The sequence below is a fragment of the Cyanistes caeruleus genome, chromosome 10 (genome assembly GCF_971803275.1).
Source record: "Cyanistes caeruleus chromosome 10, bCyaCae1.hap1.1, whole genome shotgun sequence".
Classification (NCBI taxonomy): Eukaryota; Metazoa; Chordata; class Aves; order Passeriformes; family Paridae; genus Cyanistes; species Cyanistes caeruleus.
The window spans coordinates 24515210-24582739 of record NC_141710.1 but is presented as its reverse complement, the minus strand read 5'-3'; the positions used below and the strand labels follow the sequence as shown (position 1 = coordinate 24582739).

The following is a 67530-nucleotide window of genomic DNA, read 5'->3' as shown; positions in this document are numbered from 1 at the left end:
CCTGTGTCCTGTGTGTGTGTCCTGTGTGTGTCCTGTGTCCTGTGTGTGTGTCCTGTGTGTGTGTCCTGTGTGTGTGTCCTGTGTGTGTCCCTGTGTGTGTGTCCTGTGTCCTGTGTGTGTGTCCTGTGTGTGTCCTGTGTGTGTCCTGTGTGTGTGTCCTGTGTGTGCCCTGTGTGTGTGTCCTGTGTGTGTCCTGTGTGTGTCCTGTGTGTGTCCTGTGTGTGTGTCCTGTGTGTGTCCTGTGTGTGTCCTGTGTGTGCCCTGTGTGTGTGTCCTGTGTGTGTGTCCTGTGTGTGTGTCCTGTGTGTGTCCTGTGTGTGTGTCCTGTGTGTGTCCTGTGTGTGCCCTGTGTGTGTGTCCTGTGTGTGTCCTGTGTGTGTGTCCTGTGTGTGTCCTGTGTGTGTCCTGTGTGTGCCCTGTGTGTGTGTCCTGTGTGTGTGTCCTGTGTGTGTGTCCTGTGTGTGTCCTGTGTGTGTCCTGTGTGTGTCCTGTGTGTGTCCTGTGTGTGTGTCCTGTGTGTGTGTCCTGTGTGTGTCCTGTGTGTGTCCTGTGTGTGTGCCCTGTGTGTGTGTCCTGTGTGTGTCCTGTGTGTGTGCCCTGTGTGTGTGTCCTGTGTGTGTCCTGTGTGTGTGCCCTGTGTGTGTGTCCTGTGTGTGTCCTGTGTGTGTCCTGTGTGTGTGCCCTGTGTGTGTGTCCTGTGTGTGTCCTGTGTGTGTGTCCTGTGTGTGTCCTGTGTGTGTCCTGTGTGTGTGTCCTGTGTGTGTGTCCTGTGTGTGTGTCCTGTGTGTGTCCTGTGTGTGTGCCCTGTGTGTGTGTCCTGTGTGTGTCCTGTGTGTGTGTCCTGTGTGTGTCCTGTGTGTGCCCTGTGTGTGTGTCCTGTGTGTGTCCTGTGTGTGTGTCCTGTGTGTGTCCTGTGTGTGCCCTGTGTGTGTGTCCTGTGTGTGTGTCCTGTGTGTGTGTCCTGTGTGTGTCCTGTGTGTGTCCTGTGTGTGTCCTGTGTGTGTGTCCTGTGTGTGTGTCCTGTGTGTGTCCTGTGTGTGCCCTGTGTGTGTCCTGTGTGTGTGTCCTGTGTGTGTGTCCTGTGTGTGTGTCCTGAGTCCTGTGTGTGTGTCCTGTGTGTGTCCTGTGTGTGTGTCCTGTGTGTGTCCTGTGTGTGTGTCCTGTGTGTGTCCTGTGTGTGTGTCCTGTGTCCTGTGTGTGTCCTGTGTGTGTGTCCTGTGTGTGTGTCCTGTGTGTGTCCCTGTGTGTGTCCTGTGTGTGTCCTGTGTCCTGTGTGTGTGTCCTGTGTGTGTGTCCTGTGTCCTGTGTGTGTCCTGTGTGTGTCCTGTGTGTGTCCTGTGTGTGTCCTGTGTGTGTGTCCTGTGTGTGTCCTGTGTGTGTGTCCTGTGTGTGTGTCCTGTGTGTGTGTGTGTCCTGTGTGTGTCCTGTGTGTGTGTCCTGTGTGTGTCCTGTGTGTGTGTCCTGTGTGTGTGTCCTGTGTCCTGTGTGTGTCCTGTGTGTGTCCTGTGTGTGTGTCCTGTGTGTGTGTCCTGTGTCCTGTGTGTGTCCTGTGTGTGTGTCCTCTGTGTGTCCTGTGTGTGTCCTGTGTGTGTCCTGTATGTGTGTCCTGTGTGTGTCCTGTGTGTGTCCTGTGTGTGTGTCCTGTGTGTGTGTCCCTGTGTGTGTCCTGTGTGTGTCCTGTGTGTGTCCTGTGTGTGTCCTGTGTGTGTCCTGTGTCCTGTGTGTGTCCTGTGTGTGTGTCCTGCGTGTGTCCTGCGTGTGTCCTGTGTGTGTCCTGTGTGTGTCCTGTGTGTGTCCTGTGTGTGTCCTGTGTGTGTGTCCTGTGTGTGTCCTGTGTGTGTCCTGTGTGTGTGTCCTGTGTGTGTGTCCTGTGTGTGTCCCTGTGTGTGTCCCTGTGTGTGTCCTGTGTGTGTCCTGTGTCCTGTGTGTGTCCTGAGTGTGTCCTGTGTCCTGTGTGTGTCCTGTGTCCCTGTGTGTGTCCCTGTGTGTGTCCTGTGTGTGTCCTGTGTGTGTCCTGTGTGTGTGTCCTGTGTGTGTCCTGTGTGTGTGTCCTGTGTGTGTCCCATGTCCTGTGTGTGTCCTGTGTGTGTCCTGTGTCCTGTGTGTGTCCTGTGTGTGTGTCCTGTGTCCCTGTGTGTGTCCCTGTGTGTGTCCTGAGTGTGTCCTGTGTCCTGTGTGTGTCCTGTGTCCTGTGTGTGTCCTGTGTGTGTGTCCTGTGTGTGTGTCCTGTGTGTGTCCTGTGTGTGTCCTGTGTGTGTCCTGTGTCCTGTGTGTGTCCTGTGTGTGTGTCCTGTGTGTGTCCTGTGTGTGTGTCCTGTGTGTGTGTCCTGTGTGTGTCCCTGTGTGTGTCCTGTGTGTGTCCTGTGTCCCTGTGTGTGTCTCTGTGTGTGTCCTGTGTGTGTCCTGTGTGTGTCCTGTGTGTGTGTCCTGTGTGTGTGTCCTGTGTGTGTCCTGTGTGTGTGTCCCATGTCCCTGTGTGTGTCCCTGTGTGTGTCCTGAGTGTGTCCCATGTCCCGTGTGTGTCCTGTATCCCGTGTCCCATGTGCTGGGGCCATGCCAGGGCCATGTGGCCACCACAAGCTGTGCCAGGGAGGGTCTCTGGGCAGGCTCTGTGTGTGCTGCTCATTCCCTGGTCCTTGGCTTTGGAAAGCATCTCGCACCCAGGGCTCCTGCTGTGCTTTCCATGCCACTGGGAATCCCCCCCATGTCCCAGGCACTCCTGTGCCCATTCCAGCCCCCGGGGATGATGCTGCTCCTCTTCCTCCCTGCCCTGGCTGCTCTGCTCTCCCTGGACTGCCCATGTGTCACACTTGGAGCTGCTGTGACAGAAAAAGCCGATTTTTCAGCTTTTCTTGGCAGTAGTGCTGAAGGAAGGAAGGGAATGGACTAGTGAGTGGACCCCCACCTGGAAAATACCTTTTCTGCCCTCCTCCATTGAAAACCATCCCGCTGTGAGCATTAATACTTTTTCTGCAGTTCTAGGAAATACAATAATAGGTTGCACATTCAAACCAGCTGCTCATTTATTTTTTCAACTGCCTCTGAAAAATGTCTGTAATTAGGAAAAATCTATAACAAGAAGTACAAACAAATCAATGTCTTTCATTAGCCACAAAGAGTCGGCACTCTGCCTTCACTGCAGCTTTATTAAATTAGAATAATGAAGCAGAAGCCATAGAAAGCAAAACAAGAGCTTTGGAAAAGGCTGAAAATACACAGATGTCAGGTTAGAAACACGTTTCAAATTTAAGCGTGAAGCTGTAAACACATTTGCTTGTGCTGCTCTGATGCCTCCTCTGCAAGGCTGTGGGAACCTAAGAGAATATATATATATATGTAAAGAAAAAAAATTATATTTATATTTATATTTATATTTATATTTATATTTATATTTATATTTATATTTATATTTATATTTATATTTATATTTATATTTATATTTATATTTATATTTATATTTATATTTATATTTATATTTATATTTATATTTATGTTTATGTTTATGTTTATATTTATATTTATATTTATATTTATATTTATATATAAATATTTAACATAATAAATTTAATTAATTTATATAATATTAATATTAATATAATTAATATTAATATAATTAATTTAATATAATGAAGTTCATTTATAGTAAATATAGATTTGAATATGAATATGAATATGAATATGAATATAAATATAAATATAAATGTAAATATAAATATAAATATAAATATAAATATAAATATAAATATAAATATAAATAATCAAGTAAGTTGGGAGAACTGAATATATATATATATATAGTGCCCACTGCCCTCCCTCAGCTCAGATCCCTGCAGGACAGGGCTTTGGTGGCTCTGGTGCAGATCTCCCCTCCATGGCCTGGGTGGGTCCCTGTTCCTGGGCACACACAGAGCAGTCCTGGGGACAAAACGTGGACAGGCTGCTCAAGGACATTGCAAGCATTAAGATGAGCCAATTTTGATGCATTTTACTGTTCCAAAGATCATTTCCTCCCATTTGTTTCTGCCACGTGGTAGTTTGTTGCTCTCAAAAACAAACCCAACCTTTTAATTATCAGCAGAAAATACTTTGAAAAATCTTCAGCTGTGCTTTTCTAGAGTAGAGCTGTGAGCTGGGAAGGGAAGTGTGGCCCTTACGCTGCGGGGCCGGGCAGTGGCTGGAGAGGGGCAGTGAATGGTCAGCCCTGGCCCAGGGACAGCAGGGTTAGTGCAGCCCTGCAGGCACAGCCCGTGCTGTGGGTCAGGTTTGCAGCACAGCAGCATCCACAGAGCCTCGCAGGAGCTCCCTGAGGCTCCCCCAGGCCTCTGCCCGTGGGCACAGGACAGAAAGCCACCTGCGGCTGGAGCCCGAGCCACAGCGGGCAGCAGAATCCGTGCCCTGGGTGCCACCAACTAAATGAGTCCTGTCCCTGTTCCCCCGGCTCTGGGACCTGGGAAAGGTGTCCTGGCTGAGGATTGTGCTGCTGGAGAGCATTGGGCAGCCTGGGCCTGGGCAGCCACCTCGGGAGGCAGCTCTCCCAAGGAATGTTTGTTTATTGCTTTAGCACAGCCTGACAACACCACAACCCCCACTAACCCAGCATAATTGAATATTCATCTCCTGCGAATTCCATTAATTCTGAGCTTCTTGTTCGCAAGAGCAAAATAATTGCTGTAATTTCATTTCAAAACCCAAAGTCAATAACCAGAGTCTGTCATTTCTCTGTGCTCTCACTGAGGAGATACGCTGCCTGCTCCGTGATCACTGCTAGAACAGCACATTTATTTGTGCATTTCTCTGCTAAAGCCCATTTGCTCTAAGTGGCCCAGTTAACACCACCAGAGAATCTTTTGCCCTGATTTTAAACAGCCTTTTAAAACCCTGCATTAATTTAAACAGGAAAATATAAATTAAATTATGTGGTTTAGTGCACGTTAGTGTTCCCCCTCCCCACCCCCAAAGGCTCTGCATTTTTTTTGAACAGCCCCTGAGGAGCTGTGCTTTAATGTTAATCAGTGCTAAAAATTTTTTTTAAAAATCAGGTTTTACCCACTAGAGAAAAGCACAGAAAGGGATGAAGCTTAAACACGTGGCTCTGGGACCTGGCATGCAGGGCAGGCATAAGGAAGCTGTTTGTCAGGGAGCTGTAAAAAGCAGATTTCATGTTTTCTACACAACCTCCAAAGTGACAGAAGGCTCCGTATCTGACCTTTCTTCTTGCCCCCTTATCCTCTGGTCAGGGTTTACCAGAAATGCCATTTTCTCACGGAAGAGCAGCTGCTGTTTGAGAAGCCAGGGTCACTGAGCTGTTCCCCTGGCTGGGGGCTGCTGCTGGGGCTGGTGCTCGGGGGGCCAGGGGAGCCCTGGCACCACTTTGTGCCACTCTGCTGTTTGGGCCTGGGGCAGGGATGGGCAGGGATGGGATGGGATGGGGATGGGGATGGGATGGGATGGGATGGGATGGGGATGGGGATGGGATGGGATGGGATGGGATGGGATGGGATGGGATGGGATGGGATGGGGATGGGGATGGGATGGGCTGGGCTGGGATGGGATGGGATGGGATGGGATGGGGATGGGGATGGGATGGGATGGGATGGGATGGGATGGGATGGGATGGGATGGGATGGGGATGGGGATGGGATGGGATGGGATGGGATGGGATGGGATGGGATGGGATGGGATGGGATGGGATGGGGATGGGGATGGGGATGGGGATGGGGATGGGATGGGATGGGATGGGATGGGCACGGATGGGCAGGGATGGGATGGGATGGGCACGGATGGGCAGGGATGGGATGGGATGGGATGGGATGGGATGGGATGGGATGGGATGGGATGGGATGGGATGGGATGGGATGGGATGGGATGGGATGGGATAGGCACGGATGGGCAGGGATGGGCTGCAGCCTCAGAGCCTGGACAGGGATGGGCAGGGCAGGACACAGCTGCAGCCTCATGGCCGCTGCCCCAGAGCAGCAGACACAGCCATGTCCTCAGACCCCAGAGCAGCAGACATAGCCATGCTTCAGGGACAGGCCCCAGAGTGTGACCCTCACCTGCAGCACCACCAGGGACAGCCACAGGCCCCGTCTGGGCCGCTGGGACAGGGGGACCCCGAACAGACCCAGCACAGCAGGACATGCACACCCCATTGTCTCCAGAAATGGCTCCCATAATTAGACCTGACAGTTCACGTAGAATTAGTTCACTGAACCACCAGATTTTGACTTTGGAGATGTGATGCCATTATTTGGGCAGTGGGCTGGGCAGGATGATCCCTGTACCGAGCCCCGGCCGTGGCTGCTCCTGTCCTGGCTGGAGCCAGGCCGAGGGGATTTGGCAGGGTTCCTGAGGCAGATCCCTGAGCCAGACACATGAAGCCTCATTAGCACCTGTAGCAGGGAGGTATTTATTGCCATTAAGGCAGTGTGGAGTGCCTCCCTGCCAGGCACAGCACAAACACAGCCGACACAAAAGCCCTGCTCCCCTCTCCTCAGCGCTCCCTCATCACTCACACGGTGTGAAACCAGCTGAGCAAACCAGACTGGGCTGAAAACAAGCAGCTCGGTGGCTCTGCCTCCCCTCCTGGTGCCACTGCCAGCACCCAGGCAAGCCCAGGGCTGGGGCAGGGGCAGGGCAGCACCTCTGGGACAGTCAGCATCCCATCCCTGGAAATCACAGAATCCCAGACTGAATGGGAGGGACCCCAAAGCCCCTCCAGTGTCCCCCTGCCATGGCAGGGACACCTCCCACTGTCCCAGCTGCTCCAAACCCTGTCCAGCCTGGCCTTGGGCACTGCCAGGGATCCAGGGACAGCCCCAGCTGCTCTGGGCACCTGTGCCAGGCACTGCCCACCCTGCCAGGAACAATTCCTGCCCAAAATCCCATCCATCCCTGCCCTCTGGCACTAGGAGCCATTCCCTGGCTCCTGTCCCTGCAGGCCTTGTCCCCAGTCCCTCTCCAGCTCTCCTGGAGCCCCTTCAGGCCCTGCCAGGGGCTCTGAGCTCTCCCTGGATCCTTCTCCTCTCCGGGTGAGCACCCCCAGCTCTCCCAGCCCGGCTCCAGAGGGGCTCCAGCCCTTGGAGCAGCTCCGGGGCTCCTCTGGGCTCTCTCCAGCAGCTCCAGGTCCCTCCTGTGCTGGTCCCCAGGGCTGGATGCAGCACTCCCCGTGTTGGGGCTGCTGCTGCAGGGCTGTCACCTCCTGCTCCTCCTGCCTGTGCCCATGTTTTGGGCTACATTAGAACTTAATTCCTGTCTGTCGGGCTCTCAGCAGAACAGGGTAAAACATCTCAATCTACAGTTTGCAATGGAAGTGTCAGGCATGGGGGAATCACTCTGCCAAGGGAACAGTGAGCTCTGGGCCAGGGTGCTGCTTCTGGGCAAGAAGGATGACTTGCTCTTAAGAAAACCCCCAGACACAGAATGGCTTGGTGTTGATCCTTATCAGAACCATCCCTGCAGCTCTGGGAGCGCAGTTCTTTTACCTGCCCCATTTCTAATTGATTTTACTTCATTTAGAAATCAAGGCAGCAAAGGAAAACTCACAGGGGAGGTTTTGCTTTCCCACCCCCTGTTTGCCATGGTTCTAAATCAGCGCTGATCTTGCCCCCACCACTAAATACGAGACATTCAAATCAATCATTAATAGCTTTAAAAGGTTTGTACAACAACAACCAGACTCACTCATGTTTGAACATTAACAGATGTATTTTTCCTTAACAGTGGGTTCTTTTAGTCAAATTCTAGAGGTTATAAAAAGGATTATCTATGCCAGTCATTTTTTTCCCAGTACATTTTTAGACTGGGCTCATGGAATAAGCTCCTGAAGCTCCAAATTGAAAAGACAAAGGTTAATCCCTTAAGAGCTGGATAAACAATCATTCATTAAGGGCTGGAAAGCATTAGCACAGGGCAAGCAGAGGCTGAAGGGCAGGAGGGGGAGATGCACCTGCATCAGGCACTGGCCTCACCTGGCTGTGGGGCCCCAGTGCCAGCAGGGTGCAGCGGGCTGGGACTCAGGGCACAAACCAGATGAGTTTATTTGTGTCTGGAATTTCATCAGGGAGGAGGGAACGTGGCCCCCCAGCACTGCAGAGCTGCAGCTCCTGCAGCCCCAACTAAAGCTGTAGTGTCAGAGGCTGCCCCTCATCCTGGGAATGGCCTCGGTGAGGAGTGCCAGGGGCTTTGCTTCCCATGAGGGCTCAGCTGGCATTTCTTTGTCCTGCAGAATTAGCCTTGGGAGGTTTTATTTCAGGTACTGATGTGTCTGTGTTTGTTCCTTGGCATCACCTCCTTCCTCTCCATCACTGGGAGCTGCTGAGTCTCACCTTTGGCTCCCATGTGCAGACAGAAGTGTCCCTGGGGTCAGGGTGGAGGTACAGGCAGGTGCTGTGTGACAGGAGAACATTCATCTGCTGGGCTTCAGCCCAGAGCACTTGGGTCATCAGGGACTCGAGAGGAAGCAGCCAGGGCACCCCGGTAATGAGGGGTGACTGTGCCCCACACTGAGCTCCCCGAGGAAGGAGGACACAGCAGCTGGGGACACAAAGCTGCAGCATAATGAGGGACAGAACAATAGCTGGGGAAGGGATAAAGAGATCTGCCTGTGGAGAGAGCAGTGCAGAGGTGTTGCTCAAGGTGCTCCTACCCCCATCTGCTTCAAACCTGCTGGAAGAGAGCTCAGAAAAGGGGGCTTTCAATGCTTACTTTAAACTCCTGACACTTCTTTGTCATTACTGCATTTTCAGATATTCCAAAAATAAAATAAAAGCGAGAATTGTCATCAGGCTAAAAATCCAGGATTCATTATGTGGCAGCACGAAACTGAACAATTTGATTTCCATTTCCATGACTGGTGTTTTTGAGGCCCTTCCTTGCCCTAATTAGAGCCTTGGGGCAGGAATGGGAGGGAGTGGGGGCAGTTTGCAAGAACACAAACCCATGTGAGGAGTGGACAGGCAGAGCTGGTGCTAAGGGCAGGAAGGGGACGGGGGCACCAGCCAGGAGCACTTGGGTTCCACCCTGGCAGCGAGGGATGAACCACGGGCAGGAATCACCCCTTCCCTATTCTGGTTCAGAGCCAAAGCAGGACTTTGGGTGCATTAGACAAGCCCTGAGGGATCATTGCTGGGATCTGGGCACAAGCAGAGCTGATCCCGAGGGAAATGTGGGCAGGGAGAGAAGGAGAGTGGAAGGATGGCAGCTCCAGAGGGCTCCAGCACGTTTGGAAGAGCAGCAAGAGTCACCTCCACAACTTTGGATTTGCCCATGGAAAGGCAATGCTCTGGGCTCTCATCTCTCACTACATTACTGCCCTCTGATTTCATTGTCTTAGCTTTAAAATACTCTCTCAGGTCAGTTTCAACATCATCTTTGTGAGTTTAGCACCTGAAACTGTGCCTGATTTTAGCTGTTCGAGGTTTTGAGGGTTGAGAAGACTTACTTTAACCAAAGAGATGACCTGATCAAAACTACACTAAAACATCAAGAAACAATTTTGCCAATATTTAAACAAATATAAAAAGAAATCTCAAAAGGGAAATTTAATTGAAAATCCAGTTTGCTAATATTTGCTAAACATCAGCAGATGATGTTGGCTGTGATGTTACGGTGGTGCAATGACAGGTATTTTTCTCTATTTGTCTTCTTCTGTCCCAGGCTTGGCTGCTGCCCCCATTTGTGGCCACATGAGGAGCTTCACAGGGCTGGAAGGAGGCACCTGCAGGGTCCCACTGGTGCCTCGGTAGTGCCCTGCCAGGCAGCTGGGTCATAGCTTAGGGCACAGCACCCCAGAGCCAGCCCCACATTCATTCCCCCTATGCGTTAGGTAGCAAATTCTTAATTGAAATATTTAACTTTGTCTCCCCTGGTATGTGATCTTCAGTGTTGCTGACCTGTTTGTCTTCTTGGCCATTTGGGGCAATTGTATAACGTGAGTATTAATGTGCTATCAAACTGCCTCAGCAGAATTGTCTTTCTTGGCCAGGAGCTGAACAAAAGAGCTTTTCAACTGAGAATAGTAATTTCAGTTTAAAATGGCAATGTAGGAAGAAGGCAAGATTGCTCCCTGCTGTAATTAGAACAAGTTTTCCAGGATCCTGTGTTATCTTTAGACTCTGGAAGTATAGTTGCTCTACTAGGAATAATAAGTCACCTCCATTAACTCCAATTATTGCTGTGCTGTATTGCTATCACAAACCATTTGCATATTCTGGAATACAGAAGGGACTCCAGAAAAGCTTCATTATCCTTGTTGGTTTATAATATTAATAAGGCAAAAAGGGAGGAGCAAAGAGGTGCAGCATTCACGGCTCTGGGGCTGTGAGATTCCCACTGGACACTGGCCTGGCCACTCCTGCCTCCCATCTCCTGTCTCCTGACCACAGCTCCCACTGCTGAGAGCAGAGTTACCTCCTGTTCCCAGCACAGCACCGTGCCATCCTGCCCCCAGAGCTCTCACCCCGCTGGGCTCCCTGGGGCACACACCATGAGATCCAGTTAATTAACCCAGCAACAGCTTTTGTTTTCAAGACAGCAAAATGTCAGCTCTGACATAAAAATGCAGAGAGGAGCCGGCTCCTCTTGTGCTGGAGGAGGCCAGAGGAGGCTCTGGGGAGTCTCCCGGAGGGCTGGAGCACAGCGTGGTCCTGTCACCCCTGACCTGTGGGGTGACAGTCCCAGGGACAGCAGCTGCCGCTCTGCCAGGACAGCAACAGGACAGAAACACCATCAGAGCTTACAGTCATGGAATCACAGGATCATTTCGGCTGGACAAGCTCTCCAAGACCACCGAGTCCCCCTCCCACCGCCAATGCCACCGTCTGCTCAGGTTCTCCAGTGCCGCATCCACAGGGCTCTCAAATCCCTCCTGGGTGGGGACCCCACCATTGCCCTGGCCGGCTGTGCCGGGGCTTTTGGTGAAGAAATTTCCCCTCTTTTCAGCCTCACGGTCCCCTGGCACGAGCCGGGTTGGTTCTCCCCGTGTTCCGAGGGAGCAGAGCCCAGCTCACCGTCCTGCCGGGGAGCCGTGCAGGGCGAGCTCGCTTCTCCCGGCTGCGCTCGGACCTGCCCCGGCCAGCCCTGCGTGTCCTATCTGCCACGGACACTTGGCATTGTCCTTATCGCCTCCCGAGCTGCCATTTCCCCGCCTGTTTGCCGAGGGAAGGCAAAGAGCGGCGGCCGGTGCGGGGGGGATCGCTGCCCGCTGCCCGCTGCCCCCGCCCGGCCGCACGCAGCGATCCCGCACCGCAGCCGCTCCTGCCCCGGCCACGGACACCTGCCCCGCACCAGGGGAAACGGGAACACTGGCGAGTGTTTCAAATAAAATAAACTGTGTTCTGGGCTCCCTGTGGAAAGCCTGCAGGGTGTGTAAAGAGTGCTGAGAAGAGATGCTGTCTTCTGACACGTGAAGAAGGAATAAAGGAAGCTTCGGGGACCGAAGAAAGTGGTAAAGTGTTGTTTGACCTAAAGAGTTTCCTGAGGTGCGGCAAATGAAGCTCTCCAGAAGCCAATAGATAGGTCACAAGCCAATTGAGGTAAAATGTGAAACAGGCATTTTTGCAGCAGGTGAGGTGTCCTGTGATGGGGAGTTGGGAGCAGCTCAGTCTCCAAGCTCTGCTCACGCCCCGAGCTCTGTGCTCGCTCTGCAATCTCTGTGCTCAGCAGCAGCACTCCTGAGTGAGGTGCAGCCTCAGATCCTATGTGCCTTAGATCCTGTGGTGCCTTAGATCCTATGTGTATATTTATATGTATTTTCCCTCCCCGTGAGCAGGCGTTGTGATGACCATTTACAAGGTCACCGGCTCTCAGCCTGCAGCTGGTCTGGGCCCCTTGTATGAACAAGCAGCCTGTACCAGCACACCCTGAAATATTGACATCTGAGTCCTCCTGACAGCCAGCACCAACAGGTAGAAACAGCTGGATTCAGGAGCAGCCTGTTCCCTTCACACTCCCCCACACCACAACAGCTCAGCACTAATTGGACTGACTGGGAATTTCCATTTGTGCTCCAGCACACTCTCGCTCCTCGTTAGGGATAGATCATCCGTTTGGGTTAAATCAGCTGTTAACGGAACAAAACATTCAGTTTAATGGAAATCAGTGGTATAAAATCCCAGATTTTGCAGAAAGTGCATTAAGAGGCAGAGCTGGAAGGAATTCAGCTCCAGCACTACCAGACAGAAACCAAGTCAGCTCCAGGCATATGCTGGAGCGATGAAGGGAAAGGTGCTAATGCAACATGCTTCATGTTGTGCTCCAAAATAAGAACAGCTCGGCACGGCAAGCAGGAAGGCACTCGTTTGCTGGCTGTGGGAGAAGGCATGGAACAGTGAGGCTGAGAAAAAAATCTGCCTCCTTCTTTACTCATGTGTTTGGACCTTTTGCAGCTGAAGCACTGCAGCCAGAATGTGCAAACTGTTGTAGCCAGGATGTGAGATCTCCATTCCCAGTGCCAGCAGGCTCAGAAGGGCCGTGCTGAGGTGCAGGCTGCCTGTGAGGACAGGGCTGGACAGCACAGGCTGCTCGGCTCCAGAGATTTCCCGTTGGACACTGCCAGGGCAGGGAGGCAGCTCGGTGCCTGTGATCAATGCCAGCCACCGCCACAACCAGTGTTGTGCTTGGGTTCAGCGGCCCACCTTCCAAAGAACAACTGGAAAATGAGATGACACTCAGGAAAAGGTGACAGGGATGAGTCAGGTATCTTGGAAATCCTGCCCTGGCACGGAAGACTAAATGAATTGTCCAATTGTCCAATTTCTCAAATCTGAGCTTGGAGTGTCTAGTAACAGATCAAGAGTACTGCAGCTGAGGGATGGCAAGGATGGATGCAGTACAGAGCACTGCTGCCTTCAGGTATTTGCAGTTCTGTACCCATCCTTCAGCACGTACACTGGTACCTCAGGAATGTCCTGCCAGTCCAGCTGTCACCTCTCCATGCAGCCATGGATTCCCCAGGGGTGTCTCTCTGTCACGTCAGAAGAGACAGTCAGTGTGACCCACAGGTGCCTGGGCAAGTGCAGCACACGTGGAACATCCTCATGGAGGAACATCATCCTTGCAGCATAACATCACCCTCATGGTGGAGCATCATCTTCGCAGAGGAACATCATCCTCCCAGCAGAACATCTTCCTTGTGGTGGAACAGCCTGCTGCCACTCTGGCAGCACTGCCAGCACGGCAGCTCCCCACAGCCTGCACCTCAGCCTGGCTCTGGCACCAGCACAAAGCCCAGGAATGCCTCCTTCCCTGGCAGCTATGTGCTCCCAGAATTGCTCTCCAGCCCTTTGTCTTTCCAGTTTGGATTTACAGTGCTGCTTAGGTGACTGAGGGAAACAGGCTGGAGTTAGTTCATAGTGCATATTTACTGATGCTATTGGCACGGCTTCAGCATGACTCAAAATTTGCTCAAGACAGGAAACTCAAGGAAGCTGCCACGATAAGCTGCAGTGAGCAGTGGCACTGAGAAGTCACAGTGAAACGGCTCTTACAAAGAGAGAGGGAAACTAAAAGGTTTCTCCTCTACTAATAGCATCAGTTTGCATATTTTATTATTGTTTTACACAAGAATCCAAGCCCTGCATTAAAATAAATTCTGCTTCAGGTCGTGCAGCTGATTCATGCAGAGGAGCAAGATGGCTTTTCCCTAAGCTGGCGTGGTAGGCTTGGTATCATTGTACTGCATTTGCCATGTGTCTGCCTCGTGGGCTGGGTGTTTGCTTTCCTGGGAATGTGAAGACTCAGGATTCGCTTTTTCGGTGCTCACAAATCCTAGAGGGCACCACAGAACAGCTCTGCAAGCCGGGCTCGCTGCACAACATGGATTTTACAGGTGTTACACTTCTTCTTTTTCACTTTCTCTTCACATTCATTTTGTATTAAAATTTAAAATAATCGTAAAGTACTGAATAAGTAGTTGTTAGTGGATGAATACAGAAGGAAAGGTATTATATTTACAAAACTGAAGCTGTTGCTTTGACGTTGTTGCTTAAGTTGCCCCAGAAGTGAAGCCAGGCTGGCGACTCCATCTGCAGCCACTTGCATATTCCCACAGGGGTACAATATGCAGCTGATTTCCCAATTAAGCTTTCCCAGCAAAGAAGTTTTATAATTTAAACAGACTCAAAAGTTTGAGAAATGAATACATATTCATGAAGGACTAATAACACTCTGTCTAGAACACAGCTTTGAGCTGAGAGCAGCTCTGACTGGCTCATGTCTCACCCACCACACTTAGTGAAAATGGGAACGAGGAAGAAATGGCTGAAACCAGCAGATTGTGTTTTGCCAAGACAATAAATAATAACCGTATTCTGACTCAAGTGCCAAATGTATAGCGCTTAATTAGAGGTCAGTAGAGCATATTTCTGCTCAGCTGTTCCATTTACAGCAATTAACATGTTCGTGTCACTTAAACCGGGTTGCAGAGCAGATTTCAAAGGGTTGAGTGAAAGCAGAATCGGGGAAGGGCTGTTCCACCTCTGGCAGCAGCTCGGGAGCAGCACCCTTGGCAAAGACGTGGGACAGAGAGGTCTCAGCCCTGGGGCAGCACCACCCTGCCCCGTCCGTCTGAGGGATGCCCCATCCCTGTCCCATGGCTGCGGGAGCTGAAGTGACGCTGCCCCACCTCCGCGAGGTGACCCTGCCTGCGGCCAGCGTTCCCCGTGCGACAGCCGGGGCTGGGCGGTGACCCCGCCAGACACTGCTGTCCGTGCCCGGGCTCCGCGCCCTCCGCCGCCGCCGTCCCGGCGCGGTGCTCGGTGTGAGGGTCCGGCCCGGTCCGGGCTCGGTGTGACGGTCCGGTCCGCTCCGGGCTCGGTGTGACGGTCCGGCCCGGTCCGGGCTCGGTGTGAGGGTCCGCTCCGGCCCGGGTGCGGCGGTACCGGGGCGGGGGCAGTGTTACGGTCCGGTCCGGTCCGGTCCGGCCCGGGTGCGGCGGTACCGGGGCGGGGGCAGTGTGACGGTCCGGTCCGGTCCGGTCCGGGTGCGGCGGTACCGGGGCGGGGGCAGTGTGACGGTCCGGTCCGGTCCTGGTGCGGCGGTACCGGGGCGGGGGCAGTGTGACGGTCCGGTCCGGTCCGGCCCGGTCCGGGTGCGGCGGTACCGGGGCGGGGGCAGTGTTGCGGTCCGGTCCGGTCCGGTCCGGGTGCGGCGGTACCGGGGCGGGGGCAGTGCCGGTTCCACGCCGTGCCCGCGGCAGCACCGCCCGTGCGGGGGCGGTACCGGGGCGGCGCAGCGGGGCCGAGCCGCGCCTCGTCCCGCCCGGCTCAGTCCGGCGGGGCCGGCGCTCCGTGCCCGCCGAGGGGCCGCGCTCCGAGCCCGCCGGGGGTTCCGAGCCGCCGGCCCGGCCCTGCCCGGCCATGGGCGCCGGGACAGCCGCGGCCGGGACGCCGCCCCCCGCGGGCGGGCGCTGCCGGCGGCGCGGAGCGGCGAGCGAGGGCTGAGACGAGGAGGAGGAGGAGGAGGAGGAGGAGAGGAGGAGGAGGCAGGTGGGGCGGCCCCGGCAGCCGGGCTGGGGTGCGGCGGGGCCGGAGGTGGCTCGGCGGGCGGAGGGAGCCGGGCGGGCGGCGGGACGGGGCGGCAGCCGCGGGGTGGCTGCGATCGCCGAGGGGCGCGGGTGCATTGGCCGCTCCCTGCCCCCGTTCGGCCCCGATCCCGCCGCCGCCCTGTCCCTGTCCCCGTCCCTTCTCCCGTCCCCGCGGTGGCACGGCGTGCGCGGCTCCCCGGCAGCGGGGCGGAGAGCGGAGCGGGGCCCGGTACCGCCGCTTGGAAACCGCCGAGGAAAAGAAGGGCAGGGCTCACCTTCCAGCTAGGTTTCCTTTGCTCTCTTATTTTTTCAGATGTGTTACAGTGCCTGTAGAGACTTCGTCGCTTCGCCTCAGACCTATGTGACTCTGGGGAAAGGATCATGACCGAAGTCCTTCTCTCTGCTGCTCTGAACGGAACTGAACCCAACCTGTTATCCAGCAGCGGCTGGTCTGCGGGAAACGTCACCACCAAGTGCTCCCTGACCAAAACCGGCTTCCAGTTCTATTATCTGCCCACCGTCTACATTCTGGTTTTCATCACCGGGTTTTTGGGCAACAGCGTGGCTATCTGGATGTTTGTCTTCCACATGAGGCCTTGGAGCGGCATCTCAGTTTACATGTTCAACTTGGCACTCGCCGATTTCTTGTATGTCTTGACTCTGCCCGCCCTCATCTTTTACTACTTCAACAAAACGGACTGGATCTTCGGAGATATCATGTGCAAGCTGCAGAGGTTCATCTTCCACGTGAACCTGTACGGCAGTATCCTGTTCCTGACCTGCATAAGCGTGCACAGGTACACGGGAGTGGTGCACCCCTTGAAGTCGCTGGGGAGGCTGAAGAAGAAGAACGCGGTGTACATCAGCAGCCTGGTCTGGGTCCTCGTGGTGGGCGTGATTTCTCCGATACTCTTCTACTCGGGAACAGGGATAAGGAAAAATAAAACCACAACGTGCTACGACACAACGGCTGATGATTACCTGAGAAGTTACTTCATTTATAGCATGTGCACCACAGTGCTGATGTTCTGCATCCCCTTCATAGTGATTCTTGGTTGCTATGGGCTCATCGTGAAAGCTTTGATTTACAAAGATTTGGACAATTCTCCTCTCAGGAGAAAATCCATTTACCTGGTCATTATTGTGTTGACGGTCTTTGCAGTGTCTTACCTTCCCTTCCACGTGATGAAGACCTTAAATCTAAGGGCCAGGGTGGATTTTCAAACCCCAGATATGTGTGCCTTCAACGATAAGGTTTATGCCACTTACCAAGTGACGAGGGGCCTGGCCAGCCTCAACAGCTGCGTTGACCCCATCCTTTACTTCCTGGCAGGTGACACCTTCCGAAGGCGGCTTTCCAGGGCCACCAGGAAATCATCCAGAAGGAGCGAGCACAACGTGCAGTCCAAAAGTGAGGAAATGACTCTCAATATTTTAACAGAGTATAAACAGAACGGAGATACCAGTTTGTGAACAAATGCAGAAGATTTGGGAACGGTTTGAAAATATCCTCCGCTTTGAGGCAGTAGGAGACTGTAGGGCTTACAAGTGTGTGAGGAAAATCTACCAGTCTCAAATTCTTTTTTAGATAAAGCCTCATTTTCTGGTCTTAGAAAAAGCTTAACGAAGTCAGTGGAAGAATTTTAATGGAAAATAATGTGTCAAAATTCAGCTTTCCTTCAGTAGTTTCATTTATTTCTGACTTGTGTCAGATAAAGTAAAATGAAGTAAATCCCCTAAAGGAGGAGAGCGATCCAAGTGCATCTGGTTTAATGACTTAGTCTCCCACGTTTGAAAATGTTCTCAGTCAGCCTGTCTTTAAAAATAGGAAATAAAAATAAGAGCAGTATCTTGTCTTCTGAGGCTCAGTCACAGACCAGGCTTTCTGCTCACTCGCTGTTGTACTCAAGGATTTAAATCAAAGTCACGATGCAGTTATCATTTTCAGTTTTATTATTTTTTTCATCTATAGTGCTGATAATTACTCGATAGTTTGGTGGCATTTATGGTTCAGTCCTCTTTCAGTGCCGGTGTTCTAGTCCAGGTAGGCTGTACTGGTGTGTGCATGGTTGTGCTTTGGGACGGGCTGTTCAGGGCGAGCCCCTCGGCGGCCGAGGCTCCGCGGTGCCGGGCCCTGGGCACCGCGGGTGTCCCCGGGGGCCGCTGGCACCGCGCTGGAACCGAGCTGGGCGCGCTGGGAGCGGCTGGGCCGGCAGGGAACGCGTGCTCCACGTACCTGCCTCTGCTAGCTGAGCGCTTCTGCTCCTGCAGGCTCTGCAGATAGCACGGGAGCCGTGTCCCAACAGCAGTCACTACTAAAATGGATCATATAAATGGATGAGATATATATGATATATTATATATATATATAGAACAGTGATTGGGGGGAATTAATTTTTTTTGTACTTTGACAGATAAATTACTGTATTTACAAGATGTTGCAATATACTACAGGCTAAATCCGGCCCTTTACTATAGATCTTCTCCAAACGGGGAATAGTTCTTCCAAAATTAGCCAAACTGCAACATTGTGTAACACAAGAGCTAGTGATCAGGCACAGATGAAATTCTACATGGGCAGTCTCACTCGTTTCTCATATTTTTAATAAATGTGTTTGGAAATATTTTGTGCTAAAAGCGATATAAAAGCATGCTCTGAATTATGAATTTAGTGTACAAAATTGAGTTCGATGTAATCCTAAGGGTGATTTTTAACAGATCTTTGTTCCTCTGGTCTGCATCATAAGAGTAAAATACTCATATTTTACTTACCAATTTCCAGTGGTTGGTTACAAATGAGAGTAGCTCTAGTTATTTTTTGACAACATTGTTAAGCAGCTTCTGTTCACATGTACGGCTTCCTCTGCAGAGTCCCTATTTATTGAACTTATTTATTAGAATGCTAAATGTAAAGTTTGTAAAGTGTGGTTCTCTGTGGTCATACTCAGAATTGGGCATTAATGGAAAATTGAAGAGCATGTTTCAATCACTGTAATACTGTGTCTTCTAACAGAACATCTTTATAATAAACTCAATTCCACCCTGACTATTCACTGCTGATATGTAACCTAGTGATAAATTAAACTACTGATTTATAGCCTAGAGGTAAATTAAACTCCAGCTTAGGAAGAACCTCTTAAAGCAATGTGGAGAGCTCATTTAGCCCTATGAAAAATGTAGAGGTAGTAAAGAAATCTCAAGCAAGGGTCAATTGCTAATTAATTCTGACTGACAAAGCCTGTGGAACAGCACAGACTATTTATATACCACAGAAAGAGCCTGATTCACAATAAATGACTTCTCCTATTATGTGATTATTTGAGGCTTCATTCAGCTGAGGCACGTCTTGTTTGGAATGGCAGATGAATTACACGCAGAGGGAGCATCAAAATGGGATATTCTTTGAATCTGCTTCTCTGTTTGAAAATCCTGTTCGTTTCCAAGCATTTTGTGGTCGATTTCTGGCTTTCAGTTAGGAAATGACAAGTTCCACTAATCCAGGTTGGACACAGGCGCCGAGCAGCCCCAGCAGGACACGGAGCCGCCGGCCAGGCCGGGCTCTGCAGCCGTGCCTTCAGCGTCCGGCCCTTCCCGGTGTGCTCCGAGCCCGAGGGGCAGGACAGAGCCGTGTCCAGAGGGGCAGGGAGAGCCTGGCTGGCGAGACTGGCACCTGTGGGTGGCCCTGAGACCTGTGCACCTGTGGGGCTGAGCTTGCATGGGGCACTGGGCACTGGGCACTGGGCACTGGGCACTGGGCACTGGGCACTGGGCACTGGGCTGGCCAAAGGGAGCGTGCAGGTGGCTGGGTGGTCCAGCAGGGCCTGCTTGGATACTCCACATGGTCCCTGGCACTGCCCGGCAGCCACGCTTGCAGCTTCCCAGGCATGGCTCAGGAGGCTGGGCACACGGATCCGGAGCCTGGGCACAGGCACATGGCTCAGGAGCCTGAGCACACGGATTGGGAGCCTGGGCACACAGATCAGGAGGCTGGGCACATGGATTGAGGGCCTGGGCACATGGATTGAGGGCCTGGGCACACAGATTGGAAGCCTGGGCACACGGATTGGGAGCCTGGGCACACGGATCAGGAGCCTGGGCACACAGATCAGGAGGCTGGGCACACACTGGGCAGGTCCTTGAGCACCTTTCACTCGCAGCTGGTTGTGGGGCTGGCAGCTGCATGCCCTGCATGCCCTCCATGCCCTGTCACTGCCAGCTGCTCACGCCGAGCCCCGCTGGGACCGGGGCTGAGCCTCACACCCTCCTGCAGAGCTGCTGCTCGCATTTCCAGCCTCGCTGTGTTTGCCATGGGCTCTCTGGAGCCGGTGCAAAATCACCAAATTCCTGTCTGCTCCCACACCTCCTTTTTCCCCGGGATGTGCCAGAAGCACACACTGGGACTCACCTGGGAGAGTGGTCAGTGAGGGCTGGAGCTGTCACCAAAGTGATCCCTTCTGTGATGGCTTTGTGGAAGGCACCAGCAGCAGGGGCCCAGGGTGCTCCCTGTGATTATCCAGAAACCTCAGAGGTGGGTGTAGTTGGAGAGGCCTTTCCCTGAACCACTCACCTGGAGTTTCTAATTCATCCAAAACAAAGAGAATGCAACTGCAGCTCCGGCCTTTGGGCTGGTAATTAATAATCAGTGACAATGATGGGTTATGATTACTAGGCACAAGATTCAGCTCATTATCTCAATACTGTGACCATCTAGAAGTTCTACCTTCCCTCATGCTGTGCAATCTTTGACTAGCAAATGAGACTAAACCTGTTCTGATTTTGTGGTCATGCTTGTAACCTGTTTTCCCCCTGGGTATGTTTGTGAATCTTCTAACTACAAATCATTCTCTCAAGACAGCACGAAGTTTGAAGTAAACAGTTATTTAGAGCTTAATGTTTGCCAGATCCACACCAGCACCAATTCTCATTCATGAGAATGCTTCCTGCAGCTTATGGGTTAATATTTTTTCCCATTTATGTACAGTAACTCTTACATATCTTTAACACAAGGTGAAGTCAGTGTGAAACCCACAGGTGAACTGCTGTCAGTTTGTACATTTACAGAACACAGCACCGTGGACTGTTTTGTTTTAACCCTCTTCATACAGCACCAAATAAGTGAGCTCCTGGGCAGGGTGGGGAAGGAGCAGCAGCTGGCCCTGCTGTGGGCAGCGGGGTGCCCTGGCTGTGCTGCTGAGCCTGTGCCCAGCCCTGCCCTGCGTGGAAGGGGCTGGGGAAGCTGCAGGGCTGCTCTGGTGGCTGCCAGCCCCTGTGCCAGTGCTGCCTCTGCACCCCCAGAGGCCAAAGCTCGGCACTGGGCTGTGTGAGCCCAGGAGGGGTCACGGGAACCTTCCCTGAGCCTGCTCTCCTCTTTTGGGTGAGGAAGGACATGGGCTCCAGGCACTCCTGGGGTGTCTGCAGCCCGACTGCACGGGCACAGCAATTGCAAACACCCTGAAGGCACGGGACTTATTACTTGGCATGTGGCTGTGAATTATTGTGTGTTCCAAGGATGTATGTGAAAATGCTTATTTTTCTGGTGTGCTGTGATATTTAATATTGTTAAGGTAAATTTTTTTGTAAATGCTGCTGAAATCTGACTGCAACATCCGCAGGGACAGTGCTACCTTTGATTTGCACTTAGGTTATGTAGCTGCTTTAATTAAAGAGTAATTAATGTAACAAAAATATATTTGGGTTTGAAGTTGCAACTATTTTTAGTGGCAGCAAAAGTGTGGCCCCAGCACTTCTGGCACTGCACCACTGCACTGAGCAACTCGTGTTGGAGCCACCTCAGTCATTATGAAACACTCCTTCTGCCTTTTGTGTTGTTAATTCATGTTTCCAGGAGATTCTTCCGGCTGTGATATGTCTTTAAAAATAGGTAATAAAAGGCTTGCAAAATATATGCAATTTAAAACCTTGAGAGGAAGCAGGCAGACCAAATGAGAATCAAAATAAGTGAATAAATGAGTGATGTTTAGCCTTCAAAGACAAAGGAGACATGACGAGATGTGGTGACAGAACAAGGGGGAATGGCTTTAGGCTGAGGGAAGGTAGATAGAGATCAGATATTAGAAGAAAGTTGTTCCCTGGGAGGGTGGGCAGTGCCTGGCACAGGTGCCCAGAGCAGCTGGGGCTGTCCCTGGATCCCTGGCAGAGCCCAAGGCCAGGCTGGACACTGGGGCTGGGAACCCCTGGGACAGTGGGAGGTGTCCCTGCCATGGCAGGGGTGGCACTGGGTGGGATTTAAGGTCTGTTCCAACCCAAGCCATTCCATGATTCTGTGACATCTGGGGTCAGCGTTTCCACAGGTGGCACCAGCAGGGGTCACACCTGTGGAGTTCCAGAGGCAGCAGACTGACTTGCTGCCCCATTCCCACCCACTCCAAGCCCTCTCCCATTCCCAGTGTTCAGCCAGAGATGGAGCTGCTCCCAGCCCCTCTCCCTGTACAGATCAAAGCTTGATCTGTCCTACAGAAACTGCCTTTTTCCCTCTGGCAACAGCTGCTGGATCTCGGTTTATTGCAGGATGTTGAGGATGTCCTGTTGTTGCAGGACTCTTCCCGAACAGCTCAATGTGCCAAGCACTGCCCTCGCTCCCTGGAGCCTCCTGCGGCTGTGCCAGCACCAGCGAGAGGCCAGTGCAGGGCTGGCTGTGCTTTATCCCTTGGGACACAGCTCACACCATGCTCCCTGTGGTGCTGGGTGTGTTTTATCCCCTGAGACACAGCTCACACCGTGCTCTATGCAGTGCTGGATGTTTTATCCCCTGAGACACAGCTCACACTGTGCTCTATGCAGTGCTGGGTGTGTTTTATCCCCCTGCACACAGCTCACACCGTGCTCTATGTGATGCTGGGTGTGTTTTATCCCCCTGCACACAGCTGACACTGTGCTCCCTGTGGTGCTGGGTGTGTTTTATCCCCTGAGACACAGCTCACACCGTGCTCTATGCAGTGCTGGGTGTGTTTTATCCCCCTGCACACAGTTCACACCGTGCTCCCTGTGGTGCTGGGTGTGTTTTATCCCCTGAGACACAGCTCACACCGTGCTCTATGTGATGCTGGGTGTGTTTTTTCCCCCAGCACACAGTTCACACCACACTCCCAGTGAACAGCGCTGTCCCTGTGCCAGTGACCCATGGGTGCTGTGTCCTGCAGCCCCTGCAGCCAGAACCGGGCAGAGACTCCCAGCAGCAAACCCATTCCCAGGGCCCCGAGTGCCTGCTGCCTGCCCGTGGGAGCCTCCCTGTGTCAGAAAATCTGCTCTTTAAAGAGCTGGAAACACCATTTACCCTTCCTGGCATTCCCCTACAGCCACGGAACAGCAGAGCTGTTTATGTTAATAATTCATAGATGGCTTCTCCCTTCAGTTTCTGGCTCTTCCACACAGCAGCAGCAGGATCTGCCCCACACCCTCCTCCCTGGGCTGAGCACAGACCTGGGACAGACTGACATCCATCCATCCATCCATCCATCCATCCATCCATCCATCCATCCATCCTGCTGCTCCCAGGGACCTTCCCAGCAGGGTGAGAGCCTCACCCTGCCTCGGTCCCTAACCAAAGCCAGGTCCTAACTCTTATGATGAGGGTGGTATAAGCCTGGCCCAGGTTTCTCAGGAGGCTGTGACGTGGCCAAGGCCAGGTTGGTTCCTGGTGGGTGGCAGGGCTGTGCCCCGTGCTGTGCTGGCATTCAGGCATGTACTGACAGAGATTTCCCTGTGGAAGCCAGGCTGCTTGGTCACAAATGCACTTCCTTCCACTGGCAGTAATGGCCTTTTGTGGGGAACGGATTTTTCTCCAAGACAGAGACTGAGAAGTGAGCCAGCCGTGGAGCCAGGGCTGGCTGAGTGGGCTGGGGTGGGTGTCAGTGCTGGGGCTGGGCAGAGCTCTGGAGGAGCTGTGCACAGGAACCCAGCCTTGCTATCTCCCAAACAGACCCGAGGGACTGGCAGAGGAGGGGAAGGGATGCTCCTGCACACAGCCAAGTATCCCAAATGCCCATGGCAGAGGCTTAGGGCACAGCCCTGGGAACAACGGATGAGGATTTGCCCACTTGGTCTCTCTGGGACCCAGCTGGGAGAAGCTCTTGGGGATTATAAAACAGGTTTTGTACCAAATATTCTGTTATTTAATTTTGGAATTAAAAAGTACTTTTAAGACTCCACAGAAGTTAAATTCTTAGCAGACTATTGAGTTTTAATGTCCTTAGTATAAACACCAGAGTAGTTAGTCATACATTGAAGATAATAAAGCTTTGCAACGTAGAGGGCAAATGATTTATTTGTTTGGTATTACTGGCCTGTCACTATCCCCATCCCTACTGTGGGCTCTGTACAGGGCCCCAGGACCCAGATGGGTGCAGCAGGATGGGTTTCACCTCTCCCTGCTCCCCCCCACTGCAACTGGGCCAATCCAACAGGAAAAATGGCCTTGCAGGGCTTGGGAGGGGTTCCAGTGCAGGGACAGCAGCCAGGCCAGAGGGAAGCAGGTCCCGGTGCTGCCTGAGCTCCCTTGGCACTGCAGCTCTCCTCCTCCTCCTCAGCAATGTGTCAGGACACTTTTGGCACAAATAAAAAGTTGTTGTTTAACATTCTTGTGTATTTGTGAGCGGTGGCAGTGATGCTTCCTGTAAAACAGAGCTGCGAGCGTGGCAAAGCTGTTTGATGTTACAGCCTTATTTAAACAGCATTTAGATAGTAAAAGCAGTCATTCCCCTCATCCCCACATACCAGCTACCCATTAAAATTCCTTCTCATGCTCTTGCACAAAGACTAATTTTGGCAGAAGGCTGACTTGCCCTAGATTTTTAAAAGACTACTTGTTTTAAAACAAAGTCCTGTGGGGAAGGGAGAGAGCTGGGAGAGGATTGCTTCCTCCCCCTGCCCTCCCCAGTCTCATCACCTCAATCACCCCCCATCCCATCACCCCTGGTCACCCCTATCCCACCACCCCCACTGCATCACCTCCTGGCCCCAGGGGCTGCAGTATCCTCCTCCTCCTCCTCCTCTCCCATGGAGAGGCTCCTGGCCCCTCCGAGGGTGATGGAGGGGAGCTTTGAGCACGGAGCAGGAGGAGCCAAGGGAAGATTGAAAATCTGTCATTCACCTTGACACTGACACACTAAAAATAAAGCTAAACACTTTTAAAATCAAATTATGCCAATATTCAGGTATTACTTGAGGGACTCGACTCGGAATAAAATTCTGGGTTTTCAAGCCAGCTCTCGCTACCATCAGAACAGCTTTACACCAAGATATTCCTTTGTTTCTGAGTTGTATCCTCTCCTTCAGGCTCTGGGCAAAGTGTCACTTGACTGAGACAGCTGAGAACAGTGAAAAACCAGAAGAAACCTGACCCACAGGTGTCTTGTGGAATGCAGAGTGAGCAGGTCCAGAGAGAGCCACAGAGGCAAATCAACAGGCAAACCCTCGTGGGGAGCAGATGGAGGAGCTGACTTGTCTCTTTGGCTGTGATTCAATGAAAATGTTTTCTACCCTTCCCTTTCTGCATGGGGATAAATCTGCAAAGGAAAACATTTCTTGGTGCTGTGTGCTGGCGGGGCTGGTGCCACACCAGCGGGATCCAGCACTGCCACAGTCCTTGGGCACGATCCTTACTGAGCTCTGAAAGCTGCCTTGGCTCTGGGGTCACCTACAGGCTGCTAAAACCAAGAGAGGTTAAAGCCAGTGAGTCCAGGGAGCCCCATTCCCCAGTAAATGGCTGCATAAGCAGTTGCCCTTAGTGCATGTACATAAGGAAGCAGACATGAATTTTTGGCTGAATTTGGCAGCTCTCTGCAGCATGCCAGGCCATGGTGGCATCAAGGAATGGCTCCACAGAGGGAAGTTGCGTTTACAGCCCCTGTTGGGACTCCTGGGTGCCCTGCCCACAGCAGGGATGGAGCTGGGCAGTGGCAGCACCCACCCCTTGGCTGGCAGCTGCAGTTCAGCCCCTGGCCCACGCTGGGCTCAGGAGGGAGCAGGGGCAGGGCTGCTGCTGTGCCCAGCCACCAGAGAGGCTCCGGCTCGGCGGCCCCTGTCCCTCACCACCGGCTTTGGCCACCAGCTCTGCTCATTTCAGCTCTCCTGTAACTGATACTGGAAGGGATGACTCAGCCCTAAGTATAGTTACCTGCACCCAAAATAGAGCCAAGCCCTGCAGCAGCTCTGGGTGCAGGTCAGCCAGGAACGTCTCCTAAACCGCTGGGAGCTGGTGGTGACACAGGGTGGCACCACAGGTGCCTTGGCTTTTCACCTGCTTTCACCCTCAGTCCAGGAGGGGATCCCAAAGTAAACCCTCAGACATCAATCCCCTCTATTGAATGTATAGAAACACTAATTTCAGTGGTTCCTTTTCTTGATCAATTCACGCTGACCAGAGCTCATGAACAGGATCAATTTACACCACATCTAAAAATACACCATCGGCTACACACAGATGGATGTGTGTGTGTAACTGTGTGCATGTGCACATGTCCCTAAAACTCTAAGATACACTTGTAATTTACACAAATCCTTGATTCTTTCCTGTAAAAGATGTGGAGGCAGAAAACACAATGCCCTGGCAGCGCACAAATGGGGCCGCTGTGCCTTGCTGTGAAGAGCCGGTGCCCGTAAGACTCAGGAGCAGATCCAGAAGCATTGGAAAGTTCACACTGCTGGGAAACCTCCAGAAGGAAAGAGGAGCCAGAGCCACTCTGACCCATTGTCCTTGTCAGCATCCGACTCCAAGAGTTGAGGGGTTGCATTCAGGGCTTTTCTTTGCCTCTTTGGCTGAATTATTTAAAACAGCAAACAGAAGAATTTGCCTCTCAGACTAAGACAAACTGCAGTTAACTCATGACAGGATGTGCACAGCAAACCTCAGGAGCAATGTGCACGCTGTGAAACGCTCGCAGATCTCAAGGTGTGAGCTGTGTGCCTCGGCAGCCTGGTCCTGCCCCTGCAGCCAGTGAACACAAAGCCTGGAGCTCCCCCAGCCCAACATCTGCAGCTACACGGGTCACAGGGCAGGAGCAGAGCCAGAGGAGCCTTGCTGGGCCATGGAGCTTCCCAGATGGATTTTGGAGGCAGGACGCTTCCAGCAGCAGCCACAGCTCCCCTCTTCTTGCACCACGGGCGTGAGGCTGGCTGCAGCCCCTGCTCTGCATTCCCTGGGGCTGAGCAGGGCTGTGTGCCCCAGAACCACCCATGGGAACGGGGACACGCCAGGCTGGGGCTCCTCCAGAGGCTTCTGCTCTCCTTCAGTATCATTGGAAGGGTATAAACATCCACACGGAGTCACTGAAAATGAGTCATATTTCAGTGCCATCTAATTATTAGATATTGTACATGATATTTGTCAGCTCGTGCTGTGAACAGTTACTTTACATAACCCCTGGAGAGGTGTGTCAGGCTCCAGTGGTTTCCAAGGTCTCTGCTTTGAGAGGGATTAAAGTGTGGTGCTCATTTTCATCAACTCCAAAGCGTAGAGCTGCTCACATGCTGTATCCAGTTGAACAAGGTGCTTTTTTGGGCAGGTGGCAGTGACACCTCTGAGAGGGCATGAGGCTCTGGCACTGCCACTTGGCTCTGCAGGATGCCCTGGGCCTGGCTGGGCACTCCCTGCCTCTCCTAAGGGTTGCCAAACCACCACAAGTGTCTCAACCCCTCTGGTCACTGCTGTACCTGAGCCTTGGTGCCTTTAGGATCTGCTTCATCCCCACCATCAGGGGATGGTGCCATCGGGACAGAAGGGTGGCAGGGAATGGTGGAGATGCCCCAAACCACGTGGGAATTGTGGAGCAGCAAAGCACCGAGTCAGAAGCACTGACTCCATCAGCTCTCTGTGAAAGCCACTTAAGTGGGATAAAACTTTCCCAGACAAATCTAATACATTTGCCTTGCTGCCAAGTGACCATGAAGCAAACGCGATCCAAGAACCCCATTACCCCGAGGTGTGGGTGCCAGGGATGCCGAGGGGCTGCCAGCTCCAGCTCAGAGACAGGGGCTGCTGGTGGACAGAGCAGGTTCATCCCGTGGGAGCAGGGACTCCCCTCATGAGCAGCAGCCCCAGGATGATGCCTTGAGGCCTGATGTGGTCCCAAAGCTGGGGCACAGCCCCCGATTCTCCTGTGCCCGCAGTAGGAGCAGCGATGCCCACGGTGCCTGCTGCCGCTGCTGGACAAAGCCAGCCCCGGGACAAGGAGCAGAGAGGAGCCGAGGGGGAGCTGCCGGAGCACCCTGGGCACGGGTGGGAGCCGGCCCTGCCCGCTCCTGGCTGGCACCGGCCCTCGCCCTTCCCCACCAGGGCTCCTGGTGCCAGCAGCCCCCAGGCAGCCCGGGAGAGAGAGGGGATGAGGGGCAGGAGAGGGGATGAGGGGCAGGAGAGGGGCTGAGGGGAAGGAGAGGGGCTGAGGGGAAGGAGAGGGGCTCAGAGGAAGGAGAGGGGCTGAGGGGAAGGAGAGGGGCTCAGAGGAAGGAGAGGCGCTCAGAGGAGGGAGAGGGGATGAGAGGAAGGAGAGGGGCTGAGGGGCAGGAGAGGAGCTCAGAGGAAGGAGAGGGGATGAGGGGCAGGAGAGGGGCTGAGGGGAAGGAGAGGGGCTCAGAGGAGGGAGAGGGGCTCAGGGGAAGGAGAGGGGCTCAGAGGAAGGAGAGGGGCTCAGAGGAAGGAGAGGGGCTGAGGGGAAGGAGAGGGGATGAGAGGAAGGAGAGGGGCTCAGAGGAGGGAGAGGGGCTCAGAGGAAGGAGAGGGGCTCAGAGGAGGGAGAGGGGGCTGCGAGCGGTCCCAGCCGGCAGTGAGGGAGGAGCTGCTCTGCCTTTCCTGGATGCACTTTCAGCTCCGGCAGCCAAGTGTGAACTGGCGGCCGCCCCCTCTCCAGCACTCCCAGTTCCCAGCCTCCCTTCCAAACCTCTTCCCAAGCCCTGCTGCTGTCGCTGCTCCAGGACTATATTTAGGCGCTGCTCTCTCTCCGAGCCGCCTGGGCTAAGGGCTGTGAGGTTTCACAGGTAGCTGTGAACGCCTCCGGCTCGCTCGGAGCCCCAGCAGCGGTGGCAGAGCTGGCACAGCCGTGCCCGTCCCTGCCCGCGGTGCCACCCGGTCCCCCGGGCACGCAGCACCGCCCCAGCCAGGAAAAACCAGGATTTTCCTTCCTGGGCTTGCCCTGGGGACGAGAGGTGTGCGGGGCTGGGAAGTGCCCTGTGGGACACAGCCGGGGGCACAGACCGTGTGCGGGGGGAAGCCAGAGCTCCCTCTGCAGCTCCAGCATGTGCCATCCATCCCTCCCGATCCTCCTGGCGCTCCTGCTCCTCAGGGAGCCACAAACACAGCAGGGATTGTCCTGCAAAACACAAAAGCACGGCTGTCCTTCGGCCATGGGCATTGACTCTGAGGCCCATGGTGGAAAGGGTGTATAAATAAATACTGGCGTGTGAGCTCCCTTTTCAAAGCCATTTGAAAGACCTTTTTTAAAAAAATGAACAGCCAAAACAGCAAACAAGTCCTAAAGGTATTGCTGATAAAATGCAATCCACCGGTCTTTCCACCTACTTAATTAGAAACAGGACACTGCAGGAAATTATCATACTACTTAATTTCAGTAAAAAGCTTTTCAATAAGAAGATTAAACATGTCTCTAATGTGTGAAGATATGAGCAGGTTATAATTACTATTGACCTCACCTCATCAGCAGTATTTAATTGATGTCAGGGTCTTTGTCTGCCTGTGCAAGTTAATCAGCATCCCTGGGCCTCCAAAGACTGCATTTATAACCTCCTAAGGAAGGAGGAATCTTGCTGGGTTTATTCTCACTTGTTTTTTTTCTCCCTTCCCTTCCACATGTCTCTGAGCTGCTGCATCTCAGCTCTGCCGGGGCATTCACTGCCTGCGGCTTGAAATCCAACTCGGAGAGAGCTCCTGCACCTCATGCTCCCCAGACACTTACAGCAGGATCCCTTTTTCTGGAAATGTGATTTCTCACTTTGGGAGAGAGCTGTTCCCGAGTGGGCTGTGGGGTCTAGCAGGGTCTGTGGGAGCTGCACTGACCCTGGCAGGGCCTCTCCAGCTCAGTCCCCAGCCCTGCTGCCCCCAGCAGTGTGCCAGCGAGGGGCTGCCACCGACCTCCTGCTTTCCTGGGGATGCACACATCCAGGGGTTAGAAATACTCCAGGAGCCAGGAACGCAGATGGAAGGGCTGGAGCAGTGCGGGAGGGGGGCGGGTGCTGCTCCATTGCAATATCCACATTTATCTGCAGGTTTATTTAAACATCGGGGAGGTTTTTTCCCCCTGCCGGCCACCAAGGAGCTGCTGCAGTGCACAGGCTGCTCCCAGAGCGATGCTGCAGCCAAGGACAAGATCCGTGCCGAGATCCAGGGCAGGGAGCTGGAAGCACACAGAAACTCATGTCCAGACTTCGGGAAGGAATGATTATGGGTAAACTTTCTTTAAATGAAACAGATTATCTGTATATAGCAGAACCAGACAGTCCAGGACCAGGACACATCCCTTTTTGCACTGATGTGCCTTTACCATAAACACTGCTCTGGAGAAGCCCCAAACGCAGCAGAGAAAGTTCCTTGGCTGTGAGCAGGGAGCCCAGCTCCAATGGAACCTCCCATTCTGGGGGGACACCCCAGGACGCTGGATGCTACCCTGGGGTCCCCACGTCCATCCCAGGTGCATTGGATCCACGGGGACCCCCACCCAGGGAATGTCCGGCAGAGACTGGGGAGGACAATGTGTCCCTACACATCCCCTTCCCCTCCCACAGCTTTGGAGATGGCACCCTGGGGTGATTCCACAGTGAGGTCAGGATTCCAAGGTTTTCTAAAATTACAAAGCAACTTCTCCATGGTGTCTTTCATGGTGTTAAGCTGATTAGTACCATTTAAAAAGAAGAAAAAAAAAGTAGCTTAATTTTATATCTTAGCAAAGCTTCTTTGACAAATGCATTGAGGATAAGAATCCCTCTTCCCACAGGAGCTGAAACCATTAGGGGAGATTTGCTGCTAGAGCCAGTTCCCTACAACCACTGTGTGTTCTACACTTGTTATTTATAAAAACTCAGGGAAGATATGTCAGCGCTGTTAAGGAGCTGAAGCAAGGAGATGTCAAAGTATTTCTGTGTCACCTTCACAGACACAAACCCACTGCTGTTTTAGGCAAGTCCCACTTAGCACTACTGAAGGGTTTGAGTCTCTCCTGCTTAGAAACCTTCTGGATTTTGCTGATCTTCAGCTGGACTTCATGAGAAGCAGCAGCTCTGCCAGGAAAACTCCTGGGTTGGGGTCAAACCTCGGTGCTGGATGTCACACGCCACGAGCAGTGTGTGTGGGATGGGCTGGGCATGGTGCTGGCAGCTCCCAGCCCTTCCCAAGCACCGCTGCTCCTCACCTCTGCTCTCCTCACACTCAGCCTGACCCGGCCCAGCGCACAAGGGCTGCGAGCTGGGGGCTGGCAGGGGCTGTGGGCACCAGCTCCCGTGGCAGCAGAGGGAAGAAACCCTCGGGGGTGTGGGGAATAACACAGTGTGACAGAAAGGGCAGGGACACTGACGTGTGCCCGAGACAGCGGGAAGCAGCACAGGGAAAAGCACAGAACCTGCACAGCAGGATGAGCACCCCCAAACGAGGTGGGTGGAACGGGGCTGAGAAAGGAGTCGTGATGTTTGGGAAGTGCAAATTAGAGCTCTAGCAGCACACTCAGCAAACAGCCATCCCATGTGAAAGGAAATCCACTGGGATGGAGCAGGGTAAATGTCACGTTCTCCAAGAGCCTCGGCAGGGTAAGGGAGGGGCTCTGCTATCACGGGCTGTTCACGTGTGTCAGTAACAAGAAGTCACATTAATATCATGAGGTGTTTTATTTTTGGAAGGATGATGTATTGCTCCTCCTGATCTTAACAATTTCCTAATCCCTCTAAAAGAATGATGGTCTTATGATGTGAGCTCCTAAGTAATGTATCACAAATCAATTTACAAATACACGACAAAGCATCGTTTAGTGTGGAGGGGTTTTACTCCCTGTGGGAATGGTGATGCATCCCTTGGCTTGCAGTGCCTCAGGTACTGCGAGTGCTTGCTGCCTCTGCCCACCACTCACAGATGCTTGGCAACCGCTGGGCTTGTTGTTTTTGATGGCCTGTGCCTTCCAAAGCTGATCTGTCTTTTGCAGTGAGGGAGCTGCGGGAACAACAGGTTATTTTATAAGTGCCACTTGCACTCCCATTCCCCTCAGGATGTCAGGAGCAGCACAGGAACTGTGTCAGGCAGTTCAAGGCAGCATTATCTCCTTTCAGGTGTGGACAGAGAATGACATCCGTCCCTATTCCATGGAGCTGGTCTCATCCTGACTCAGGTTTTCCCTGTGTTTAGCACAACACAGAGTAGTGTGTTCCTTTTCTACAGCCCAGTATCCCATGGGTAGGCACCACGGCACTGGAGACCTGGCTGAATCCCAGGATGAGCTCCCTCACCGAAACACCTTGGAATGGGGTACCTCAGGGAGGGGTGTGAAAGCCCCTGACAAAACTTTCCAAACAGAGGTAATTTTTAGAGATTCACCCCCTTTATGGGAAGCATAAGCACGTGCAAAGCCTGTGAGGGAGCTCTCTCTGGCTGGCCCTGGCTGCTGCTCCTCCTGAGCAGCCCCGGTGGAGCCTGCGAGGGCAGGGATGGGCAGAGCTGCCTCAGGGCCCGGGGGCAGAGCTGTGCCGAGCTCAGCTCTGAGTCCCTGGCACAGCTGCCGATGTCCCGAGCTGCAGGGGAGCCAGCCCCACCTCCGTGGCCAACACGCTGGGTCTGTGTGGGGCAGGGCAGAGCCTGCGCTGGGAGGGATATCCACCAGGATCTGCAAAGAGCAAGAAGGGGATGAATGAAAATAATCATTTAAATAGAAATAAATATTATAGTTAATAATTTTGCTGCAAAGCAGCCTTTCCGTTCCTCTGCACTCCCCCGAAGGATGGACCCAGAGCTGCCGGTATCTCCATGGTGACTGCGCAGCGCCGGCTCCCGAGGGGTGCTCGGGGGGCTCCGAGAGCCGGGCACCTCCCGAAAGCAGCACGTGGGAAGATGGGGTTCCCTTCCCAAAGGGCTGCCCTGCACATCCCCAGCCTCAGCACCCGGCAGGGCTCGCTGCCAGCCCAGGTGTGCGAGGCCAGAGGTGGCTTTGGCCTTGGCTCTGGCACTGGTCCATGGTGGTACCACAGCAGCGCTGCCCTGCCCGCTGGCTGAGCACAGCCACGGCCCCTCCTGTGCACCCCAGAGCCTTCATGAGAGCTGCAGCCTCGTTTATACCTATTTTTAAGTTGGTGATATTGTCTCTGCACTGGCTAAATATAAAAACCTTGTAGCGTGTGGTGAGTAACGTTTGGCGAGGAGCCACGGCGAGGCAGCAGCGGCCGGGCTCCGAGGGCTGCAAACGTGGTGTGGGGGGAGAAAAATCACCCAGCAGCCAGACTGCTGCTCGTCACACCCTGCACAGACGTGCGAGAGCCAGGGCTGTGCCCAGGGGCACGGGGGATGGAGCAGGACAGCTCCAAAGGGGTGTCGGTGTCCGCAGGGCCGAGGCGTTGCCGGGCTGTTGGTCCAGCGCTGTGCTGGCAGCTGCCCTGAGTGTCCCATCCAATATCCCATCCAATCCCCTCCTTCCCACCCGGCCAGGGTGGGGTGCGGCCCATGGGGACAGAGCCGTGCGGTGTCTCCGGACAGGGCCCGCGGCTGTGGATCCATGGCCGGAGCGGAGCAGAGCGTCCCTGGTGTCACCCCCGCCCAGCGGGGTCGGTGACTCCTGCGGGGACGCGGCTCATGGCAGCACCCGAGGGAGGCCAGGGACACAAAAGCCGCTCTTCCCTGGCCGGCTTCCTGACACTTACGGGGAAATTCTCAGCCTGAAGGAATTAAATGCCACTAAATTTAATTCCATCGCGAAGGAATGAAATGCCATCCGTTTGTGGGATTGGGAAAGAACTCCCAAATGTTGGAGCTCCCGGTTTAGCTTTGAAGAGACCCGGCTGCTCTCGCCCCGTGGGACAGATTCCCGGAGGGACGCGTGGAGGTGTCCCGGGGGAAGTGGGAGTCCCTTGGCCGAGGATTTGCCCCCAAAGGGCGCCTGTGGCACCGTCCCTGCCCCGCTCCCGCCGGCCCCGGCAGCAGCAGGTGGCGCCCGCGGCGTCCGCAGCTCCTTCCCGGCCGGAGAAAGCGGAGCGGGAGGGATGGGAACGGGGAGGGTGGGAGAGGAGGGATGGGAACGGGAAGGATGGGAACGGGAAGGATGGGAACGGGAAGGATGGGAACGGGGAGGATGGGAACGGCGGGATGGGAACGGCGGGATGGGAACGGGAAGGATGGGAGAGGAGGGATGGGAACGGGAAGGATGGGAACGGGAAGGATGGGAAAGGGGAGGATGGGAAGGGGCAGGAACGGAACACGGGGGTGCTCCTGGGGGCTCCCCGCGCGGGGGGACAGGGACAGTGGGCCTGGGGACAGAGCACGGGGTCCGGTCAGAGAGTGACTCTGTCGCTGCCATCATCTCCAGTGCTGCCCGAGCCCCCCACCGGCTGTGGGAGGTATCAGGAGAAAAAAAGGCTCCAGGGAGAGCTCAGAGCTCCTTCCAGTGCCTCTCGTGCTTCTGGCAATGTCCAAGGTCAGGCCAGACAGGGCTTGGAGCTACCTGGGACAGCGGGAGGTGTCCCTGCCCATGGCAGAGGCTGGGATGGGCTTTAAGGCCCCTTACAACACGAACCAGTGTGGGATTCAGATATTCCTTGGATTTCAATGTCTTTTCTGCCACAGGTACTCGAGGTACTCGAGGATTTGTTACTGGTTCAAACGTGCTTTCTCCCCTCCTGGCCCAGGATGTGATTCATCCCATCTTGCACAAGATGGAGCGAGGCTGATGAGCCCTGTCCGCCAGGGTGGGGCTGTTCAGTGCCTTATCTGTGCAATAAAGAGCACGAGACGCTGAGCCCTGCACCTTCCAACGATGGCTGCGCTTATCACCTTTGCTGTGCTGCCCCAGGTACCCTGCTCTGCACTTCTGCTTGCTGTGGATTGTGAGTTTACACTCAAGGAATCCAAACCCAGAAGAAATCACTGAAGGTTTCCAGTCTGACCTCCATACTACAAACTGCAGCACTTCTCCAGTGCATCCCTGCCCACCTGCAGCAGCTCCTGCAAGGCAAACCCCTCTGGTCTCACAAACACAGAAGGCCAGGAGGCTGCTTCCCGTTTTCAGGACACTGTTCCATGCTGGGTTATCTTGGCTGTCCCACTCTGGAGCCCCAGCTGCTGTCACTGGCTCCTAACTCACACACGTCTGCCAGGTCAGGCCAACCTGAAGCCTCACATGCTCCTTACCAGTGTAAGCTGTAATCTAATTACTGTAATGATCTATCTGTTAAATACAGCAGGCTAAGCTCTTTAGCTCAGGGTGTTGAATGTTGTTGAAAACCAAACCTTCATTTTCGATTCCCTGACTACCAGTTCTGAGTGAGGAGCAGCAGCTTGCTTGTGGGGTCTTGTTCTTTTCATTTTTAAATATAACTGAATCTAAAACCCATTCCAGACTCAGATTAAAGGCAGAGATTTTATAACACAAACAAAAATACACTCATGGCATTGCTGTGCTATAAATGTTCAGAGGCTGCACGTAGGCTGTTTGTGCTGCCCTGCCAGAGAGCACCACGCCAGCCACCCTCACACTGAGGCTCCATCCCACAGACAACCAGGAGCTGGACCTGATGGTCCTTTTGGGTCCCTTCCAGCTCAGGATTCCATGGTATCGCTGGATCTAACACAGCTTTTTATGCTCAGCAGCAGCACAGGGGAATTTAATCATTTAGTGCCACAATAGGTGGCTCTGGAACCTTCATGCATTTGGCGGGAAAAAATCTGCATTTATTCCTTGCTTAAGAAAGTAATGCTACCTCTGGCTTCCTTTCCTGATGATTTTTTTTCCGTTGGGTTCTGTACGAATGAACAAAGCTCTGGCACCTCATGCAGGCAGAACCTGGCCCGCCCATTTATCTCTCCTATAGCAGCCAAATGGCGTTTGCTGTCTCGAGCAGGAAATGAGCAATTAAAAGGCAACAAGAGGTTATTTTTTTATTTCCCTCTCTCCCCTCCAGAATAATAAACATCTCCAAGTGAATGTGTCGTGCGCGCCGATTGCTTGAACAATTTGGTGTGAGGCAAATTGTTCTTAAATAGGATGGCAATAAACGTGTCCATTACAATTTGAAAATTCCCATTAGTTTTTCAAAATAATTGGCTTTATATCTCTTGCAGAGCACAGGGTAAGCAAAAACCTTTTATACTAATCAATAAGAAGCAAAATAAATTAATTTTCCCAGACTGCTTCAACACGAAGGGACACAACAATGTAAATGTGTGCAGTGTGTGGTTCAGGCAGGCTAAAGCTAACAGCTGTTATTACAGTGTTCATCACATTCACTCCAGCCTGTTCAAAACTCCAGTCAAAAGCACTTAGGTGGAAAGACTGCACTTATTTGGCTTGGAAAGGGCAGTGGCACAATGGAGGCCATATGCAATAAAATCTCACAGGCAGCACCTCTGGAGGGGCAGGGGCTGATCTAGGAAACAAACTTCGAGAAGAAAAGCACAGCCCAAAGAACAGCTGTCCCACTTCGTGCTGTCCTGCCTGGCACATGGTTTGGGGCTGGGGGAGATCCCTGGCTCCAAGAGCTGCTGCTGCTGCTGCCTTCAGTGCCTGTGCCCGGCTGGGGTCCCGGCCCTGCACCCAGCAGCCCAGGCAGGGCCATCCCACAGGCAGCCCTGCCCTGGCCACAGCCCGAGGCAGGGAGAGAGAAGGGCCCAGGGCTTGTCCCAGCAGCAGCTCTGGTGTCTGTGTGAGCAGAGCAAGAGCCTCACCCCAGCTCCGGGAGCAGCTCTGCTGTCTGTGTGAGCAGAGCAAGGGCCTTGGCCCTGGTACCACTGCTGACATGTCCTCAGCCCAGCTCCGGGAGCAGCTCTGGGCACCGCAGGGCTGTGTGGGTGTCTGAGGAGCACACACCTGCCTGGGGCAAAGGCAGAGGAACAGGCCAGGTCTGAGGAAGGAATAACCCTTGTACACTGCCGGACGCGGCTCTGCTCTACCTTGCGAGCCCAACTTCATTGTGAGTCAACACTGCAGATGGAATAATGCACAAATTCACAGTGGAAAACCAGGTTTTACTGAAACAGCTTTCTCCCGTAATGGTATCAGATGGCAATCCCTGGGTTATCCCTGCTAACTCCACTCCCCAGGGAGTGTTCAGCAGAGCTGCCACCTGCCCAGAGCTCTGCTGGCAGCGAGGGCCCCGTGGGGCTCAGCACTCTGCCTGGGCGAGCAGGGGATGGCTGCTCGGGGGTCTGGCCCGATGGCCCCTGAGGGCCCGATGGCCCCTGAGGGCCCGATGGCCTGGCTGCTCCCTGCCCTTTGGGGGCCTGGGTGCTCTGAGGGCCCAGCCATTCTGAGGGCCCGGCTGCTCTGAGGGCCCGGCTGCTCTGAGGGCCCGACTGCTCTGAGGGCCCGGCTGCTCTGAGGGCATGGCCGCAGAGCTGTGCCCCACACACCCATCTCCCCATGGCCCTGGCTGGCTCTGGCCCAGCTGCAGCAGGAGGGCAGCAGCTCCTGGCCGTGCCTTGGGCTGTCCTCCTAAGCTAGCAAAGATGGACAGGGGAGAAATTCTTCCCTGGGAGGGAGTGAGGCCCTGACACAGGTTGCCCAGAGAAGCTGTGGCTGCCCCATCCCAGCTATTGGAAAGTATTAACATAAGCGCTAACAAAAAAGAGATTCATCATATCTAATAGACCATTGTTAAAAAATATATGAATAAAATTACATCTTTTCTCAGAGCAAGTTATTCAAATACAATACTGAAATGTCAGCTCAAGCATTAATTAATAGATATTCATGGGATCTAACCAATCAAGCTGCTTTCCAGCTGGGTTCCAGACAGCAGTTCTGTTGTTTCTGTTTCGGCTGCAGTCGCTGAAAATCTCCCCCTCTCTCATTTGTGTCCCCAAGCAAACCCATTCCCCTGCTCCTGGCGCAGCCGGAGCTGCAGCCGTGCCTAATGACAGGGAGGGAGGGCAGGAAAGCCTGTCAAACAGGATTATTCACAAAAAACCCAGCTAAGTGGATTTAAAATTGCAACCTGTCACTGCCTTCTGCAAATCATTTAGGAAGAGCTGGAAACTGGAATAACAATTTTATCAGGAACAGAAAACCTAAGAAAGAAAGAAAAAGAGGATTTGTGGGAGGAGGCAGCCAGCCTGGCTGTGGGCTGAACTGTGGGTGGTGGGCTCAGGTCACAGAATCCCTGGGAAATAAGGTGGGGAGGAATAATGCCTGTAATTCCCAGGGCAGAACAGCAAGGACTGTAGAGAATACAGAATTCTAGATGTATTTTTTAATATGGAATAGTTCTATTCTATTAAAGAGAGAAGTATGTATATCATGTATTACATATAAAAACACATAATCTATATTTATGTGTTTAAATATATATTCAATATTTGTGTATATAAATGCACAATACCACGGTTTATATTTTTATATATAAATAAATATATGTGACTTCCTTAAACTCAGTTATTCCTGCACCAGGAGAAATAGCAATGCTTCATTCCTTGCTGTCTCCTTCCTTTGCACCCCAAAGATCACTTGCAGGCAGGTACAAGAAAAAACTAATTGAAGAGAAACACAGTTTAATTCTCCAATGTTCAGCTCCCTCCACAGCCTCTTGCAGCCCAAGCTGTGCTGTGCTGGGCCAGCAGCAGAAGTCAGAGTGTGGGTGAGGAATTTTGCCCCATCCAAGGCTGTGGCTGGGTGAGTGCTGTCCCTCCGAGGTCTCAGACCCAGGCTGTGGATGGGTAAAATCCAGCAGAGTGGTTCTGTTAAATACCAAATCCCCCAAATGCTGCTGGAGCAGGAGCAGGAGCAGGAGCAGGAGCAGGAGCAGGAGCAGGAGCAGGAGCAGGAACAGGAGAAGGAGCAGGAGCAGGAGCAGGAGCAGGAGCAGGAGCAGGAGCAGGAGCAGGAGCAGGAGCAGGGCAGCTCTTTGTCCCTGCACCCCTGGAAAGGCTCTGCTTGTTTAGCGAGGAGAGCCAGCAGGGAGAGCCTGAGCTGGGAAGGGCACCAGGAGCACATACAGTGACCAACCCCAGCGCTTTGGGCAGGGTGTCTGTCACACAGAACCCACAGAACCCACAGAACCCACAGGGATCGGGGCACTGACAGCCCTGAGCCAGTGACCAACCCCATGAGCAGCCCCTGAGCCACCCAGCCCCAGCTGCAGCACTTGGCTATTTGGAGTTTAACGAGAGCACAGGCAGGGGCTGGGACACCCTGGTTATCTCTGCAGATGTGCTGATAGCAGGGAGAGGCTGCAGACCTCTCTTGCTCAATTTGAAGATCTAAGAACAGCATAAACAGCTGAGGCTGCTGGTTCTCCATGGGACCTGGCCCCAGCCTGGGATCCTCTCTGGGCACTCTGGTGCTGAGATGTTTCACTCACACCGGGATGTCTGACCAGCTCCCTCGATTCTCTGAGAGAGCTCCAGGGGATCTGCCCCAAGGATGCATGAAACAGGAGGGGAAAGCAGGAAATAGCAATTAACCAGTACCAGGAGCCCTTGGGTCAGGTTTTACATCTTTCTGAGTGAGATTTCATGGATTTTATCCAAAACAATGGACAAGGACAGCTTGTTCTGTTACTATGTGTATTGCAATAGTTTTCTCCATGAGCTCAAACTGTCACCTTCTGGTGACAAACACCCAGAGCATTGTCACCAAGTTGCAAGACACTCAGCACAGAGAAAAAAAAGCAATTTATTGAAGTATTTAGCTATTTGAGTATTGACAATACTTTATAAAATAACAGCAAAAAGAAATTTTCTGCTGTTAGAAATTTCTATGAGTCAGTTTTAGACAGTATCAGGCAATTATTTCATCCTAATTTGCCACTTTTCATTGGTAATTGATATGCTAAGACTATACTCCACAATGGCCCTCCAGTATTAGACCCTAAGAACTCTGACATCATCAAAAGCAGAAAAGAAAACCCAGGAACAATAAGCACTGTCTCACTTTGATGGAATGTCAGAAAAAATTACTATGACAGTTTGGATCTGGCAGGACCACTCGGGCCTGGCTGTATCCCACAACTCCTCGTGTCAGGATCAGCTCTGGGGCAGGATCAGCTCCCAGGGCAGGATCAGCTCTGGGGCAGGATCAGCTCCCAGGGCAGGATCAGCTCTGGGGCAGGATCAGCTCCCAGGACAGGATCAGCTCTGGGGCAGGATCAGCTCCCAGGGCAGGATCAGCTCTGGGGCAGGATCAGCTCCCAGGACAGGATCAGCTCTGGGGCAGGATCAGCTCCCAGAACAGGATCAGCTCTGGGGCAGGATCAGCTCTGGGGCAGGATCAGCTCCCAGGACAGGATCAGCTCCCAGGACAGGATCAGCTCTAGGGTAGGATCAGCTCTGGGGCAGGATCAGCTCCCAGGGCAGGATCAGCTCTGGGGCAGGATCAGCTCCCAGGACAGTATAAGTTCCCAGAACAGGATCAGCTCTGGGGCAGGATCAGCTCCCAGAACAGGACCAGCTCTGGGGCAGGATCAGCTCTGGGGCTGGAGCAGGTCTTTGGTTTTACTGCTCAGCTCCAAGTGGTCATTTCCACTCCCTGATTGTACTGTGGGCACAGTGGACAGTGTCCCCTCTGTCCTCTGAAACGTTCCTTTGTCATTAATCGAATTCAGCTGGATGCCTCAGCTGCTCCCTTACATTCTCATCCGTGAACTATGAAGCAGCAGTGGTTATCTGCTGAATTAAGTAGTTCAACTAAAAGAATCCCATATATTGTTTCCAGTCAATGGGCACTATGAATAGATTTTATGTAAAATTACTGGGAATGCATAAGCCATTTTGCCTAATGTTATGGAATTTCTTCTCCCAAACCCTGTGTGAAATGTAATTCATGTTCAGATACTGACAACTGAATCATACTCAGCATTCATATATAGTGCTTTATATATGCAAACTGCCATAAAACATTAATTAAGCAATAGATTTCCTAATGCTAAGAAAGCGTACTCACACCAGGCTCGGTGAGTTAAATGTTTAAATACTGTCAACGCTTAAATACTATTTACAGAGTTTCATTGTGCTGTGAGCTCAGTTATTGGCAGGGCTGTAACAGTCAGTGGCTTCTCCATACGGTAAGTAGGAGTAGGAACGGTGGCTTGGTCTTTATCTACACCAAACTTTACTTTGAAACTGTACTTTTGCTACCAGTATGCTATTTTAAAAGTGAAGTAACTGTAGTAAGAACACAGGCTGTCTGTTTGCAGACTCCTGGTACAGCTACAATGCAGAGGCAACACTATCATTTATCGAGGTTTTTAATGTTCCAGGCAACTTTTGCTCCTTTTTCCCAATCCGTGTTGTCCAAAGCCACAGGACACGTCCATCAGGGTGCTGGGACATCCTCTCAAGCAGCTGAGTGCCCGTGGTGTCCCAACCCTGACAGCTCCCAGCTGGCTGCTGAGGTGGATGCAGGGCTTGGTGCTCTCCTGGGACGGCAGAAGGATGCTCGGTGAGGTTTAAGTCGTGGGGTTTTGTTGGGTTGCCACTGATTCATCCTGTTCATTGGTCAGGAAAAGGGTGAGATTTGGCTGCAGCTGCCCTGAGTCAGCACCACACCTTGTCAAATGTGGCAGCTCTGGCATGCTCTCGTGCTCTCCCATTGCCTGCACTGCCCGGAGTGGCAGGAGAGGCTTTGGGTGCCACCGAGGTGTGACTCACGCTGCAGGGTATTTGTAGCTGCCAGGTACTGGTACAGGTAGAGCAGATCCCACACACTGCCTGTGTCCCCGTGTGCCAAGCCTTCCCCAGCCAGCTGGAAGCTTGGCAGGAGCAGCAGACAGCCCTTCCCCAAAGGACAGGGACCCTCCCTGCTCAGCCCTGAGCCTTTTCACAGGAGACTCTGTCGTCAGGAAGAGTAACAGGAGCTTTAAAATCATTATTTAAGTAATGACAGTGCAGGCTGAGGTCGTGACAGAGAAGTGATACATTTCTTCCAGATCCCAGGAGTCATGAGATCCCAAATCTCTTCCAAACACTTCTGCAGGCTGTGCAGACCCCAAACGCTTCTTGCTTCAGGTGCCCTGCACTACAGAGCTGGGTGCTTTGATTTAAATAGTCAGCAATAAAAAGACTTAAACTGATTAGTCACTGCTGCCATGAGTGTCACAGAGTTTACTTTCTTGTTCCATGAATGTATTTGTTTATATTTGCAGAAGGATTCAATCTGATGTAAACTATGAAATATGTTGTTTACTGAACAAAGACAGGTTCCAAGGCACTTGTTAACACTGAAATCAAACCCGACTCTCAGATATCTATTTGCATTAGTCAGTCACCTCAGAGCCCACAAACCTGGCTGAACACTACAGCACTTCATCAAACAGTCTGGGAAAACACCTAGAAGATAAACAACCTGTTTAAAAAACTTCTGACATGTCAGTAGTTTGCCATGAAACTGGAAGACATACCAGAGCTTTGTCTATGGTTTGTATTAGTGCCTTGAAAACCAGAGTGGAAACCCAAAATTTGCTGATGCTATCAAGTTTTCTGTCAGCACCCTGGAGAACAGAATTAGAATTTTCAGTGATTTTGATAAACTGGTTTTTGACAGACATTTGTGCCTGGATGCCATCTGTGACGGTGCATGGAGTTTTCACTTTAGTTCACCATTACCCAGAAAGGATCTGCTGGCAGGGGAAGCAGTCTACAGGCTTTGCTGCTGGGGGAAAACCAGGCAAAAATCCTTCAAGAAGGAAAACTGAAACTCTGACCATCCTGACATTTTGTCTTGCTGACAGTGTTAAAATGTCACATCTGTCTCAGTGATACTGAGAGAGCCTCAAAGTTCATCTCTGCTTGAGCAGTCAAAAATAAAATGAACGGCAGCATTAGCAGGATTAATTGGAGCAGGTCCTAGGATCAGGGATCTTGTTGGCTGTTTTCAAGTGGAACAAATGAGTTCAACTCTGTCCTGGGAAATAATGCTTATTGTAATAAAATAACTTGTGTTTTCTTCCCCAGCCACTATGGAGCAGCTCCTGATTGCACATGGATCTGCTTCCAATCAGCCACGACTGCCAGGTCAGCTCCATCCACACGAGCTGCAGGTCCCTCCACCTTGTGAAGTGATGGACCACAAACAGAATCAATTCATGCTTGAAGTCATTTTTACCCTGTTTTTTCTGGAACATGACAAGACAGCACTTCTCCCATGACAGGACTGGTTTGGGTGTGTTTTGCTGGGAGCAGTTGGGTGCCACCAGTGGAGGTCACTACACTTAATGGAAATATTTATGACAAAATAAAGTATACAGGAATGGCAATGTATCTCCATTCAGGGAGAGCTAATATTTCATACTCACTGCTGCAGCTGTGGACTGTGGCACGCAGACAGGAACCCGAGCAGCGAGCTCCACGGTGTGAGGAGCCCGCAGGGACACGGCCCTCGGGGACCCACTGTGTCCTGACAGGCTGTGACAACAACCAGCCCTCACACAAATCCTCTGGGGGCTCGTGGTCACATCAGCATTCCTGGCTGCCCTGCCTGACAATATGGAACATGGCTCACAGAGCAAGTGGTGTCCACATCACTGAGCCTTATCTGCTCATTCTCAGAGCTCGGTAGTGCTGTCTGAGCCCGCTTATCTGCAGGGCCTGTGCTGCAAGACTCAGTTTGCTCCCATGCTCACCTTGATCTGGCCCAGCAACTGAAGGCCTGGAAGAAGAAACAGTCTTTAGGCTGGTGACACAATCAGTGGCCAGTCACAATGATCCCTTCAGCCTTGAGCAGCCAGAAACAGCAGCAGCCCTTGTAAAACAATCTTTATTTAAACATAAAAACACAGAAAACATAGCTTTGTGTTAAAGGATTAGATGAGATTTGGAAGCTATTGAGACTGCAAACTACTGACATCAGACCGAGCCTAACATGGGCCTCAAAAATCCTTATCTCCTTCATTGATATGTTTACCCCCAAATGACTTTAAAATGCTCAAATACAATCAATATTTACACCTGGATGCTTTGGAGGACCCAAGGCAGCAGAGCTGGGTACAGCAGGGGCTGTTCTGTGCACTGTATAGAGCATAGCCCATGTCTCGGAGCTGAAACAATGCCACCCTTCCCAAAACCTGGTTTTGGTATCCTCAGCTGACTGAAGAGTGGGGAAATTCCCCAGACCTCACTACCTACCAATACCCCCAAGCCCGGGTGCACACCACTGACCCCAGACCAAAGGCAGATTGTTGCAGTGATTCCTCACGGGAGGAAAAGTCCAACACCTGCTGACCCACGTGCTGGTTCTCTGGGACCTCTGGAACACTCCCAGCTCATCCCCACAGATCCCAGCTGGAAGCACTCCTCCCACCCTGCCCTGACAGAAGACTCTGTCAGTAAAACTCTTTGCTCCTAGTCAGGAGACTGAGGAATTTAACAAATTCAAGGGTGAAAATTCCAAATGATAATTCTCTGCTGTATCTGAACACTCCCAGCAGCAGAGTTAAGGCTGCAATGTGACACAGTGCCACGGGGCAGTGAAGAAAAGGCATTTTTCTCCAGAAGGGCTTTTGCTGCAGACAGGAAGTTTGATTTTGAATTAGTCACCAGTTTCACTCCAGGCTGATTACACCGGTTTCATTACCACACAATAGCACTGTTTCCATGCAAGTGCTATCAAGATTACGTTTATGGTTCCAAAAGTTGTTTCACCACACCTACACACAACCTGAGTGCTGCACACAGGAACAGAGAAGGGCTCTCCTTGTTCTGTGCACTTACCCAAACCCCATAACCTTTCAGGTAAACTGCTCCTGGGGTAGATAGAAGGGAGTCGACAACAAATAATGAAAACAGAAATAGACCTGAACTTTGCCAATTATGCATATTTTGAATATAAACATCACGTCTAGGAGTGGGATAGAAGCACGCCATGGAACACGTTCTTTATAAAGAAACATAAAGTGGCATTATGACACCAATTCAAGGGAAACATCTGATAAGTTCTGGCAGCACAGGCTACTTTAGCAATAGTGATAAGATCTCTGGCAGGACTTTTGATGGAAATAATGCACTCTTTTTCTGTGTATGTGTGTCACTTTTTTCTTTTTCTCTTTTTTCTTTTTTTTTATACTTTATTTACACCCACCAGCAGCTGTGATTATTTCTTGAAAAAAACACAAGTTTGGTATTTTGCATTTGAGGATCTTTTGGCAGAGGAAAGTCCCCATGGGGCTGGACTTCCCCAGGCCAGGCCAGGAGCTGAGTCACCTGCAGCCCGTGACACCAGGGCCTCTGGGGCTGCCCCAGAACAGCCTCACCTGTATGAAACCTGCCCAGGAAATCACCCTGGCTGTCTCCTTTTACTCCCTGTGAGCACACCCTGATTCTGGAATGAGAATTGTTAATGCCACTGGATTAAGATAAACACACATTAGGCAGTCTTACTGCAGACATGCATTCACATATGGAATTATCGAGAATTACTCAAGGCACAGATAAGTTAAATATTGTATTTAAATGCTGTTGGATGCCAGGTTATTTTTGTCATCTTCTCCTTCCTCAACCCCTCCAAAGCAACCTAAATCACCCTGCTGCCAAGTCCAAAATAAAGACTTCTTTGTACACCACTGCACTAAAAACCAATTCAGACCCCAAAATCTTGCTTAATTTCATACATTCAAAATGAGTAAACATTGAAAAATTTCTCCATTTGTTCAATGCCAGAAAACATTTGGTGCAATTCTGCTCTTTGAACTCTGAATGATTATTTCATCTTAGATTCCCTTGGTAATTATTCTCCCTTTACCATTAGGTTTACTATTAATATTAATGTCACATACTGACAGCATGGGAGTGACAGAACAGCAACTCTTCCCCAAATGATTTTGAATCTTCTCAGTTTAACTGTTTTATATTGGGTTGTGAGCCAGCTAAGTCATTTAATCTTAAGTGAGTGGTGAGGTATATCTGTTATATCCAGGGAACATTGCCATCTTAGGAATGAAATGATGTGCAGTATCCTTAGCCCGTGACTTCCCTTGGGATTTTCTCAGCAGCAGTGCTGAGAAATTAAAATACATCATTTAGTGTGATTTGTAGTTTTAAAATTCAATTACCACCCTGCCTAGCTAGTACCTGGCAGAGCACTATGGTCTCAGAAGTCTCTTTCACAGTCCCAAGAACTTCCCAGGTATTAATAAACCTTATTTCAACACATGTGGTCACCAACAGGGGCAGAGAAACTGACTGAAGGTAAGAAGCTCTTTCTGCCCAAGAGCTGCAGCTTCAGATTTCAGACAGGCACATCCTCACCCCTTACTCTGAGCACGTTCTCAGGGTCCTTTTTACCCAGGGCCCTGCATTTCCCAGACTGCAGCTCAGTTTCACTTCCAGAGCTCAGGCCTTCCGAGGTCCAGCAGCAAACACTGTGCAGAAACACAAATACCTCAAAACTCAGCCCGCTCCTCACAGCATTCTCTGTTCCTCAGGTGGAGCACAGGTTTTCTGTAAAATCTCTTCCAAACTAAGCTCAGTGGGACTCGCTCAGGTCTCAGGAGGTGACACATCCCTTGCTGCCACTGTGCATCTTTAAAGAAGAGCTGCTTAGAAGGTCCCTGCAGGAACACCAGCACGTTTTCACTTTTTGTACCATTAAATCTTCTTGTCATCAGGCACTGACAAACTTTCTGGGTACTCAAACTTTACATATTGCATCTGTTACTGATCTAAACTACCCTTGTTTGATCTCTGCCTGCAAAGTACAATACATTAAAAAGCCCACCCAAGGCCACTGCTTTACTTGCACAAAATAGCTCTAACAGCAGCAGCTCACGACTCGCTCTAACTATGCACAGAAATAACTTCAGCCTGTATGAGCAGTTTTACTGAACAAGCAGGGTTACTCAGCACAGTCAAAGCTGGTTATACATGTAAATATTGTATGGTGAGCTGCTTAGTAACCAAATTTATGCTTTTCAGCTGATTTTTATTTTGGCATTTTTAAGATAGCATCAAATCATCCTAAAATTGTTTTTAAAATATGCTTGATCATTTTGAAAATCAAATTAATACAGCCAACTCTGATGATTATATTTTGCCTAGACCCTGCTGCATTGTCATGCCTTCATGTTGCCCAACCAGAGCTTGTTTCAGGAAAACATTAATTTTTTTTCCTGAGAAGCTAAACCACTACCATTCATGAAGCACAAGCACCCAATGCAATGCACGCTTCATAATTCAAATATTATGTGCTGCATCATCTCGTGATTTATTTAACTTCTTCTGTGTCTGAACCCTCAGCCAGGGATTTTCAAACTTTCCAACCCACAGATCCCTCAGTGGTCGGTAGCCATGCACCAGAATTCATTTCTAAGAAAACCAGACTTGATTCTTTCAGTTACTTCCCACAGACTCCTTGCACTGCAGACTGACTAATTACCTAGAGCTGGCTGGTAATGAGAGATTCAATTAATACATGTAGTAGGGCACTGGCACTTGAGAAATCATATTCCATATTTAAACTAACAGCATAAAGATCATTCGTTACTTTGAACGCAATACATTTCCTTCTTCAGAAATAGCAGCAATTAATAGCATAGTGTAGAATTAAAAATGGAGAGTAATTTTATTCTGTCACTGAAAAAAACAACACACACCACAATCCAGCAGTGAATTGGGATTAAATAGACAGGATTTAAACCAGCATTACAGTCTGGTCTTTATAAAATTGGCTACTAGCATGTTGGGGAGAAAGTGTAACGTGAATAATTTAGCTGTGGGTTTGCTACAGAAGTGATGAAGGTGAGCAAGCCCACATCATACCCAAAACCTGAGCACAGAACAAGAAAATAAAATATTTCTGCATTTACACTCTGGCCTTTCAGCAATTCTTACAGCTGGTTTTGAAGAGAACTTTGCCAGCCCTTGCCAGCAGGTTTAGGCTGGCTCACACTAAGCTGGGTGATGTGGTAGCTCTGCTCCCAGAGTACTGCCAGGAGGGGGAAAATTAGATGGACAGCAACAGGAATGAGAACAAGTGGAGAAATGGTTTGAAAGCTCACAAAGGAGCTCAGTTACTCATTTTCCAAAGGATGGGCTAAGCAGCCGTGGACAGACAACTCACAGAACAATGGGTGTGAGTGCTCAGGGCTTGCTCAGTGTTTCTGGAACAGCTCTGGGAAACCACGGCCCACGAGCCTGGCACAAGGAAAGGCTTACATGGGCAGCAGGCAGAGCCCAGAACAGACAGGGGACCAAAGCCCAGCCCTGGGGCTGCCACAGGAGATAAAATACCTGCTGCATCCCAGGCTGACCTGCACAGCACCTGCAGCAGCTCAGGAGCAGCCTGCAGCCCACGGGTTTTGTAGGTGCTTGAGAAAAATGTGCAGCTGGGAGAAATCAGGTGGGGGCCTGACAGACCAGAATCCTTCCTGGGGACACTCAGCTGCCAGGAACGGGACAAGGCTGCAGCCACACAGCACACACGGGCACACGGCGGGTCTCACACAGAGAGCACACGGCTCTGTCCCACACGTGTGACATTTCACACCGTTCCTCCAGCCACTGCCCGCCCCACAGCACGGCTGCTGGAACACGTTTGTGCTCCTCAGGAGAGGTTTTATTTGCAAAGACTTACATGGCAGCAGCAGAGGGGTTCAGTTTGAGCTCCAGGGGATCACCATGGGCACAGTACTCACCAGAGGATCAGTGAGCACGGGGATGAATGCTCCCCCCAGCATTTGAATGCTGCAAAAATAATTTCAGTAGAATTTAGCCTCTGTTAAAATTGTTCAGGAATAAGAGAACATTATTTACAAAACTTATGTCAAATCCTTTAGACTTTGCCTGCCCCAGCTGCTGTGTTTAGATTAGGCTTGGAAACAAGGTGTGGTAGAAAGGATCTAAATGTCACTATTATGTGAATAAATACTGAGAATTGTAAAGAACTGAGTAAGATGCAACAGCAAAGACTGGAGGGTGCCAAAACAACTAATGACACTTTCTTGAAAGGAATGTCTCACAGAAAGTCCAAGGGACGACTTCTACAAACAGTGGCCCGTAGCCAGTCCCTGTGACTCAGCCCTGCCAGGCCACGGGCCACCAAGTGCCAGCAGCGGCAACATCTGCCAGCGGCCACATCTCCCGCCGGAGCCATCGGTCGGTGCCGCTCCGCAGCACGGGAAGCCGGGAGCGGGGGCAGCCGGGCCCGCGGAGCCTCCGGGGCCAGCGGGGAGCGCTGCGGGCACCCCGGCTCCGGCTCCCCGCGTCCCGGGGCACGGCCCGGCCCGGGCAGGGCACCGGAACGGCGGCACCGGGGTGGGGCACCCGCACTGCCCGTCCCACCCCGGCACCACGGCAGCGCTGGCTGCGGGACCCCCGGGCCGGGAGGGGACCCGCGGTGATCCCGGTCCCGATCCCGGTTCCGATCCCGGTGCCGGGCCAGGAGGGCACGCGCGGTGATCCCGATCCCAATCCCGATCCCGGTTCCGATCCCGGTTCCGGGCCAGGAGGGCACGCGCGGTGATCCCGATCCCAATCCCGATCCCAATCCCGATCCCGGTTCCGATCCCGGTTCCGGGCCAGGAGGGCACGCGCGGTGATCCCGATCCAAATCCCGATCCCAACCCCGATCCCAATCCCGATCCCAATCCCGATCCCGGTTCCGATCCCGGTTCCGGGCCAGGAGGGCACGCGCGATGATCCCGAGCGCGGCGCGGCCCCGCGGGGGGCGGGGTCACACATGCAGGGCGGGGCGCGGGCGCCAATGGGAGCGGACGGCGCCACACCGCAGCCAATGGGCGAAGGCGGCCCGCGCGCCGCAGCCAATGGGAACGGGGCGGGCCGCGCGCCGCAGCCAATGGGCGGGGCGGGCCGCCATGGGCCGCGGCAGCGCTGTCCCGCCGCCGCGCCGGGGCCGGGGCCGGTAACGGCAGCGCTGCCGCCCTCTCTCCCGCCCTCCTCATCCTCATCCCCTTCCTCCTGCTCCTCGGCGCTGCCCGGCGCCGGGGCTGTCCTGGCGCCGGTCCGCAAGGCGCGGCCGCATCTTCCCCGCCCCGGCGCGGGGCCGTCCCTCGTCCCCTCCCTCCCTCCGCCCCGTCCCCGCCCGCCGCGGCAGCCCCGAGCGGGAGGCGGCGGAGGGAGGCGGGAGCCATGCGGGAGTACAAGGTGGTGGTGCTGGGCTCGGGCGGCGTGGGCAAGTCCGCCCTTACCGTGCAGTTCGTGACCGGCTCGTTCATCGAGAAGTATGACCCCACCATCGAGGACTTCTACCGCAAGGAGATCGAGGTGGACTCGTCCCCGTCCGTGCTGGAGATCCTGGACACGGCGGGCACCGAGCAGTTCGCCTCCATGCGGGACCTCTACATCAAGAACGGGCAGGGCTTCATCCTGGTGTACAGCCTGGTGAACCAGCAGAGCTTCCAGGACATCAAGCCCATGCGGGACCAGATCATCCGCGTCAAGAGGTACGAGCGGGTGCCCATGATCCTGGTGGGCAACAAGGTGGACCTGGAAGGCGAGCGCGAGGTTTCCTTCGGGGAGGGCAAAGCGCTGGCCGAGGAGTGGAGCTGCCCCTTCATGGAGACCTCGGCCAAAAACAAAGCCTCGGTGGACGAGCTGTTCGCCGAGATCGTCAGGCAGATGAACTACGCGGCGCAGCCCAACGGGGACGAGCCGTGCTGCGCCTCCTGCGCCATCCTCTGAGGGCGGCGGCGGCCCCGCGCCCCGGCGGACACGCTCGGGGACAAAACATCGGGGAAAAAATTTCATCGTGGTGGAAATGTGGCTTTTCTCGGCATGTACGTTTCGTCCAGTCTTGGTCATGGCATATTTCCTGTCAGTGTCGGCGGCGGGCGCGGGAGCAGCCGGTCCCGCCGCTCGGGGAGCGGAGCCACGCGGGGAACCCGCCCGGGACAGCCCCGGGGAGCCCGGCCAGGAGCGGGGCCCTCAGCCCGGTCAGCCCCGGGGAGCGGGGCCCTCAGCTCGGGGAGCGGTGCCCTCAGCCCGGGGAGCCCCGGGGAGCGGTGCCCTCAGCCCCGGGAAGCCCCGGGGAGCGGTGCCCTCAGCCCGGGGAGCCCGGCCAGGAGCGGGGCCCTCAGCCCGGACAGCACCGGGGAGCGGTGCCCGAAGCCCCGGGAAGCCCCGGGGAGCGGTGCCCTCAGCCCGGGGAGCGGTGCCCTCAGCCCGGGGAGCCCCGGGGAGCGCTGCCCTCAGCCCGGGGAGCCCCGGGGAGCGGGGCCCTCAGCCCCGGGGAGCCCCGGGGAGCGCTGCCCTCAGCCCGGGGAGCGGTGCCCTCAGCCCGGGGAGCCCCGGGGAGCGCTGCCCTCAGCCCGGGGAGCGGTGCCCTCAGCCCCGGGGAGCGGTGCCCTCAGCCCCGGGGAGCCCCGGGGAGCGGTGCCCTCAGCCCGGGGAGCCGGGCCCGGCCCGGCACCGCTCCCCGCGGTCTCTATGCAAGCGGGCGGCGGTGCGGGGCCGTCCCGCCCGGAGAGTTGCACATGGAACTGGGACTGTGACCCGATCGGTGCTGCCAGGCACGGGGCGCCGGGCAGCGCCGCCGATATCCCTGGAATAATGCTCTATTTTGTTTACCTGCTGTATCGGATGGGAGTTTGCAGGAGAGTGGTAGCGTGGTGGTTTTTCTCCTGGTTTTGTTTGTTTTGTTTTTTGTTTTGTTTTTTTTTTTTTTCTTAATCAGCTGTGAAAATGTTACAAATCTGCACAATTTTTTAGGTGTGCGTGTGTGTGTGATTTCGTTGTGGTTTTGGTTTTTCCTTTGGCGGGGAGGGGGGGCGGTGGTGCTTTTTGTGCCGAGGGGTTTTGGGTTTGGGTTGGCAATACCTGATTTTGATGACTAACTCTCTCAAGTGCAAAGACTTCCCATGAGCGATGCAGGGCCAAGAGCAGCCCTGTGTCTGTAGAGTGCCTTCAAAACTCAGCTGTTCCAGCCGGTGCCAACCTGTGAAAGCTCCACAGAATCCCATTATCTACTACTCCAAAAACTACTTAACAGTTTCCTTGCAGTAATCACACCGAGCAAGCCAGGACAAAAGGGCCTATTGTTAGTGGAATTTATTTCTTACTTCCATCTGAGCCTTTTAACTGTTATTTCCATGTCTTGCAAGTTCGGGCTTCATTTACTTCAAATTTACAAGAATTTAGCCTTTTGGGATTTTGGGGGTGAGGGCTTTTTTTTTTTTTGGTTCTCTTTCCCTTTGATTTTGTCGTGGGATGTGCCTCCAGTCAGCAAAGAAGGAAATCTTATCGTTGTGATGTACCAAGAAAATTCTAACAACTGTCATTTTAATTGCGGACATGCATTGAAGAGATGTCTATCCATTTTAAGAATTTTAATACAGATGCTGTTTTTTAGAAAACAACTTTGTGCATTGTTATGTATCACATGAAACACTGACTTTCACACAGGCTCTTAATCCAGATTTATATCTCAATAGCCGTGGAAGCTGGAGGGGTCGATTTAGCTAAGAGCAATGGTTAAAAAAGGCAAACCACAAGATTGCTGTTTTACCTAATATTTAGTCATTTTTGATGCAGGTTTTTGCTTGTGTTCAGGCCCTGGCCCAGGGTGATGCCAAGCTGTGAGAAGAAGGCTGTGCTCAGAGGCAGCTTTAAGCAGGTAGTATGGGCTTACTGCAACAGGCCCCATAAAATTAGGCCATTTTCCCTCCTGGAAGCAGCATGGTTTATTGGGGTGAAGTTCTAAAGGTCAATTATTTATGAAATTTTAGCTTTTAGTCTCATTGCATTATCACTTTAAAATGATAAACCAGACCTTTTTGTTTTCTGGTTTGCAGAGGGGCTGGGGCGGGAGGAGACCTGTGCCTACCATCAGCTGGAAGATCCAAGGAGCTTGTTTACCTGCTTCCTTCCTCTCTTTGCCCCTTCTTTAAAGGTCTGCACACAAAACCTGCAACACTGTTTTTCCTTCCCCCCCATATCCCAAGAAGTCTTGAAATTATCTTACATCTCAAAAACAAGGGTTGAGCGATGATGTGTAATGTAAAGGGGTTTTTAACCCGGCCAACTGAAAAGTAACTGCCATGATTCCTCTGGGAATCTGGTAATTTCTCCTATTTTAGGTGGGAAAACTTCGTGCCTCAGCCCTGGAAAATGAGTGTGTAGTGTCAGTTTGATGCTACCTTTTGAAATCCTGCTGACTGAAATGAAATTGCCATTTGTGCTTTAGTCAGACTTGGATACTTCTTGTAGCGTCAAGTATCTACTGAAAATTTGTAGCAGGCTGTGTGCTGTTAGGGTGTTTCTGCTCCTGAGCTCAGGTGTGTCCTTCCAGCAGGGACCAGTCAGTGGGGCTGTGTCAGTCTGGGTGATAGCGAAGAACAGAGAGGGCTGGAGAAGCAGCCCCAGTGCTGGCTCCCTCGCTGCTGCCTGGGCTCTCCCTCTAACACACACGTTAATTTACCCCCGTTTTTAAGTGGAAATTGAAAACCGCGTCGCAGCTCATCCTCCAGAAATTCCTAAAAGTTCATTAGAAGCCAGGGGACTCCCATGCTGGGAGGACAGGGGACTAGCACTGACAGAAGGGATTCCTTTTAACCCAAGTACTGCATTGAAAGCTAAGGAAGCTTGACTGCTGCCACAATCTGCAGCTTACAAACTGCATGTCTGATGTTAAAAAGAAGTAAATTTACATCTCAGTTACTGCCATGGTTCAATTTTGCCTTAAATTCAATTGGAATGTGCAGTTTTAGCACCCAGCAGGCCTCGCTCTAGATCAGTGCACTGGCAGCAGCTTGCTCTGGTTGATAAAAGCAGGTATTTATTTATTTATTGTGCCAGGAGCCAGCAGATCCCTCACATTCCCCAGTGCCTCTTTCCCCACTGCCTGAGCTGTGCTTGAGGAATAAAGCAAAAGTGGGTGTAGCACACAGAGTCCAGCTTTGCTCAGCCTGGCAGAGGCAGCCAGCTGAGCTCTGTGCTGTGCTGGGCCTTTCTGTGGTACATTCTAGTTCTGGCCAAAAAGGTGTATTTGTTAAACAGTGAAGCATTCATTTAAGCAGCCATGGCACTGGTCTGATCAGGGTTTTGAATGTGTTTAGGCATTCCATGTTCTCTGTGACTGGTGAGGACAGTACAAAGTGTAGAGCTCAGTAGTCTGATCTTCCAAATACTCTGAAGTGTTTTGGTGCTTGTTAAACATAGGCCTTGTCTATAAAAAGTCTGAAAAAAATCATCCTGCTTTAACTTGACTGAGTGATGAAAGCTATATTAGCTTCGACACTTGAGGGAAATGTTGTATCAATATAAAGGTACTCTTTATTCCTTTTCCCTGTGGGAATATGTTACACCCGTGTCAATACAGAGGTGGTATATCACTCTTTTCACAGTGAGACTTGCAAATATTTACTTGTTTTGGAAGAAAAATTACATTCCCGGCCAAAATACTTCCTGACATTGCAGAAATTGTGTAAACAAGGCCTTGGTTTAAGGCTGGTCTTGTGACCACATATTTTGCTGTATATAATGATTGTATTTTTAAAACTCCAAGCTTGTTCTATTGCAAGAAAGCGTGTCTGGCATCCCGGTGTCCGTGACTGTAATGTGTGCTCAGCCCCAGGCCCAAAGCAATGTGCTTCTGCTCGACACGATGCTCAGGATTTGCTGATCTGATGGTGCTGGAGCTGATGTGGAACTGTGGGATCCTGGTGGTTCTGCTTCTCTCAAAAGAATGTACGACAAGTTGTTTGCAAAGGGCATTTTAAATAAAGGGCAGCTGGCTCTTTATGACTTCCTCACTTGGGTACTCATTGTGTGCAGGTGTTGTTCGGGGTCAGATTTCCTCGAGGACTGACAAAATGCAGAAACTTGCATGTTCTTTCAGAACTTTGTGCTAAAAGGAGTGGCACACGTGCATGGATGGCTCCCACAAGGTAAATGGAAACAGCTGGAGCTCTGCTGCCATCGGAAGCTCTGTCCCCGTCCAGGTTTGTACAGCAACCCAGGCGCCTTCTGAGTGAGCCCTCGCTCTCCCCTTGGGCAGAGCTGTTCCTGTTCTGGTCAGATCTGAGACCTGCTCGAGAAGCAAACGTGTATGAGCTCAGTTCCAAGGGGAAATGGTTTTAAATATCGATATTCATAGCTTCCAGCCTGTTCCTACAGTGTTTACAGCCTTGTGCTAAATGTGTGTGTCAAAGACTCTCCTTCCTGTCACATTGCTACAAGGTTTGAGAACCTCCTTTTTGCAGGAATCCAGCATCTGCCCAAACTGTACAACTTTGTGTTTGGGGCTGACAGTCTTTGGTAACCGTGTGTGCAGCAGATGAGAGGGATTTGAAAGCAAACTTGTAGTGCAAAAAGCCAAAGATATTCAAGTGAGCTGTAGTGATGAGAAATGGAGTGCAAGTGTGTTGCTGGGGCTGCATGTATTGGGGTTTCATTTAATTTTTGTGTTTTAATTTGTGTAGAGTTTGCTAGTCTGTAATCAAAATTCTTGCTGTGTTTCCTAAGGGAGTGTGTGTGTGTGTGTGTGTGTGAGATCTGACTTCACTGGGAGTGGAATCAGAATTCCTCCCTTTCCACAGATGATCTCAGTGATCTCAGTTCTGGACCATTCCTTATGGAACAGTCATTATGGTGCTGAAGGAGCCCCCAGCAAATCCTGCTCAATGATGATGAGCAGGGATGTTTGTGCAGAAAGCTCCAGAACAGCCATCACATTTTCTCTGTGGCTGTTCTAAATTTCTGAAGGGTACAAGTGCTCCAGCCAGCTGGGGCTGCTTTGCTGCTGTCCATGCCAGAGGTGCATATGGTGCATGAAGCAAGAACTCAAATCCTTAATCTGCACTATCCAACAAGTCCCAGGTCCTACATAAACCATTGTAAAATTAGAAGTCAGTTAACTAGAACTTGCAAGTTGTTCAAGTAAGTCTTAAAATATTGAAAGCAGCTGTTCTGTATTGACTCTATTTTTAGTTTTGGCAGTCTTGGGTCTTTGGGAGGTTTGGGTGAAGAGCAGACTGATCAAGAAGCCATAGCTTTGTTTTGTAGTCCTTGACAGAGAGAGATTTTTAGGAAAATGGTGCCTGACATGTAATTTCAGCTTCAATGATTTAAACCCCATTTATTTCTACAAAGTTCTGTAAGGGACCATTATAAAAAGTGCTAAGTTAATAGATTTGATGTCCAGGTACAGACAGATCCCAGATGTTTCTCCTCTGCTTGACAGACCAATAATGATTGTGCAAAAAATGCTGCAGCAATGAGACTGGACAGAATGATCAAAAAATTGCTACAGTTTTTGTCTTTTGATACAATCATGTTAATTTATTACACTAAGATGAAAGGAGATGTTTTAGGTTGCTTTTGAGGATGATTGTAAATGGACTTCTGGGTGAAAACTAATCTGAAATTAAATTGGCTGTTTTTCCCTCTGAATCAGGATTGCAAAAGGTACAGGTCAGTATTTATAGCAGATGTGCCTTCCCAGTTTCCCATTTGTGGGTACATTCATCTAATTCTTTGTCTCTATAGTTTTCCTACAGTTATCCCAATTTCAGCAATCCAGGGGACAGGTATTGCATCCACTCCTGTCCAGAGACGTAGCTTGAAAGAGAAATCTCTGCAGATATTCCAAAAACACGTTCTGTGGAAGCATAAAATAAGTACATTCTGGAGATCAAGACTGCATGTTTCCATGCTCCTTATGAACACAAAATGTGCCTTGTGTTTCCCTTCCTCTGCTGGGTGCTGGTGGTGCCTTCCCCAGCGGTGCTGCCGGGGGCTCCTGAGCTGGGGCTGGAGGAGCAAGCTCAGATGATGAAATCCTGGCTGGGCAGGGTGGGGATCTGCCAAGGAGGACTGGGGGTGATGTGTGGGGTGATGTGTGGGGTGGGGGAAGCAGGACACGCAGAGCCAGGTTCCCCAAATGCCAGACATGGTGTGGTGGGGCTGGGAGCTGGGGAGATGGGCTCCATTCTTCTGTTTTGGGTAGAAAACATCCTTTTGTGTGTGTCTTATGGATTTACTGGGTTTTTTCCCTCCTTACATTGCTAAGCTGATTCCAAAGTGCAAAAAACATTTGTCCAACGTGTGCTCTCCACCAGGGATGAGTTTGATGTTTAGACTGAGCTTCCCTACACCACTAATCAGCAAAATCTCTTTTAAGCTGTGTGGAACTTTCTGGTGATGATTGTTGCAATGTGACTCAGGGGACTTGGGATCTGTGTGTGCTGAAGGATGAGATTAGTGATAATTTTATCCCCTGAATGAACTACAGCAGTATCACGTACCCCCATTTCATATGGGGAGTTGGCCAAGTTTACTGATGATTACCAAAGTTAAGATGAAAGCATGCTAACAAAGTGCTTGAGTAATTGTGTTTCTAATGTTTGCAATCTTGATTTCCCTTCTTTTTTGGGATACTCTGCTGCATCCCAGATCGGCTGTCTATTTTCTGCTGGGTTTTTTGTTTCAAATGTTATGTTTGCTTTAGTGTGGGTTTTGCTTTCCCCTTGTTGGTTGTTGGATCTTTTGGTTTCTCCTCTAATTAAAGGGAAAAATAGAGAGGAGATTCAATCTGAGTTGTTGTATAGCACAGGCTGCACAGATTCCAGAAATACATGCCATGTCTCCACATATTTTTGCAATAAAGTTTAAGGAGAATGCTGTATGCTTAAGGTATTTCTAAGGCCTGGACTCTCAGCAGAGAAACAGCTTGGAAAAGATTATTACCAAAAGAACTGGGTCAGCCTGGAGTGAATTAGAGTTCACAGATACTGAGGCATTTATTCCCTTACAGTATTACTGTACTTCAGCCTGTGCAGTGGCAGTTACAGATTGCTGAGCATAAATATTTATGCATATGTACAAAGTTGTATCTGGTATCCACAACTTGGGAAACATCCACATTTTTCTACTTCTAGCACAGAAAATTAGGAACTGTGTGTCTGCACTCACTGACTATCAGGCCAGTAGCATAAGAAAATGAGGTGTTTATTTAGCCAATAATAAGCACCTAAAATGAGTTTTCTGGATTCTCTTCAAGCACTTTTGACCTGGCACAGATTAGTTCAGCATTGCTAAACCAGAAGGTCCCCATGGTGATTAAAGGTGAGGCCTTGACCTGTCGGACCTGTCTGCTTTGTGGCAGCTCGGTCTGTGGGTAAGCCAGGCTTGTGTCACCTCTGTGTCCTTGTGATGGGGACAGGGAGCCAAACCTGCCTGATGAACTGCTGAGAGCCCAGGGACAGAATATTCCTGGACTCCTTACAGGCTTTAGGAGGCTGGGGTTGCTCGATGTGCAGCTCTTCCAGGTGTGCTGAGACACTGAGGCATCGCTCCTGTTTTCAGCACTCACTAGTTAACAGCAATTAACTGACGAGGAACTGGAGTTCATTTGGAAAACATGTTTGTGCATACTCACATGGAGACATAAACTGTGTTATTCCAGGATGTAAACACACCTAAGCAAATGTGTTTGGTGTCCCCACTGCCAACAATAGAATTGTTAATATAAATTCATGACTGAAGTTCTGTTTGTGCACTGACTTAACACTGTTTGAATTAGAACTTGACATATTCTTTCATTCTGTGGATGTGTGTCCCTAATAATCCCCATTGAAATCAGAGCCTTATTTAGGCAAATTTAACCACAGCCTCAATTTAAATATTTCACATGAACCTGCTAGTGTGATTTTTTTTTCCCCAAAAAGTTCTAATTTCATTATAAAAGGAAGCCTTTCTTCCCCTGTGCCTGTAGCTGAATTCTCAATTGTCTATAGTGTAAACTTCAACTTATTTTTATCCCTTTCTATAGGTGATTTTACCCTGAGTTGACACTGGGTTCATGTAAATTGTGACTCTATCTTGAAATGCCAACAGGTGTATTACATTTTTTTTATGTGTTTGTTTCAAAAGGCAAATTGTGTGGAGCAGTGGCAGTGGTGGCCAGGCAGGAAGAGAAGGGTTTGGAGCCTGGTGGGGTGAGCAGCCCTGAGGAACATCCCCTCGGAGCAGGGATGGGGGCTGCATCCCAAGCGCTGCCTCTGCAGCTGCTCGCTGCTCAATCAAAGAGCACAAGTTACACAGAGCCGTCACTTGATTTTTTCTGATTTTTCAGTGGCTGCCAAGAGCTACATAAGCCCCTGAGCTATGTCAGAACTGGAGGGAGAACAAAGGTGCCCTGAGTTTGCCTTTCCCTCCTGCCCTGCTGCCTCCTCTGCACCCGGGAGCTTTGTGAGCCTCTGTGGGTCACTGCAGGGGTGTGTGGTCACATAGATGAAAACATACATGTTTCAAAACTAAAAACCCCCAGTTTTCAGCTCTATGCTTCAGGAAGCAAGACTGCTGCGTTGCCTTGGTGTAAGTACTAGACTGTAGAAACTTCTCAGAAGGAAGGATGAGTTTCTTTGGGTGGCCCCACCCTCCCCTCTGAATAAAACTGGATATACTCTCTGGGATCCAGAGGTGGGATGGAAAACGTATGATGTGAGTAGGCTAAAAATTGAATTAATTAGAAACTCTTACAATTTTTAGTCACTTGAAACGGGGTCAATTTCAAATCAATCTCTTTGCAAGATGAAACACACTGACTTGAAAATGGGCTTTTGTGGTAGTACATCACAGCACTTACCAAATTAACAAAGGGCTGAGCCAGCAGGTAACGAGGTACTCAGCTGGGGCTGAGCTTTCTTACAAGGGCAGGTATTATTTTTAAGTCTAATAACTACCCTCGTGGAAAAAGCAAATTATTTTTTTTAAACCATCAGGAAAGGTTCAATGTGAAAAACAGTGATTGCAGGACTCAGGGAGGATTATGGTAATTTATTACAATTAATTCAATGCAAAACAGATTATAGATCACTGTGCTTCACCATCTTGTGGAAAATCTAGCATTCAAAATGTAGCATAATCAGATTTTGATTTATGCAAACTCTCTCTAGGAGACACTACACTGGTCTCTTGTTTTGCAGCGATGGGAAGCCGATGTTTCCCTGAGGATGTTTCCAGCGAGGCTGGGCTGTGGGAGGGCAGAACTGTGCCCACCGAGCAGGGCAGCTCTGGCAGGGCAGTTCTGGCAGGGCAGTTCCTGTAGGGCAGCTCTGGCAGGGCAGCTCCGGCAGGGCAGCTCTGGCAGGGCAGCTCCGGCAGGGCAGTTCTGGCAGGGCAGCTCTGGCAGGGCAGTTCTGGCAGGGCAGTTCTGGCAGGGCAGTTCCTGCAGGGCAGTTCCTGCAGGGCAGCTCCTGCAGGGCAGCTCTGGCAGGGCAGCTCTGGCAGGGCAGCTCTGGCAGGGCAGCTCTGGCCGGGCAGTTCCTGCAGGGCAGCTCCTGCAGGGCAGCTCCTGCAGGGCAGCTCTGGCAGGGCAGCTCTGGCAGGGCAGAACTGTGCCCACCGAGCAGGGCAGCTCTGGCCGGGCAGTTCCTGCAGGGCAGCTCCTGCAGGGCAGCTCCTGCAGGGCAGCTCTGGCAGGGCAGCTCTGGCAGGGCAGAACTGTGCCCACCGAGCAGGGCAGCTCTGGCAGGGCAGTTCCTGCAGGGCAGTTCCTGCAGGGCAGCTCCGGCAGGGCAGCTCTGGCAGGGCAGCTCTGGCAGGGCAGCTCCGGCAGGGCAGTTCCTGCAGGGCAGTTCTGGCAGGGCAGCTCTGGCAGGGCAGCTCTGGCAGGGCAGTTCCTGCAGGGCAGTTCCTGCAGGGCAGCTCTGGCAGGGCAGCTCTGGCAGGGCAGCTCCGGCAGGGCAGCTCCGGCAGGGCAGCTCTGGCAGGGCAGTTCCTGCAGGGCAGTTCCTGTAGGGCAGCTCTGGCAGGGCAGCTCCGGCAGGGCAGCTCTGGCAGGGCAGTTCTGGCAGGGCAGCTCTGGCAGGGCAGCTCTGGCAGGGCAGTTCCTGCAGGGCAGCTCTGGCAGGGCAGCTCCGGCAGGGCAGCTCTGGCAGGGCAGTTCCTGCAGGGCAGCTCTGGCAGGGCAGTTCCTGCAGGGCAGTTCCTGCAGGGCAGCTCCGGCAGGGCAGCTCTGGCAGGGCAGTTCCTGCAGGGCAGCTCCGGCAGGGCAGTTCCTGCAGGGCAGCTCCGGCAGGGCAGCTCTGGCAGGGCAGCTCTGGCAGGGCAGCTCTGGCAGGGCAGTTCCTGCAGGGCAGCTCTGGCAGGGCAGCTCTGGCAGGGCAGCTCTGGCAGGGCAGCTCCGGCAGGGCAGTTCCTGCAGGGCAGCTCTGGCAGGGCAGCTCTGGCAGGGCAGTTCCTGCAGGGCAGCTCTGGCAGGGCAGCTCTGGCAGGGCAGTTCCTGTAGGGCAGCTCTGGCAGGGCAGCTCTGGCAGGGCAGTTCCTGCAGGGCAGTTCCTGTAGGGCAGCTCTGGCAGGGCAGCTCCGGCAGGGCAGTTCCTGCAGGGCAGCTCCGGCAGGGCAGTTCCTGCAGGGCAGCTCTGGCAGGGCAGCTCTGGCAGGGCAGTTCCTGCAGGGCAGCTCTGGCAGGGCAGCTCTGGCAGGGCAGTTCCTGCAGGGCAGCTCTGGCAGGGCAGCTCTGGCAGCCTCTCCCGGGTGTCCCCCAGAGCCCGGGGCTGTGCTCAGCAGCCGCTGTTGGCCCCGGGAAGTTCTCACCTTCTCCAGCTCGGTGCTTTCCAGCGCAGCTCGGGGGGCCGAGGGCAGAGCAGCGCTGCTCCGGCTGCTCCGTGTCCCCTGCTCTGCTCCCCACTCCCTGCTCGTGTCCCCTCCCTGCGGCTCTGCAGGGGAAGAGACTGAAGAGCTGGGGACACTGCTCTGACCTCGGCTGCCTCAGATCTCCCCCTTCACACACAGACAGGACAGACACACACACAGGGTGTGTCACACACACAGACACACACACACACACACACACACACAGACACACAGACACACACAGACACACACACACAGACACACACACAGACACACACAGACACACACACAGACACAGGGTGTGCCACACACACAGACACACACACACACACGGTGTGTCACACACACACACACAGAGACACACACACACACAGGGTGTGTCACACACACACACACACACACAGACACACACAGACACACACACAGACACACACAGACACACACACACACACACACACAGGGTGTGCCACACACACAGACACACACACACACAGACACACACACACACAGACACACACAGACACACACACAGACACACACACACAGACACACACACACACACACACACAGACACACACACACACACACACACACACACACACACACACACACACAGAGGGTGTGTCACACACACACCCACACACACACACCCCTCTGCTCCCTCCAGTCCTCCCCCAGCAGGAACACATGCAAGGCTCGCGGTGCCATTTGGGGGTGCTGGAAGGAGCGCACGGTGTCGGTGCCCTGGGGGTGTGTCCGGAGCCCCGGCTCCCTGCGGCACCCCGGGGTGTCCGGAGCGGGGACACAGCCGGGCCAGGCACCCCGGAGCGGGGACACAGCCTGGCCAGGCACCCTGAGGTGTCCGGAGCGGGGACACAGCCTGGCCAGGCACCCCGGGGTGCCCGGAGCGGGGACACAGCCTGGCCAGGCACCCCGAGGTGTCCGGAGCGGGGACACAGCCTGGCCAGGCACCCCGGGGTGCCCGGATCCGGGGCTCAGGGACCCGGGCTCTACACAAGGGGTGTCACCAATGAGCATTTGCCATCGCCGCCGCTGCAGTCCCCGCTCGTTTCAGGGCTGTGGAACAGGAGCGGGGACAGCAGCTCTGCCTGCTCTGAACACACCCCGCTGCATGAACCTGCGCTGTGCCCCCGCCCGGCTGCGACCTGCGATCCTCAGCCTTTGTGCCGTGCCGAGGGAACTTACAGACGCTAATATGAAGTAATAAATGCTGATTAATAATCAGGCTTTAAGCTATTAAAAGGGTTTGTTCTGATGAGAAGCAGTCACCACTCTGCTGACTTCCCTTCGGCTGTTAAAGTGTTTATGGTTATTGAATTATTTGTAACATAATGATAGATAACTTTATATATTTATTGTTTATGGGCTACTAATTCCTACTCTTTGTTGATCGTGTTGAATACGTGTTTCTTCTGTGTGTTTCTAGGCACAGCTGGGGGAGCAGGGCTGGCGCTGGGGTTTCACTCGGAGCTCCCAGGTTTCCCAGAGGCGATTTCCAGCGCTCGGGTGACCACAGGGTGTTCTGCTGCTCCAGCCCGTAACACCCCGTGTTGCTCCCAGCCGTGCTGCCCGCAGAGCTGTGCCAGAGCTGTGCCAGAGCTGTGCCAGAGCTGTGCCAGAGCTGTGCCAGAGCTGTACCAGAGCTGTACCAGAGCTGTGCCAGAGCAGTACCAGAGCTGTACCAGAGCTGTACCAGAGCTGTGCCAGAGCTGTGCCAGAGCTGTGCCAGAGCTGTGCCAGAGCTGCCGGCTCTTTGTCAGCCTCGCCGGGCAGCAGAGCACAGCCAGGCGGGCGGTGCGGTGCCCCCGGAGCCAGCCCGCTGCTCCTGCCAACATCTGCTCCTGCCAACATCTGCTCCTGCCAACATCTGCTCCTGTGCTCCTGTCCACCTCTGCTCCTGCCCTCTGCTCCTGCCACCTCTGCTCCTGCCAACATCTGCTCCTGTGCTCCTGTCCACCTCTGCTCCTGCCAACATCTGCTCCTGTGCTCCTGTCCACCTCTGCTCCTGCCACCTCTGCTCCTGCCACCTCTGCTCCTGTGCTCCTGTCCACCTCTGCTCCTGCCCTCTGCTCCTGCCCTCTGCTCCTGCCCGCCGCGGCACTGTGCCGGGCTATCAATGTTGCCAGTGCTGCCAGGGCTGCCAGGGCTCCTGGTGCTGTGCTGCCAGCGCATTGCCCGGCCCAGGAGCGCTCCCAGGGACAGGGACAGGGACAGGGACAGGGACAGGGACAGGGACAGGGACAGGGACAGGGACAGGGACAGGGACAGGGGACAGGGACAGGGACAGGGACAGGGACAGGGGACAGGGACAGGGACAGCCCAGCCCAGGCCGGGTTCGTGCGCAGGGCAGCCCCAGCCCCTACCCGGGCACAGCCGCCCAGGCCTCTCAGAGCAGCTGCTTTCGGGAGGTTTGCAGCTGCTGCATTCGGCCTGGGGAGCTGCAGTAATTGCGTTTGGAAAAGAAAATCATTGTGTGTATTCTGTCCTTGTTCTCAGCCACGCTAGTTCCCCAATATGTTTAGGAATTGGCATTTGTGTTTCTCCATTTATGTTTCACCAAACTGGCTGGCTTTTCTGAGCCCGTTTGGGTAACAACCGAGAGTAAACATGTCTTTTAAAATGTTTTTTTATTTTTTAAACTTAGATCAGTGTCTGCTCTCAGTTGTACTTGAATTGACAAGTTCCAGGTTTGATTCCTAAAGGGAGTTAGGTGCATTAACTCGTGTCCTCAGCCCATCACCTTCCCCGACAGCTGCAGGAGAAGGTTTTCAAGAGGAAGGTACTTGATATTTCTCAGCTGGAAAATGCCAGCCTGTGGCTTCGTCTGGATCGATTAACGAGGTTTGTCCTGTTGCCAGGGCTCATTTTTATTATCCAGACTTCCCTTCTGGGAATAGCCTAAATAGATGGAATCAGTGCTTCTGCCTTAAGTGTGTGGCAGTTGAGATTTGAGGTTGTTTCTTCACCCAGGCTCCCTCCCTCGCTTTCTGATTTACAGGTTTGAAAGGAACTAACACTTTTATAGAGACAAGGATTTGTGCTATAGTTCATGAGGGCTGTGAACATGAACTCAGAACCTTCTACACGGGTTACACGATCAGCAGTTACCAAGTACAGAAATTGAACCCTTTCTTTTCTTGGCAGATGTGCCTTTGGCAGGGGGCTCAGCCTGGAGAAAAGGAGGCTCAGAGAGGACCTTCTCATTCTCCACGACTCCCTGACAGGAGGGTGCAGCCAGGTGGGGGTCAGCATGAGAGGAAACTGATATTTTAGATATTTAGAAATATTATGTACTTTGTTTGTATCAGTCTTTTAAAATGATCTTGTGTAATTACTCAGTGGTGACTGCTAGTATTTCAGTAGGGTTTTTTGTCCTTTTATGAGTTCTCAGCTCTCCACACTGTCCTGCACAGACATCCCCAGGCTGGTGAGCGAGCTCTGGGCCTCTGCAGCACAACCCTGACACCCCAGTCCAGAGCAGGGATTTCTCTCACCATACAGTCTGCAGTTTCTGACATGGATGGTTCCTTTCACACATGGCTGGGCAGGCAATTTCTGAGCTGATCACCATAGAAACCTGCAGATCCATCACTTGGTCCGACCGTTCCCGTGCTGTAGCTGGGAGCTGGCATCAGAAAATGCAAATAAGGGGCGGGAGAGAAGCTTGGTGGAAGTGGTGCCTTTCTTCTTTATTTTAGCAAAGCTGATCTTTATTCTAAGCTGCCCCTATTCCTGTTTAACCCAAACTCAGGCTTTCTCCTTAATAATATTTCTGTGGAGCTTCCCTGAGCAGCTGTGCTGTCAGGGATGGGGCTTTTGTCACAGACCTCAATGTGGGAGTGGTTTGGTGTTTCCTACATCTGATCAGACCCCAGTGGGGTCTTTCTCAGTACCCTGAAGTGTCCTGAACCATAGCTTGTCTCAACTGGTTGTGCAGGATCTCAGGTAATTCTATTACTGATCAATAATTTCTTCAATGCCATATTATTGACAGCTAAAACATGAGTGATTCCCAGGAATACTGGAAAAGGGGTTGATTATCTTAAAAAATGAGAAGATGAGGAAAGGCTGATTTACACTTGCATACACTGGATAAATAGCCACAGTTCTTGCCATTACAGCTGGCCTGCACATGAACACTGAGAGTGTTTTAATTGCAGCTGACCCTGGATGCTCTGAGCTTCCCACGGCAGCCGGGGCTGTGCTCAGCGTGGCTCTTGGAGCCAGGAGGGGCTGACGGCAGGAGCAGGCTGCTGCTGCTGCAGGAAAACAGCAGGAATGTACAGCAGGAGGAGAGGGAGGGTTTCTCTAGAGATCAGAAATGCAACAGATGAGGGAGCCCCCACTGAGGATCCCTGGCAGTGTCCAAGGTCTGGCTGGACAGGGCTTGGAGCACCCTGGGATAGTGGAAGGTCCCTGCCCATGGCAGGGGTGGGATGGAATGGGCTTTAAGGTCCCTTCCAACCCAAACCATCCTGAGATTCTGTGATTAAGAAGTGTACCCAGCAGTTTTTAGTCACTCACAAAACCAACAACCAGCCATGGCTGTTGTTCTGGCTGATGGTGCCTTCGTGTCTGTCAGGTGGTGGGAGTTCAGAGTACGCCTAATTATGGTAACTCTGAGACTTGTTTCTGGGATTATGTAGCAAATCAGCCTGGAAAAAGCTAGAATAGCTCTTCAGTCTGCCTGTAAGTCCTAACAGCAGTAGGGTAAACAGCCAAGAAAAATATACTCTCATAGCTTGTTTACTTTTGCCTGTAATGCTTCTGGCTGAGCATTTCCAATTGGGCTTTACAGACCTCAGTCGTCTCACAGGGGATCTGAATAAAAATAGATCCTAAATGATATCATGGTAAAGCAAAGAGAAATCATAAAGAGGAGAATGAGAATGTTGCCAGTCTGCCATGCAAGCAGGACCTGGCATTCTCTGTGCCACCAACAGCCCCACGAGCTGGAGCCTCGAGCTGGACTGAAGGGCTCCACTCAGGCTTGTGCCTGGAGCAGTGTGTGAGGCCACACAGGTCAGCCCAAGGGGTCTGTTCCAGAGGTTGGTTTAGGTGGGGTTTTATTTAGGTGGGAAGAACAAACACTTTCCAGGTACTCTGTGCAAGGCTGCTCTGCACAGCAGGGTCTAGAGGAAGGTCTGTGACCAAAGGCCCCTGGCAGGTCAGTCCTGTTTGAGCTGGCTGTGGCCATAGGAAATTCCCAAACATGATCCCTCACCCAGCACGTGGAGAAGTGGCTCCCAGGGATGGGTGGCTTTCTGTAGTTCCAAGAAACCAACACTCATTATGAAGAAAAACTCTTGGTCACAGCTAACTGAGTTGAAATTTGCTGGCTAGAGGTGATGTGCAGGGGGTTGTGCTGCCTTTTCATTTATCTTTGTAACAGGAAAAAAACAGCTAAGAGAGTACAAGTTAAATGTGTAGATCTAGGTTCTCTTCAGGAATCAGTTTCCCCCTGTGCCAGGGGGATCAGATGTTGTCCCAAGATCTCGTTTGCTGTGTCAGCTTCACTGTTGCAGGCTTTCAAACAGGGACTATGTCAGCCAGGGCCTCACTCATTTACTTTGGGTCAAGGTAAAGTCCAGGATCAGAGAAATGTTCTCAAAGAAGAAATCTGGCTGGTTTTCCTCCCATGTGTTGCTCATGCTTTGACTTACAACCACAGCAGCTTTTCAGAGATTCTGCGAAGTGCTTGTGTGAGATGAGAAGCTCTAAATTTAGTTGCAGAGTGCTTGGTTCAGCGTTGGCGGTGCTGAGCGAGCCGCCTGCCCGGGGGTGTGGGACTTGGCCGGGGTGTGCAGGAAGGAAGGGCGGCTCCACCGGAGCTTTCCTGTCCTGCTGCGGGTGCCGAGCTCCACTGCTGCTCTGCTCTCGGCTGCCGGGGTCACGAACGATGGCTGCACATCACATGGGGCACATTTGCCATCGCTACACAGCGAGGCTTTCCTTTTCCAGGAGAGCTGCTTTCCCAAAGGAGGAGGGATGGAAATGAGGCCCTGGGAATTTGTTTTGGCTTCTCTTCTGATTTATTGCAGAATGTACAGCAAATGAATAACCTGTCTCGCTGGACTCTCCCAGGTTTCTGTCTCCCCTTGCAGGATTGCTGTGCCCTTTTGCTGTGCCACAGCCTGCCTTTGTAGAGGCCAGGTCTCACAGGCTCCTTTCATATTTCATATTTACACATCTGGCCACGCGGGACAAAGCACAGGGGCTGCTGCAGGTGTATACCTGATGTGGGGATGTGGATCTGCTCCAGGATCAGCTGCTCTGGGGGACCTGGCACCTCCTCTGCTCGAGTGTCACACAGGTGACCTCTGGT

General features: G+C 52.2%; 2 protein-coding genes and 1 long non-coding RNA gene across 4 annotated transcripts; all 3 read left to right on the top strand.

The window, feature by feature from the left end:
- The first annotated feature begins 15344 nt into the window (after positions 1-15344).
- On the top strand, positions 15345-18569 carry P2RY1 (purinergic receptor P2Y1). The gene is made up of 2 exons (XM_086843536.1): positions 15345-15485; positions 15837-18569. Exon 2 carries the CDS (start codon positions 15905-15907, stop codon positions 16994-16996), a length of 1092 nt encoding a protein of 363 aa, XP_086699662.1. The 5' UTR covers positions 15345-15485; positions 15837-15904; the 3' UTR covers positions 16997-18569.
- Positions 18570-36278: 17709 nt separating this feature from the next.
- LOC111933258 (uncharacterized) lies at positions 36279-47453 on the top strand. The gene is made up of 3 exons (XR_002866604.2): positions 36279-36640; positions 40922-41103; positions 42615-47453. It is a non-coding gene; the product is annotated as an uncharacterized LOC111933258 (long non-coding RNA).
- Positions 47454-49497: 2044 nt separating this feature from the next.
- Positions 49498-54358, top strand: RAP2B (RAP2B, member of RAS oncogene family). 2 transcript variants are annotated; one of them, XM_086843916.1, is made up of 3 exons: positions 49498-50386; positions 52140-52221; positions 52400-54358. In XM_086843916.1, exon 1 carries the CDS (start codon positions 49740-49742, stop codon positions 50289-50291), a length of 552 nt encoding a protein of 183 aa, XP_086700042.1. In that variant the 5' UTR covers positions 49498-49739; the 3' UTR covers positions 50292-50386; positions 52140-52221; positions 52400-54358. The 2 variants fall into 2 exon arrangements, with proteins under 2 accessions (XP_086700042.1, XP_086700043.1); XM_086843917.1 differs by having other exon boundaries at positions 49530-50386; positions 52140-54358.
- Positions 54359-67530: the final 13172 nt, after the last annotated feature.

What these genes read in the sequence shown, in the direction of transcription:
- P2RY1 (XM_086843536.1), top strand. Translation starts at nt 15,905, where the DNA reads ATGACCGAAGTCCTTCTCTCTGCTGCTCTGAACGGAACTGAACCCAAC.
- RAP2B (XM_086843916.1), top strand. Translation starts at nt 49,740, where the DNA reads ATGCGGGAGTACAAGGTGGTGGTGCTGGGCTCGGGCGGCGTGGGCAAG.